Raw genomic sequence first — 60,948 nt, forward strand, 5'->3', positions numbered from 1 at the left:
ATGTGAGACCGATATCTCTTAAAGAGGCAGCGCCCATTTGGTTCAGGTGAAAACACTGTGTTTGGTTACGATGTTTTGCTACGAAAAATGATGACGAGGCATTGCTAAAAAAAAATGGTGACTATGCCAAGACCGATCCCATAAAACTTCTGTTAGCTCACTATCTTGCCCTGCAATGCCATGAACAAACGACTTGGAGAGGAGACAACCAACACCAACGACTTCAATGGAAAATCCGATTTATTAAAGGATTAGATCAAATGGTATATTCCCCAAAAAGCATGCTTATGAACAACCAATCGGAACACAGCGTATGCTGGTCTCAGCAGTTCGTATCCCAAATACAAAGTCAATAACCAGTTCGTATCAAAAACGACGTGTTGTCCAGTGTTGACTTGGTCTTATTTATATTAATGGTGGGTTAAGATGTCAAGTATTTCGGTCTCTTTGATTTAGGGTAACCTAATTATTTACAATTTAAAAATTGTTGAACTGGGCTGTTCTGTTGCCTTACTTGAATTAGTGATGGGACAAGATGTAAACGATTTGACGCAAACGCAATCAAAGGCCATATATTGTATCTCAACGTTGGAACAATTCTTCTAGACATAACCGAACTACTTCTCGCATGCAAGCTAATGCAGCTCAAACAAGCGAGGTGGGGGCGAATGGTTTAAAGGCTCAATACCACTCTTGTTGTAACTGAATAATATGTCCCAATCTTTATTCTGGTCAACAAATTGTACTATTTTACAATATTACAATTAATTGATGATACAAATTTCATCTTAACACACCTAATTTAAAAAAATTGGAAAAATTCAACTAAATGATTTGAAAAGCCTGACGTAAAGCTTTTCAAATGTGACTTGGATTTTAAAATATTTTCGAACCCTCCGGACAAGTAAAATAGGATGTAATGGATAATTTACACAACAGGTTGAACACTTAAACATCTAATACTTAGAATAAGGCTATTATTTATTTTCTGGAGCGGTCAAGCCAGCAAGAGTGTTACTGTCCCTTTAACGCGTGCTCTTTAGATCATAAGTTCCGACATTGAGTCAAGTGGCATAGTTTTGATTCCCCGCTTGTGCGTAGGGTCGCCTGTTCACCCTAGTGGAATTTCTCAGTGTACTTCGGTTTCCTCCCACAGCAGAAGACCTAAAAGCGTAAGTTAATCATCGAAATAAAAAAATTGAATCATGTGTTAGCCCCGAAATTACGTAGTTTGTATTAAACACCAGTTCTTTCTCCCTCTCTCTCAAACACGCGAGGCCACAGGCATTTCAAGGGATTATATTTTTTACACTATCTTGTCTAAATTTATTAATGCCACAACGAACGAATTCGAAGTACGACCTAATTAGCTTTTAGCAAATAAATTTCGCTAATACATTATGGATGGTTAGGCTTTAGCTATATTTGTAGAAAATCTGTTTGTTTGGTAGAGAAATAAAATTCTTAATACAGTTTAAAGTTATGCATTATATACATGTCATGGCTATTGAATATATAAAGATACATTATTGTCCTATCTTTATTTAAAGCTTTTTAAAACTCCGAAATAGACAAATTCGATAAAATGCCATTATATTATTAAACTCAGAAAAAGCCAATTGTCCTTTTCATTGATATTTTAAATCGAAGTAATGAGCCACAATAATGCATGGTATTGTTAGATCCTTTATGAATCATGAAGCTGTGCAGTTATTTGTACAGATAATAACGTGCGTAGACACATCACTTACTGGAACGGTTATATCCATCCATTATTGAAAGATAATGAAACAATGTGGTACAAATTCACAGCACAACTTCAGATATCAACTGGCAAGCAAATTGTGCAACTCTCCCTCCCCTCCCCCACCCAAATTTCGCCGATCTGTCGTATTTTGAAGAATCTGATGTTTCTCATAAAAGTTATATTTTCACTCGTTGTAGACATGGTTCAAAGGTCAACTCATGGTTTGCACGTTGCTTAGAAGACCGCCCTGGACTCTTGACTGGGAAATGTCACGTTTTCGAATCAGAGCACGGGACAAGACGAGCCTGTGTAGTTCCCAAGTCGTGTACCGCATGAAGTCTGCCAGAATATGTGTGTAGAGTGAGACGAAAACCCAGGATGTAATATATCGGAAATTATTATAATAAACAATTAATAGTCTAGAAAAGTATTGCACACTGTCTAGAAAAGTATAAGTATTGCACACGTGTTAGTCTCAAAATGACCGGGGAATATCTGGCGAGAATATATTCCATTCTTTTACTGCAATAAATGTCGGTATTTACTGCCGTACAGGTGAAATGTACCAGTCGGGCTAATGAAAGCTGGCATATATACACTGTAGCGTTCGATGGGAGAAATTAGATACTTTTCCCATCCGTATCACATATCTGTATCGTCACGTGATAACGTTGCGTAAATGGAGTTATAGAGTTTTGGCAGTAGCCTAGCTGGGCTTAGTTCTATTACAGCATGGTGGCGGTTGCCTACCGAGATCACCATCAGTACTATTCAAGTGCCTAGCCTACAAATTCCTGGAGGAAGTAAAGTCGTTCGACACCTGTCGTCTTTGCTTCCCCTTCACGTTGTGTATTTACTTCCTCTTGTCTATTTCAGTTAGTCTTACCATAAATAACAATGCAGCAGTTCGTTTTTACATTTTAGATATCACAGCCGGATACATAGATACAGGCATTGTATAGATTATAATACTAAAGTCATTCTTAAACACTAGCCAACCAGGCTCGTTGGGCGAGTCTGCTGATAGAAATTGTTACAACATTTTCCTTTCAGAATCTGTCTGCTGTCTGACGAACTCTCACAAGTATGACAGTTTTGTAGCTTTGGGTTTTGGACCTTCAATTATCTAATTGGTCAAATGTGATGTAAATAATTAGAGAGATTGGTTAATTGGGCCAAATGACGTCAAACCCCGTCCTAATATGGTTAGTGGAAATTTAGTGGAGAAACTTCCCATAAGATATCTGTTATCAACCTAGAATTGAATGTTTACCACATTATGACCCTTTTTTTTCTGTAACCATCTGTCACTCATTCGCTAACTTGATTTCAGTACAAATATGTGAATCTACTAACTTGCCAGATATATTAATACAGATTTGCACGTAGATCAACCAGCCTGCAGACAGACAGACAGGAAAAAGAAAATTCCGAGAAAAACTCATCAAAAATAATAATTAAATTCCAGTCTTTATTATGGTTAAATTCACATCAAATATACACACCTTAGTGTTCTAGGATACACAGATTGATAAAAACGTTATGGCACAACATTTCATTGGCTGAAAGTAGAAAAAAAAAGGCGACGATGTTATACGGACCTTTTCCGTATGAAAGCTGACGTATCCGTGTGCCGTAATACGTATGACAAATACACACACACATTGATGACGTCACACGCAAAATTGGTACGGACCAGGGGGCAGTTTCACAAAGCAACTTACGATGAAAAATTTGCGTAAGTTTATCGTAACGTAAACTTACGTAAAAATCGCGTTTCACTAAAATTCTTAACTTACGAAATTCGTAACTTTTATCGTAAAGTCTACGGCAACTCTTACCTTGTCGTAAGTTGGAATTTTTTTCGTATCTTTGACAAAATGGCCGCCTTGTTACTTTATGCGGATCGGCAACTTCGGCGAGAGAGAATATTCAAGGATAGATTAAACCCTCTCGACACTCATACAGATGAGGAGTTAGTTTCGCGGTACAGACTTGATCGGACCACTATATTACATGTTATTAACTGTATTAATGATGATATCGAAACCGCAACTTACCGATCGAAATCCTTGTCATCACCTGTACAAGTCCTGATTGCATTACGATACTATGCCACAGGTAGCTTCCAAAAACTCATTGCTGATGCACATGGGGTGAGTGTACCATCAGTGTCTAGAGTAATTTATCGTGTTTCACGAGCAATAACGACCTGTGTTGACGATAAATTATCAATAAATTTCCCCTATTCCATGGAAGATATCAATTCTACAAAGGAAGGTTTTCACTAAATAGCAGGCTTCCCAAATGTAGTGGGAACGATTGATGGTACACAAGTTGCCATCATAGCACCATCGGGAGAAAATGAGCCGCTGTTCGTCTGCAGGAAAGGGTTTCATTCCATTAATTTTCAAGCAACAGCTGATTCTAAACTCAGGTAAACGTACGAATTATCGTCTTGTTTTAACGCTGTTCACTCTGCAAGTAAAATTTACACAATTTGAGACTAGTGTTCAGACTTCACGATTGATATAAAAATTCCCTTTAATGGCCAGGGTCGGATTAGTACCGGTATGCCTATAGGCTATAGGCCTAGGCTTTGCAGGCTCAGGCTGAAGTGCAGCGTAGTAAGTATAGGGCCTCGTGGGCCTTCGGTTGTAAGCCAGCATATACTACAACATTTACATAGTATTTAATTTATTACAAACAGGAGCTCAGGAAAAATAATCTCAGTACGCTAGTTTTCATTAAACAAGACTATGGCTAATGGTATTACTATTAGTATTAATGCAGTAGGCTATTACTAGGCCCTGTACTACATGTATGTAAGCCTATCGCGGCAAAGACCGACACTAACTGTACAAATATTCTCCCATACTCCGTCTTTTGATGACCTAGTCAAACTGCTGCTTAATTTCCTTTCAGAATCCCATAATTCTGTTCAACCCTCTCAATTAAAACACCGAGAGCTGCCGGGTTCCAATTTTGTTTTCGCCTTTTTGGTTCCATTTCGGCTTTTGGCAGACTTACAGACGACGTATGCCGATGATACTCAATTATATATTTCATTTACACCTGATTGTCCATCTTCTTTCAATTTATCAAAATTGCAACTTGAGAACTGTATTAGTGAAATTAGAAAATGGATGTCAAAGAACTTTCTAAAATTGAATGATGATAAAACCGAATATTTGTTATTAGGCTCAAGGCATATATTAAGTAAATCTGCACATGATAACCCCCCTGTTGTAATTGGTAATTGTGATATATTTTCATCTTATTCTGCTCGTAATATTGGCGCAATCTTTGATAGTTTTATGCTTATGGGAGCTCAAGTAAATAATATTTGTAAATTGTGCTATTTTAATATCAGAAATATAGGTAAAATACGTAAATGTGTAACTGTAGAGGCCACTAAGTCACTTGTTAATTCTCTGGTTACTTCTCGATTAGATAACTTTAATTCACTTTTAGTTGATTTACCTTTAAAGCTTATAGATAAATTACAAAAAGTACAGAATACTGCGGCTAGACTTGTTACTTTAACTAAGAAATGTGACCACATAACTCCTGTTTTATATAATTTACACTGGTTACCTGTTAAATATCGAATTGATTTTAAGATTGTATTTCTTACTTTTAAATGTTTAAATAATTTAGCTCCTGTTTACCTCTCAGATCTTTTAGAACTTTATACACCTGGTCGAACATTACGTACATCAGATAAACTACTTTTAAAGACCAAAACTGTTCAACTAGTCTCTTATGGTCAGCGCTCTTTTAGTTATCAAGCACCTGTTTTATGGAATAATCTACCATTTAGTTTAAGATGTTGTACATCTCTATATTCTTTTAAAAAACAACTTAAAACACATTTATTTAATCAGGCTTTTAACTGACTCTGTATACAATCGTTAACATGTCCATAATCTTGTTGTTTATGCATGATTTACATTGTCACTTTGTAAAGTGCTCCTGAACATGATATATGAAAGGGTGCACTATAAATATGCTGTAATAATAATAATAATAATAATAAAGTATGGTACTATATGTCACGCGCTATGACGTAGCAAACAAAAACAAGTAAACAACAGGCATGAAAATAGCATTTTATTCATAAATACACCGCTAAATCTTAGCGTATATAAGGAATATATCATTTCGTCGTTTATGTTTCAAAACGTAAGGATCAAATCAAACATAACGGCTATAATGCCGACATTGTCAACATTCAGTCCGTGGGAATGTTTACAGAAGTGTGAATGAAGTGACGCAACATGACGTCACGACCATTCGTGACGTATTTACGAAAAAAAGATACGAGAAAAAGTTAAGAAAAAACTTACGCCGGCCTTTGTGAAACCGGCGTAAATAATTCGTATCTTTTCCGTAAGTTTTTCTTAACGTAGTTTTTTTTCTTAAAGTTAGGAACTTTTGTGAAACTGCCCCCAAGAATTTACGCTTGCCAAAAGTCTCTATTCTGTCAGTGATTTAACGCGTTCGCCATAGTGTATCCGGGAACTTGTGTTTCCCATCCGTACGACAAGACAGTGTGCGGATCACCAATAAGAAAATTTCTCAGCCAACGCTCGGTTAGTGAACCCGCGTCTTTCTGACTGGCTCGTTACTGGCGTACGTAATACGTTAAAGCATGCAGAAACATAATCACTGTCACTGCACCTGATCCACAACTAAAAAAAATCAAAATGAGTTGATAATAATCCATCGTATTATCTCGAACCTAAATTAGATTTTATCAAAGAAATTGAGTCCAATGTAAATACGTATCTGTTGATAATGTAAGCATTGTATGTATTGTTTAGATATCAATATATAATGAAATGGTTATTTTGCTGTGGTCTTAATGACGTTTTAACTCGAGTATTTTAACGAATTTGCAAATATCAATAACGATTCATTAAACTTCAGTTTTCTATCACAATAAAATTTGTACATTAAAGAGGCGCCACTTTACATAATAACAGCCTTTATAGCGAAGCAGAAATTGAGCTAAATGGGGAACGACAGGGACTAAAGGGGCGTTCATACTAAGCAAGACCACGAAACCGGCCAAAAGTGCGGCAATTGAATGATTATACATGTAACTACTATTTGAATGACGTCGTTAATAATGGCGGCGGACGCGAATTTTGTTCGCTCGGAAAACCGCGGGGATTGTCTCCATAGTGTTTTTCTTTTGTGGAATATATCGCGCGAGGTCATAGGGCATATCTTTGGTCTAACTATCAATGCGAGAGATTCATCTGCGAATTTCCGCGCGTATAGTCACGTTCAGTACGAACGAAGTTTCGCGCTGAACATTGTCATGGCCAGTATGCTCGCATTAGTGGACAGTTCGTGACCGCAACTTGACTAGACTTGTTGAAAGCCACAGGATTGCTGTAGACTAATTCGAAACCAACAACGAAAAGGAAAGGGGCATGGAATTGTGGGGCCCTAGGTCCTGCGAGCATTACGTATACGTAACCAAGAAATATCAACATTGGCTACAATGTTCTGTGCCATGCATTACATTTCATTGATCAGATATCACAATTCTGTGAGATATAAATTCTGAGATGTATCATAATTAACAGATTGGCGAGAAAAGTGTGCATTATAAGTTACCCATACGTAACGAAGAAGTAGTCAGTATATCAAAGTATGTCATAATACCCTGATATTGTGGGAATGTAGCATGGATTTCATTTCACCCTGTTTCTCAAAACATATTCGACCGTCAATTACAAGATAGGGATTGAAACCACGCCACTTGACTTAATGACAGATCTTATGATCTGAAGCGTATGTGTTTTACCACTTGCCCAACGAACCTTTAATATAAGAGTCATAAGACCATGTTAATCTCAAAACTGTGCCAACCATTCTGTTCACGGGATGTTTAATTCCAGGTTCCTTTTCATGGATTTATGTGCTCTACATCACATAACCAAGCTGGCACATACAAAGACTGGCTGAAAAACGATAAGCCTATATCTGAAAGACTTGTACAAAATCGAGGGTTTTCTACACAGTTCCCCTCGAGGTATACACCCTTTTGCCAATGGTGTTGCAGGACCTGGATGCCGGTTAGGAAAATGACGACCCGCTAGTTCTTTTTTTCAATTTTTAAAAATAGGTCTCATGCATGGTTATAAATCTGGCCCAAATATTACCAGGATCTGACCAAACCTGCGCAGATATTCACGGAATCTGACACGTTTCTGATCTGCAGTCAAGAGCTTTATTTGGCACCCATCTTGCAGAAACTTTTTAATTCCTAACTCGTTGGCCGATATGTGCTCAACCCTCTCATGAGAGATGCCAACAACCCTGACAATATGTCGAGTGGTCAATTGTCAATCAGCCATCACCATGTCATGCACCCGGGTAATGGTTGATGTTAATGGACTTTAATGACGCAGGTCATCGTCAAGACTCTCTTTCACGCTTAAATTCGGGTCATCGTCAAGAATATCTTCTGTACTGTAGAAAAGGAGGTGCAGGGGCATCATCCCCCAAAGTGGAGAACATGTCGGGATGTATCTTTGTTAGGGTTAGTCATTTCACTTGCAGGTGCTTGATGACTGTCCTATAGCCAGTTTTGTCCATTTTTGGCGATTTCACTGGGTAGGTTCAGAAGGTGATCTAGAACGAAGACGAGCTTGCACCTTAGATCATTAGGCCTGTCATTGAGTCAAGTGGCGCGATTCCATTCCCAACTTGTACGTGTCAAGGAGTAAGGTCGCCTCGCCAACCTCCTAGGTTTTCTCCGGATCACCCGGTTTCCTCCTACTGCTGAAGACCCCAGCACGTACGCAAATTATTAAAATAAAATTAAACCATGTTTGTACCGAAATAACCTAGTCCCTCTCGTTCTTCATTTTTTGTCGATTTGGGTTGCGTGTATTGAAGATTTTCTATTACAGACTCTGGCGTGTCTAATTTAAGATAATGATGGTGTAATATAAACGACACTCCGCTGATGTTTACAATTCACAAGCTCGTGCATTCACCTAGTTAATTGTAAATAATGGCCAGTTATCTCCTGTTTAATGTAACAAACAAACTGTTACTTCATGTTGCATGGGATATGTCAACTGTCGAGTTTAATTACGTAAAAAGTTTATTTAGTAAATTGGGAGCTTTCCATATCCGTGGGATAATCACACAACGTTTAAAAACTGGTTTCAAACTTGTCGTAGGAAAATGCACAGAATGTTGTCTTTGATTCCTATATCCTTAATCGCTGTGTATGCTTCCACATCATGTTGTAGACGTACATCTGTTGGTCCAAAATAGCTTTCCTGCTTTCAAATTTATAACATCGGTCCGATTTATAACATGTCTATCGATTTTGGTGAGGTTTGGATCTTTTTCACCAAAAAATGAAATGAGGTTTAACGTCCTACTGTTCTGCTCCGGACCGGGATAATGAAGACAGGCCTAGGCCAAACAGTGTGCTATGAGGGAAATTTTGCCCGGACAGCGGCACTACGAAAAACTCTTAACATTGAATTCCAACTGTCGAGGGATCTTTTACGTGCACGCCAATGTGTACACGGGACCTCGGTTTTTCGTCCCACCCGAATGACTACCCAGCTGTCCTTGTCAGGCCTGCGTCCTGCATCACTAACAAGGGTGAACTGTCTCGGCCAATGAGGAGATCGAACACCCGACCTCCAGGCTAGCGAGCCAGTGTCCTACCCACTTAGCGACGTGAAACCCCTTTTCACCAATAAAAGGCACATAAATTTGCTTCACACCACTGTACCATATTCGTGGATTCTTTTCAATTTTATTTCGATCAGAACTAATACAAGGTGGACCCCTAACGATTTTGACGCCGATCAGAAATGTTGTCACGAGATACGGTACTGAATTTAGCGAACTTTGTTACGAGATACGGCACCGAATTTAGCGAAATTATGAGATTTTCGACTCGTGTGACGGTGCTTTTGTGACCTCAAGATTGAACGTTCTGGAATTAAAATCTATGAATCCCAAAAATTGTGACAATCGAGTGAAAAGGGGTATTTTGGGCTACAACGCATGCTTCGACTGTATGAGAAAATATCTCAACCGGCAACCATGCAACCGAAACATATTCACTGTGTTTAATTACGTCACGATTCTACTCACACCACCTCCGTTGTCGGTGCTGACAAAACTATGATTTGTCTGAAATTCGCGTCACTGGATTGCAATTCTGTCAATTCGGGAAGTTCAGGAATGACAATCGAGCATCCCATTGTCTTATAAAGCCCGAGCATGCTTTGTCGCCCCCCCCCCCCCCACCGCTTTCACTCAATTGTTACTCTTCGTGGGATTGAGGGAATTTAATTCCAGAACGTTCAATCGACTATCCCCAAGGCAACTTAAAATCTAGGGGAAATTTATTTGAAGATTATTACGTATCCTACGTTTTCAAAGAGTCTTTGATTAAATAAAACGTATCATGATGCAAACTGCATATTGCAAAGTGCAACATGTAATTATTCGATAAGAGTCTCTCTCATATGAAAGATTAAAATACCCATGTTGCTGATTACAGCTGCTGCCCGAGACCTTTGATTAAATGGATAGCTTTTGTAACGTAAAATTTATATTTAATTGAGAATATTTTCATTTAAAAAAGTTGGTATGAAATACTTTATGATTACTTGCATGTGATGTAATGTATTGTGATGTAAAACTCATATTCACGCCATGTTCAAGATGAACTCGGATTATAGTGGATACGAAATCTGTTTAAATTGTCGGGGCGATTTACTGCGTATTTTTTTTCATTTTCTTTATTGACAAATATCTTCAAGAAATTCAACACACATGACTATCACACCATTTTCAAACATCATCTTTCATGAAATGAAATGAAATGAAATGGGGTTTAACGTCCTACTGTTCCGCTCCGAATTGGGCTAATGAAGACGGGCATACGCCATACAGTGTTCTATGAGGAAAATTTTGCCCGGACAGCGGCACTATACGACCTACTCTGGTATCGAATTCCTACTGTCAAGGGATCTTTTACGTGCACGCCACGTGCCGAACGACTACACAGCTGTTTTTGTCAGGCCCTCCGTCCTGCATCACTGCCAAGGGTGTACCACGGTTAAATGGACAATAAATTCCCTCTCAATACGAAACAGGAAGTATTTATCTCCTAATTCAACGTTTTTCCTGTATGACGTCACGACCAGTCGCATCTTAGGCATTACTGTGTTCTTTCACTGAATACATATTTAAGTACATGTAACATCAGTGAAGCACTCACTAACATTTGATTCCTATCAAGAAAAAACCAAAACTTCAAACCCTTGGAAAACGCATTATAATTAGTGAAAATTGGATCTAATACGGCAAGGTATTTTCAGGACTAAACTAGGGCATCTACATTATAAAATAATTAGTTCATTGAAAGATGGGGTCTAATAAGAACACTGTAAATCCTTCGATTAGTGTTTAATCTCCGCTTCCACCGAAAGTGATGTCGCAGACACGTTTTGTATCCTGTAGATTTATGTTACTTTCATACGTCAGACCGTATTGACACAAACTAGGTAAATTCTGAACTAACTCATGGTTCAATTTTATACTGGTAATACGCGCAAGTGTCTTTAACAGTGGGGGGGGGGCGGACGACGGGAAGAAAACCCACGAGAGAGGACAGGCGACCTACTCCTTGGCACGTATACAAGCTGGATAATAGAAACCACGCCACATGACTCAATGACAGATCTTATGGTCCAAAGTACACGCGTTAATTCATTCGCCCCCGCCCCACCCGACCATACTGTATTGATTTATAATAAATATCAATCGTATGTTCTCACATTATCGAATATAATATTATATAATTATTGACACTTGATAGAAGCCTGTGGTTTTGGTGAAAATCAGTGTTAAAGAGAGTTGATAAATCCTAATATATAGCAACCGTCGCATGGGGCCTTTAATATATATTCAGGAATTTTGCACAAGATTGAACCATAGTGATTTACGATATGGTTGCCGGAATTAAATCACACGATTAATTCGATATTTAGATCGATATACTAGTAGGTAGCAAAGGTTATTAAATATCTCCCGCTTCTTTAAGCTCAAGTTCAGTTTAATTTGGCATTTGATACCACCACGGGTTAGAGTGTATATAACAGTTGATTGAGGCAAGCATGAAAGACCTGGTGGAAGTTAATCACAGTCGAAGTAGATAGGGAGCAATCTACAGATAGCGCAAATAATAGCGTGCTGAAGAGTTCTCGGTTAAATGCAAAGAGAACGGCACAGCGTTGCCTTGATGACGATGTCTCTCGATTGAGATCGATAAGATTGTGGAACCCGCGAGACGAAACGATACAAAATCTTATGTTCAAACAAATGACCACTACAAGCTGTTGGTTAGTTGGGCGAGTTTTATCTGTCATCCGAAATAAAAGTTTGTCAAGCGAAAAAAAAACATAATCACTTGGATACTTGTGGTTAATTTGTAATAACTTCTTAGTTTCGTATCGACAGCAGGTGCCCGGAAACAACGATATACAATCCATGCTGTACTAATCAGGTAAGTTTTCCAACTATTAAAATTTAACAAACTTTTTTTAAAACTTGTGTAATATGTTATATGGCCTATAAATTTGTATTGTGTTCTTGTATGCGTGTTCCTTCTTGCGATCTCTATAGTTTTTCTTCACCAACTATGGATTTGCTCACATAACTTTTTTCCCCGGGTAGTAGCTCAACTAGGCCCTCAGGTGTTCTTGAGACAATAATTTCACTTCGCTTAATTTGAATTGTGTCGCATCAAATTTATATGCCCCGCGGAGGGGTAGAACTAGTCTTCCAGATGTTTCAATGGTTTGCCAAATTTGATTTTGGGCACTTCAAATTCATCTGTGACCCGGGAAGCAGTTTAACTTACTACGCCCTAGATGTTTCAAGGGTTAAAGATTATTCAACTCTACGGAACACAAATACATTCTTAGTTCCAATTGTTTTCATGACACAGCATTCTGCATAGTAATTATCTTAGTTTTTCTAACTTTTAACAGTTTGTGTGAACTGTTTTAAAACCTCAAATAAGGATTTTTAAAAGACCCCAAATGAAATGATATGGATTTTAACATCCTACTTTTCTACACCGAATTGGCTAATGAAGACGCGCTTACGCTATACATTTTTCTATCAGGGTAATTTTAACTGTCAAGGTTTCATTGACGTGTATGTATGTATGCACGGGGCCTCACGTTTTCTTCCCATCCGAAGGACGAGACACTGTCCTTGCCAGACCCTCCGCGCTTAATAAAGGCAATCGTTTCCCCGTCAAAACGTCGCATAGTAATATATTTAATAATGGTGTATCCATAAAATATATCTTAAGTTAAGATAAAACGAGATGATGAAAATGCCATGGCCGGCGATAACGGTATCTGACATTTAGTATTTATGCGCCAGTAGATATATATTATATATATAACACTTTTTAAAGATATAGATATATGGAGAAAAACAACATGTCATAGACATTTATCTTGATCAAAGTGTATTTAAATTAAATAGATGGGACATTAAACCGAAAAAAAACCAAACGGAATATACATTTTTATATTTTGGCACAAGAAAACCTTTAATTATATGTATTAGGGACCAGCTTAGTTTTGACTCTGATTTAAAACTTTGCCACTAAAATAAGGTTTGTTGAAGGTAACGGTTCTGTCTATAAATGTACGATTTTTCTAGAATGTCTCTATAGCAGGGTAATACACATTAATTGTCAATTTCATCGTTTCATATTTTAACAATTACAAAATAAACTGCACCATTAAATTCCTTGTAATGTTTATGAGATCTTCCGTTTGTAATACCCACAACAAGACCGGGACATTGTCGAAACGTCGTGTTATATGTAAAAATAAATGATTGTGTTTTTGTTGTGCTCAATCCCTAAATGCTACTGAAGGATTATAATTAACGTCAGTCCTTCATGTTTATAAAATTGTGCAGGAGCCATAAAAAGCTCTTGATACCTTAAGAATATATCCAGTTTAAAAGCAAACAAAAACTGAAAGTAGTTTATTAATCTCAATATTTAGGAGAGCGATTTAGCTAATTTGCAGGAGTCTTTAATGATTCCTTTGAAGGAAAGCCGACGTGTGTCGAGAGGAGCAGGAGCAAAAACTCCCCTTAAACGTGAAGGACTGTTAACGTATTGAATTGAATTCGTTTTGGATTTTTTCATATAAAATATAAATTTAAAGGGTTGAACAAAAAATAAATTTAAAGGGTTGAACAAAAAATAAATTAAGAGGTTTGAACAAAATTAATTCAAGGTAGAAGAGACCGAGTGTTTATAATCATAGTTCACAAGATCCTAATGGTGTATGAAATGAAATGAAATGGGGTTTTACTTCCTACTGTTTTGCTCCGAACTGAGCTAATGAAGACGGGCCTACTATTATATCGAATTCCAACTGTCAAGGGATCTTTTACGTTCACACCAATGTGTACACAGGACCTCGGTTTTTCGTCCTTGTCCTTGGAGTTCAGTTTCTCGTCACTACAAAACTTCGGCCATTTCCAAACAAAAATAATATTTTATTTCTGTTGGCACAAGTGCATTACAAGATAATGATGTTTATAAAACGGTGTTCCCGCTTACTTTTCGTCGATTTGGAACTCTTCAATTGTTCTTTTAATGTACGCCCACGTCAGTGCGTAAATGGGTATTCGTCCCACCAAACGACTAGAGGCTGTTTCTTGCTAGTACCATTGTCATGCTACATTGAAAACCCGAGAACGGTGTCGGTCTACACGGGCAACGAACCCCGGACTTCCTGGTTAGTGACCCAGCGCCTTACTCATTGAGCAACCGCGGCTCCCAGCATTTTACAGACGGAGGTCGTCGTAATGCATAAATAATGAATATGTACCCAAATTCTGGTGAACTAAGTGTACGTCAGATTAGAATTGAACGATTTATATATTTCGTAATTCCTAGCATTTCTTGACAGTAAAACGTTTCTCTCAACTTACAAAAGATACATAACATACATTTTATCTGGTAGTTCTTATGTCTTAACATCAATTCTAGTCGTTCGGGTAGGGTCAAAAAAACGATGCCCCGCGTACACATTGACGTGCACGTAAAAGACCCCTTTATACTGTACAATACGGGCATACTGTACAAACGTTCCCTCATTCACACACTGTATGGCGTATGCCCGTCTTCATTAGCGCTGTAAACCCCATTGCTGTCTTATCAATTTGATGAAACGAAAAGTACAGTTGTCAAACAGGATAAAAGATCTATTCTCTTTTATAATTAGAATTTGTTTTTTTTTTCTATTAGCGCCTGGACTATGATTTATACTTCGTGTAAATTATACAGTGACAAACATTTCCTGGAATTTATGAGGCTCGTTTGAATTAGTATTTTTCTAGACCTTGAATCACAAGAGAAACATTTTGTTTAGTTTTTGCTTGTCAATCGATTTATTGGTGATCAAAGCCTTTTGGAATTTACATCCGTATCGTTTTCATGCAGTCATAAATTTTCCAAACTTTGTTAGGATAAAAGAATATTAGAATGAGCATTACGACGATCATAAATATCCTTGTATTCTCCACAGATTAGCAATCATTTGTTCTATAATAAAATCCTCGAAAATGAATAGTCTTACACAGTAATTATGTTTAATGGGTCGTAAATTGTATTACACGTTAAAAGAAAAAGGGAAGTCAAATGGAAGAATTAAGTATAATAGTGTTGCAATTCGTTAAATGCTTTTACATTCATGTTGGGTCGTTAGTCTACAATAATCATATTCATCACCTATTTGTGTATCGCGATAATACTAAAACAAAAGATTCGGTTGTGCTTTTAACGTTTTCTCTATGGCACTATGGAAACACTTCTGGAGAATCTTTAGCTGAGATTTAAAAGCTTTTAACGATTCAACGCTAAGGCAATGAATTCTATATCAAGGGAACAGGGAATGAAAAAGACTTCTTTTGCGATTTCCCGTTGTACGGATAGTCAATACAGAAGAATATTTTTTGTGGATCTTTAGAGTTGATGTAAAACTGTACGGAGTGTTGATATCTTTAAACAAAAAATAATATTATATATGTGAACATACTAAGCAGATAAAAATGATATTAGGTGTTCTATAAAGTGTAACCATAAGCCATTTGATGACATTTTCGGGCTTTGTAGACTTGGGGCAATCATGTGGGAAGTTATTTATATGAAAATAATAGTAAATATTGGAGGACCACACTACACACAAAACAAAGCCGACACGACGAACTTACAGACAAGACAAACTACACAGATATTGCAAGAAATAAACAAAAAAATATCAAATCAAGAGAATGGATCCGGGGTCCAACCGTAAGCGTAGATTGCGCTGTTCAGTCACGGGCATGTAATGATACGCGCTTCACTCAACTTATTATATTTTTTTTTCATGAATAAACCATTAGACTATCTAGGAATATTTAGTTTTATCTTCATCAGGTGAAAATAGTCAGAATAAAGATAAAAAACGACAAAAACATAAGATAAAAATAACAGAGATTGAGTGCTAATGCCATTGGCATGATGGAATAACTTTAGTTGGAGATAAAATGAAATATAGTAAAGAGTTATCTTTGTAGGTATCTTCATTAGTTTAACATGTAGTTTGTCTGTGAGGTTTGATCAGTACCCCCATGCATGACTCACCTGTGTGAGTCTTGAACTGTGAGAGTTTTGAACGGGCATCAGTTGGTGTTGTATTCACACCCCCATGCATGACTCTCCTGTGTGAGTCTTGAACTGTGAGAGTTGTGAACCAATGTTTTGTATCTAACAAAACTAGAAATCGTCTTGGAGTAAGGAAGTTCTGAATTCTGTAATCTACCAAGGGCTCTTAAAACTCCATCTTTATCTTTGAACAAACCATATTGATTCTTCAATGATTCCATATTGTCTCTCGTCGTCAATAAAAGTTGAACTTCTTTTATCCATAAATTTTCGACTTTCTGAATATCTTCTACTGATAAACAGCTATCGAATGATTCAATATTAGTCTCGTTCGTTTGAATGATCTTCACAAATTTCATGACATAGGCGGTAATCCGTAAAAACCCGTAACCCGTAACTGAAGTTATTACAGCTGATCATTTCATTCAAGTTTTCATTTCTAGTGGGCAGTAAAATAGAACAGAAACTGTTGTCTGATTTGATTTGCTCAATTCTCCGATTTTTAATTCAACTTTACAATCTTCTGGAATGTATTCTTCATTATTCTCTGGGTTGACTTCTGGATCTTGAAGCCAGATTACTGAATCTTTCAAGAATTCATTTGGATGCATACCCCTTGAAGGAATATCTGCTGGATTACTTATACCTTTACAATGATTCCAACAATAATTCTGGATAAATTGTTTCAATTCTTTAGTTTGATTCTTGATCCAAAAGAGAGCTATTTTACTGTCAGTCCAACAGAAAGTATTGTTGATTTCTAATTCAGTTTGAGATGTGTCTTGAATAGTGACAACCAGTCTCGATAATACCAATACCGATAACAATTCTAGGCTGGGAATGGAGTGTTGAACTACGGGAGCAATTCGTGTCTTTGATGCTATAAATCTAACAATGGTACTTGTCGTGGTTCGTATCTAAAGGTAAATGACGTCGCCATAGGCATTCATTGGTGCGCCATAGAATCCATGTAAATCACAAGAACAGAAATGATTTGATCGTGTATATCATTGAAATAATATCTACTTAGACTGAAAACTTCTGCCTTCGCCATGACATCCACTAATGTATCGAATCTGAATCTGAGTTCTCCACCTAATGGTTCATCCCAATCAATTCCTTATTTGTAGAGGTCCTGAAACAGAATCTTGAATTGTACTATAAATGGTGATAAAAGTCCTAAATGATCATAAAATCTGGAGAAACGCTAACACATGTCGTTTGGTTGGGAGAATATCTCTCGCAAATTCTGATATTGACCGTATGTCGAATACTAGGCTATCTTCGACTGGATGCCTCGTGACTCCTAATATCCTGTGATGATTCGTTGAAATAGTGCTTTAGAAAAAGAATCACCATCTTCCATGACAGGTGACTCAATTTTACTGAACTTTATTTCGTCTGAATTCTCGTCGTTTCGTGTGACATCACCCGATTTGACTTCATTTGAACTTTCTTCTGACTGAACTTTCTCCAGAAGATACTTCGAATTTTCTTAAATTGGAACGACCTTCAGCCAGTATGGATTAAGATTTCTGATAGAATTCGTATGCTGAATTTTTATCATAGGCGCCCGAGGACAGGTCATCTACATACATTGATCTAAGGAAACCTTTAACAAAATCAAGATTTTAATCAATGTATTGTTCAATATGTTACTTAATTGTCGCATTTAGCAAAAATGGACTTGAAGACACACCGAACACTACACATGTAAATCAAAGGACTATCAATGAAGTCAACTGGATCTTGCCGAAGCATCGTAGACAATTCTAACTTTCGTCGTTGATTTATCTATTTTATTACAGGATGGTGAGTTAATTAATGTACATTTCCAACTTCAACCATAGCTGGTTCTTCACTTCTTCAATTATTCTCCTCTTATTTGGTCTTCAATCCATCTGGACAGTTTCTTCCAATATGGCCCTTTTTAAGGCAGACATAACATCTTTTATATCGACTGAGTATTTCCTTTCTAGCAGATATACTTGTTACAACTTGACAAGAGTTCGATGTATGATTTGATCTACAGTATGTGCAGCTAATTTGATTAAAGTTTTGCTGATTTGGGTTTCTGACAAGTAATGATGTCGTAGATCCAGGTCTTTTTTTTAGGAATATAATTATCTGGCTTACCGGCGTGCTTCTCCTGACAACTTTCATTTGATCTGGATTGCCGACTGGTAAATTCTCGTTCCCCGGCTTCCAGTTCTTTCAGTAAAGGGGGATCACGTGGCTAAGTGGGTAAGACGCTGGCTCGCTAGCCTGGAGGTCGGGTGTTCGATCCCTGCATTGGCCGAGAAAGTTCATCCAGATTTTCCGGCGTGGTTCCCCCTTGTCAGTGATGCAGGACGGAGGGCCTGACAAGGACAGCGGTCTAGTCCTTCGGATGAGACGAAAAACCGAGGTCCCGTGTATACATTGGAATGCACGTAAAAGATCCCTTGGCAGTTGGAATTCGATATAAGAGTAGGCGATAGTGCCGCTGCCCGGGCAAAATTTCCCTCATAGCACACTGTATGGCGTATGCCCGTCTTCATTAGCCCAGCATAGGAGCAGAACAGTAGGACGTTAAACCCCATTTCATTTCATTTCATTTCTTTCAGTAAAATATCTATAACCCAATCTAGCTTCCAATCATCTCCCTGGACTTCTCTACTGACTATAAGACGAAGATCTGGGGGTAATTTATTCATTAATATTGAAGATAGCACACTACTGTAGGATTCTGATGGCACGCCAAAGGATCTTCGGGCTCTGACGTTTGATTCAACTGTATCATATAAGGTACGGAGAGCCTCCGGGTTCTGATTGGTCGATTTAATATTTGGGAATGCCTTCATATGTTGTATTATAAATTGCTTGTTACCAAAACGTTTCTTTAAGATTTCAATTGTCTTTTCGTAATTACTTGATATAAGAGATAAACTTGCAATTGCATCTCCTGCCGCTTTTTCTACTAGTGCATTCTGATAGTTGAACTTATCTATCATATCATATCTAAGTTTGGATTTTTATGAATCGCCACTTCAGAGGAGTCCAAGAAAGTTGGCCATGCTGATAAATCTCCACTGATTTTTTTTCAAATCTAATTTATCAAGTTTCAGATATGACCTTGAATCAAAATGAACTGGACTTGCTTGTAGCAGGCTGGGTTCTAATTGCTGAGGTTGAGTAGGCTGAATCATTCATGGTCTCCAAGACTTTCAATTTATCGGTTAGTGCCGCCTTGGTTTGAGTAAGTTTCATTTCAAATTGATTAGTTTCTTTGTCTTCAATAACATTGGCATATTTTATTTTATCTACAGAACCGTTTCATGTATGTACGATGTCTGCAACGCGCTGTCTTTTTCTGGGAAGTTCTGACATTTTACCTTTCTATCAATTGACCCTACGTCTATTTAATTGTTTGCAATCGAATTTTGATGACAATCTTAGCTTGAATTCATTCCATATACTTGATTTCTATCCGTCTCGTCGGACCATGTAACAGAATTTCGGGTCCTTTTGAATGAATTAAGACTTCGTTCATTTCACATTTATCTTACATAAACATTACATTTTCGGCTCGTGATATTCCCAGAGTTCATAGCGGTATAGTCTGAAACCTGTCTCCGAACAGAACTGGTAATGCTTTAACTATGGGCAGTGATAAATTACGGTACAGAAACTGGCCGCAAGAGATATGCAATATCAGCCTTTTTATATTGTCGTAAACTTTCAGCTCAACATATTGAGCCTTTGGGAATTGGTTCTTCGAAATTAATCTCGTAAATTTCTTTCCGGCGTAAATATATTTACGAATTACCTAATTGAGATACTAATGGTACAAGATACGTACATGTCTAAATAAATTTTGAACACAAACATACTCCGATCAATATTTAGTACCCGGTGTAATTAGTTAATGGGCGGGATTGCGGAGGGCAGGACGCGAAATTGTCTTCCTAAGTATCACTGTGCTTTCGGGAGCCACAGTTACTCCCGCAAGATGGTAATTCCGTAACCAAGCTTCGATTACGGTGTTGGCCTGGAATGTTCCCGGGGAACATATGTAGTGGACATATGTATATTCAGTTACAAACATATATTCATTAGATTGTGGTTAATTTGACGGTGATACATATCCCATCTTTCATTGGATGGGTTGAATGGCTTAATGGTTATCGCCTGTGCGTTGCATCATAAGGTCTGTCATTGCGTCAACTGGCGTTATTCCCCGGTTGTACGTGACATTCCTCCCACTGCTAACGACCCCTACTCGCAAGCGAATTATTGAAATAAAATTAAAGCATACGCTAGTCCTGAAATGACGTAGTTTGTGTCGAGTGGATGTTAAACCCGATTCCTCTTATCTTTCTTTGATATTGTTATTTCCTGAGGTTAGGTGGGTGTAGTTGATGGAATGTCAGTAGAGATGTTGTTAATGGAGATGCAAAAACAAACAAGATTAATTGCAAGATCGGGTTAAGAAAATCGGTTTCTAATCTGTACAACTATTATAATCTTTAAAGTCCGCTGTGCGAAGTGAACAGATCGAAGGCGAGTTTCAATCTCAAAACAAAAATCAACTAAAATTATCAAATGTAGATGGCTTAATCGGCACGCGAAAATCTAGTCAAAAAGCTATGAAAACAAATCAAAATATGAACGGTAGATTGAGCTGGGATTCAATCGAATTTTAAAGATGCATATCAACAGATTTTTAGCGAAATTTACGGATGGTGCTAGGTTTTTCGACCGGATCTCGTTTATGCCGTCTGCAGTGGATACCGAATGTTGACAATTTTCAATTCATCATATCTTTGTAATGACTGAACCATTTTTAAAGCTGCAGTCACATCTTACGGTAACGCACGTGGTTGACCGTGGTGGTGGAATGGCGTAGTAGACCGTCGTTAAACGTAGGTAACCTTAGTTCAACATAGTTAAACGTAGCTGTAAACGTAGTTTGAACTGCAAGAAACCCATGATTTGACCGTGGTTAGCCCAAAAATTTTCAACGCATTCAAAATATCTTTACGGTGAACTTGGATGCCAAAACCCAACTGTGACTGTAGTTTGAAAGTAGTTGACCCAATAGCTGACCGTAATTAACTCAACTTGACCGTAGGGTTACCGTAGTTGACCGTAGTTACTTGGCCTTACCACCACTTCGAACCTACTTCAACCTATTTGACCGCACGACCGCCGCTTTAGACTGATCATCCCTTCAAAGATTCAACTTTAACTATATTGCCCAATGGCTTAGATGACATTCCGAGAGTGTGAAAAGCTCTGATGAGAGTACAAATTGCACAAAAATAAAACAATACTAAAATTATCAAATTAACCGTGGCCTAATCTGCATGCGAACAGCTACTCCAATAGACGTGAAACAAATAAAAATATTAACGGTGGATTGGCCAGGGATTCAATCGGATTTTAAAGAGGCGTGTCGAAAGAGTTTAGCGATATTTACCAAGTGTGCTGGATTTTGACCTCATCCTGTTTATTCTGTCTGCACAAGGAGGCCTAATGTTTGCATTTTTTCATTTCATCTTTGTAAATACTGAAGCATTTTTAGAATGATATTCCTTATAGAGATTCAACTTTCGCAATATTCCTCAATACCTCCAGTGCCGTCCAGCGAGGCTGAACGTGTGCGAAGTTCAATTCTAAGCATGTGTATGGCAAGGACTAGGGTTATTCGGCACTCGCCGCCTCTTCTAAGGAACTCCAAATATACCATATGCTACTCCCGACCTGACCTTATAGGTTTTAATGAGGGACCATGGCCGAATACATCATAATGCCATATATACAAATCATGGGTTTGCTCTCAAGCTTACACACGAGACGGCGTATGGTTGCCTGTCGAACCTCATGGATTTTCTCCGCATACTCCATTCGGTATTGTTTCTCTCTGTCGCTCTCTCAATTTATTACATCATAAATATATTCCTTAAAGTAAAGGATATTGAATTTTGATGAAAATGTATTATTATTACAAATTATTGAATATATCAATTTTCACATATTTACCCGAATTTTCATCTGGGGAATTTTAATATTTTACGGTGTTCGATTTAATTCAGTATATTGATGAACTATCGTTCCGCGCTTGCTTTTATTTCCAAATCCCTTACGTTAATTTAATTTACAGACTGGCATGCAGTGAAACATACGCCCACCAGCAGTCTATTTATATAAAAGGAAGGACGTGAACGCATCAAATTTAGATAAATCTTCGCCGTAACAAAGTGGTCTCTTGGGGTTTCCATTGACTTTATGGCCATTCCCAGTAAGTATGACAAACCAATTAAGGTTCATCAATATCAATATACCTTGGAAAACCTGAATACATCGTAGAATGTAATGCGGCGAAACATACTCCCACCCTCAGCTTTTTAATAGAAATGGTGTTGGCTGAGAAAGTTCGTGTGATGATTACATGAATAACTAAAAAACTTTTACCATGGTCACAAGTTTATTAATAAGAGTATTGACAGCCGTGATTATGTGATACACAGACGGTTCCATTTGTCTGCAACATTTGATACGTTGGACCATGTTACTGCCTATATGTCTGGTCATGTACACATGTTACGGTTGGTGGCATATGTTAAAGATAGTTTCAAAAGTATGTATCGTCTGCTCCCTTGACAGGTTGGAATAAGGGGTGTTTGGAAATGCAATGTTACTGTTGGTAGCTATGTTAAAGATCGTTTCCAAAGTATTATCATCAAAGATATGTTTCATCTGCTTCCTCGAACCTTGCGCGAGGAGTCCCAAAAGGATCCCTTCTAGGGCCAGCTTTGTTTACTCTTTATATCAAACACCCCTGCTATATGGTCTTCGGCTTGGGATGGAAACCACTCCACGTGACTTGGTGGCACGTCTTTAATAAATATAGAAGACAATAGATCGTTCTCTCCAGTACTTTAATCCCACTCCTGTCTTACACAAACAATTATTTTTATTTTTTTTTTCGGATGAAAAGGTAAAACGATTTGTTTGACTACAGCTTGTTTATCGCTTTATTCCAAGCCAATTATAATTATTATTTATATATGACACAATTGAATAAACAGCATCGTTTATCAAGTTCTTTGTATTAAGTATTTATATGGACCAAATTAATCCCAATTTATTTTTCAAGAAAGAGGATAAGGACCTGTGATATTTAGCAATGTTCTAGTAATCAATATTCTCTGAATGTCTTACTTCTAATTATTTTCAATCACCATTTCACATAGTTATTTTGCCAGAAATGAAATAAAACGGGGTTTGACGTCCAACTTTAACGCACCAACTGGGCTGATCAGGACGGCGGTACACAATATTCTTTAAGGGGAATTTTGCACAGACAGCGGCGCTACGACCTGGGCTAATCCAGACGGCGGTACACAATATACAGTGTTCTTTAAGGGGAATTTTGCCCACACAGCGGCGCTAATACCTGGGCTAATCAAGACGGCGGTACACAACATACATTGTTCTTTAAGGGGAATTTCGCCCAGACAGCGATGCTATGATCTATTCCTGTATAGAATTCCAACTATCAAGGGTTCTTTTACGTACACGCCGAACGATTGGACACTGTCCTTGCTAGGCGTATGTTCTCAGACGAACGTTAATCTCCATTTCATTCCATGCTGAACAATGTTCATTTACATCCCGATATGTACCTGTGCTTGCTCTCTCTCTCTCTCTCTCGTGAATATAACCTGTATATACGAATCATTAGCAGATAAAATCGATGCTTAATCGATATATAATCTGATGTTCTCAAGATGATGAACTAATTTATTATTCGGCAAATGTCGATTACATGGTTAAGTGAGAATAAAGCATTAACAACAGACATAGACCTTAGACAGACTAATTAGCCAGCAGCATTCTTAGAACTTCTGTCCTTCGACAAAGTGGACAAATATAGTCCCAGGTTTCAGTGAACTCGAGTACTCGTAAAATATATATTATTGCAATATCTCTTGGAAAGACTGAAATAGGGTTTAACGTGCAATCAACACAAACTGGGTCATTTTGGGACTAACATATGGTGCAATTGTATTTCAATAATTTATAGTCATAATTATTATCTGTTTCTGATGGATTACATATTTGATTTATTTATTTATAACACAATTTAAAAACATGACGTTGGTGTCAAAGGGTTTACCGTCCTACTTTTCGCACTATCTGTCTATTAAATACGGACATACGTCATACAGTGTGTGTGGGGGGCGAATGGTTAGCGTGCGCGTTGCATCATAAGGCCTGTCTTTGAATCAACTGGCGTGGTTTCGATTTCGCACATGTACGTGACAGCAAGGAGTAGGGTCGACTGTCCAACCTCGTGGGTTTACTCCGGGTCCACCGGTTTCATTTAACTACAAAAGACCCCTGCGCGCAAGCGAATAATTGAAATAAAATTAAACCATGTGTAGTCACGAAATGACGTAGTTTGTGTCAAGTGGACGTTAAACCCTATTTCTCGCTCTCACACAGTGTCCTCATTCTGAACATCTGAGACACGCTACCTGCGGAGAAGTATCTCAGACCCAGTCAGTAGCCATGATATCCATATCACGTGATCTACACATCACAGGTCATGACATTGGCGTCAATGGGTCATGAGGTCAACATTGTAATCAATAGGTTTATCTTCAGCATCGTGTCCGTTGCACCCATAAAGACTATATAATTCGTACAGTCCCAACATGTTCTCTCTTCTTCCAATGATTTTTCACAAAAATAACATCTACAACTCATAGAATTGACGTTGTCTTCAATGACAGCGTCTGCGAGGAATGTTCAAAGAGGCCGCCATATTGCACTATTTTGTGCATCGGTCGGGTCTATTTCAGATATACACAATCAATTCTGTTGATGTTTTTAGCGTTGGGATTGACTAATAGTTAATGTGTTTCAGTTCTAAAACAAATATTTTAAACTTTAACGCAAATTTAGAAAATAGCCAAATTCTGGCTGGGATTACTGAGCAAAATGGCCATTCACTGTATACGTGCGAAAAAAAAGCTAGCCGCCAATTAATTTTCGTACGTTAGTTACGTACGACGGTGTCCTATGCGGGAAATTTTGCCAACGGTTACAAGGCACCTCGGTTTTCCCTACCATGCAAATCACCAACCACTGTGCTTTGCTAGGCCAGAACCAACGTTGCAAAACTTCAAGGAACAACACCGGCATCGAACCCATGCCCTCTGGTTAGTATCTCAGCAGCTTGCCTCGTTGCAGTGGAAGGAAACCGGAGGAATCAGAGAATACCTTATAACCTGACTTTGTACGGATGTAAGATAAAAGAAACGCGTGACAACTTACTGATCATCCAGCCTCATTTATACAGTAATCGACATAGTTAGCTTTCTGGTTTTATTAGCGGTTTTATTTGATGTCTATACATTTTGTCTCGAACAATTACCTCAGAATGGTGTCCATGGAATAACTTACGGTAATCTGCCACAATTGGGAGTTGCATTTAATTTGTAACGGAAGGTCTATTAATTGTATACAAAACAATTTATTTGTGAAAACTCGACTATTATAAGAATGCAGCCTTATCATTCGCCAAGAATTTGAATTTTGGTACAGACTTGACCAATGAAGGTAGGGTGTTGTTGATGATGTTGTTTATGGGGCTGTTTGCGGGCAGTGACGGATCATGAGGTCCTCGGGCCCTGAGGTAGTGTAGCTGCCGAGCTCCAGTGACAAGATGACACCCTAGAAATTTCGACTTGAAATGGTGGTCTGTGGAGTATATCCAGGGCAGAAAGTCGTATACATAGTTCTAAGAACTCAGTGTTAATCTAGATTAGTGATCTGAATGAAGTTGTTGGGGATCATATTTCCCGATAGTGCAGGATTTGTTTCCTCAGGAAGACTCTGAGGATTGATTCAAGATTTTTTTTCTAACGGTTATGTCACTTTCCTGTTATCCAAATCCCATTAAATGAGTTTACAAAAAGAATTAATAAATAACATCAATAAGACAGTATGAGTCAGTAGCATTTCCGGCGGTCGACACGGAGAAACGGGGGCCGGCGGAAATATTGAACAATTAACGATACCACTACCTGTCAACCAGAAATAATATTTCGGGTTTCGGGTTATGGAAACGTTTCTGATTTCAACTTTTCGCTGCCAAACCACCCAACGTGGAATCATTGACATCAATTTTCTTTGACCGATGCCCCCTACCTTATAATTTCAAAATTCATCGAAAAAAGGCCACTGTTTCATGATTTTGGGAAAAAGGGCCTTCATTACTTGTTTCTACAAAATATAAAACAAAATTGTCACCAAATCACCTAAGGGGCCCGGGCCCTAAGCATTTTCCTCTGTTGCCCTCGTCATGATCCGTCACTGTTTTCGGGATCATATGACCACTTTTAACCTTAACCGCAGCACTGGATTGGCGTCTGAGAATTCACACTTTAGCGACAACGTGTTAATAGCGCGGACATGGCAGTTCAACATTCTTCCGATAAAAAGGAAGTCTGTCACTTTGTAATTATGTGAATTGTCTGTCGTTCTTTTAAACAATTACAATTACGAGGAAACGTTCGACAGGATATTTACACACACCGAAATGCATATTTTACTTTAAACACATTTTTATTCAGATAAGATTCGGGTTATATCCATACATTTTCAAAAACAAACCAAGGTCTTTTATTAATTCGTCTCCATTCTTGTTAATCAATCAGTGAGTTACTTTTCTGCCCCTACTAGGCTAATGAAGACGGGCGTACGCCATACAGTGTGCTATGGGGGAAATTTTGCCTGGACAGTGATGCTACGGCCTACTCTTATATTGAATCTAAACTGTGTACACGGGATGTCGAGTTTTCGTCTCACCCGAACAACTGGACATTGTCCGGTGGGTTAACTTTTCTTAATACACTTGATCGTATATTTGTTAGGTTTGTTTAACATTATATTATAGATTATTGTTACATGCCTGAGGATAGCTTTTCGGTGGTACGGAAACCCGACATTGGCGTGCATGTAAAGCAGTGATTCTCAACCAGGTGGGCCTCGAGATCTTCCTGAGGGTGCTGCGAAATTTTGAACGACACAGTAAGATTATGCGAAAAACCACGTGAACCCGATTGAGTATTCACTGGTGTCTACTGATAAGTTCATAGATGTGTTTTCTTTATTTAGTTTAAATTATGCTATGTGTCTATGACTATTCAATGTCTACGGATGTATTTCGTCTGACTTACCATGTTTTTATTTTGCAAAATTCAAATATTTTTCATATATATTTAGCTATGCAGGGGTGCGGATATTTTTTCATGTGTTCCAAAGTGTGCCGTTGGCTAAAAAGGTTGAGAACTACTGATGTAAGGGAACCCTAGATAATGTGAATTCGAAATAAGAGTATAGGGCGTAGCGCAGCTTTTCGGACGAACGTCCCTCACAGCACAATTCATGGCGTATGCCCTTCTTCATTATCCCGGTTGGGGCAGAAACCGTTATTTTGGGATATGCCCTTTATGATAGTTTTGTTCTGTGGTTCCAAATAACAGACTGAATAACAATACAGTAAAAAAATGAAGGCAATGGAGATGGACGTTTTGATTGAAATGAATTCCACAGAGAACAATAAGCCAATCTCTTGAGTAAAACTGAGAAAATCCAATTTGATGTAACAGAAAAATCCTGTCACCATATGCTGTAAGACGATAATGGAAGATAGCTGGGTCTATTGTCATTGATGTCTCTACATGGAATTACGTATCATGTTGTTAGACATACTCATTATAGGACTCATCCCACTCTAAAATTGCTTCAGGATTTATCTACCGCTATTCAATTTTAGAATCCCCAATAAAGATGATTATAGTCCGTTAAATGAGGTGTCGATTTGAACAAAAGTGTTTGATTTGGGTAATTTAGTAATACTATACTCTTCAAAAAAAACGAAGGGGATATTGAAATGCAAATACCTATGCAGGTTGCGATATGATAAATAGTCATAGACATTTGACATGCTTTGAGAGTATGTTCACAGATGAAGAACTTATCGCCCCAACAGAACCACTGGACTGCATAGGCGACACGCAATAGCGCCATACACGTGGGGGTGGGGGGTCATTGTCAAGGAAGGGTTGATGAAAGGGGATATTGAAATGCAAATACCTATGCCGGTTGCGATATGATAAATAGTCGTAGACATTTGACATGCTTTGAGAGTATGTTCACAGATGAAGAACTTATCGCCCCAACAGAACCACTGGACTGCATAGGCGACACGCAATAGCGCCATACACGTGGGGGGTGGGGGGTCATTGTCAAGGAAGGGTTGATGAAAACTTCCGCGTACTAGTTTATCTATCCATGGTTGCTTTCCTATCGGTTTTTGCATAAGATTTACTGTCTAGCTTATCTTTGCTTTGGTGTGTTACGTTTAAATTGTTCGTCGACGTCAACGGACAACACTGCAAGAAATGGCCGTGGCACTGCAAGAGGAGTAGGTCATTATTTGCTAGTCCTTCTCTCTGTTATAGTCAGGGGCGTATTTGCTATTCCATCTCTGTTATAGTCAGGGTTGTTAATTTATAACATTTTTAGATTCTAGTTTTAGCACCCGCTTTTGCTCATAAGTGTCTGTCATTCAATTGCTATGTTTCTCTCCGTTAAATGGGGTGTCGATTTGAACACAAGTTTTATCGTTATATCGTACACTTGTCCTTATAGATTTCCGGAAAAATAATGCTATGAGTGTAGTTCGTTCAATTTATAGTCTTTCACTTCTTTTTAATGTTTTCCCACTTTTCCGGCCATGATTTTGAGGCGGAAGGAAATCTTAGTTAAGAAATTGGTTACGTTGAAATGTTGGGTGGGTACAAGGGAATATATTTAGTGATGGTGCACAGCATTGCATATGCACGCCTTTATTTGAAAAAGATGATGTTAACCCCAGTTTCAGTTTAATTACGCACAGCAGCTATTGGTTTAAAGTGTACCCCGCAATAGTGATATTGGAGATAAGCAATCTGGTATGAAATTGTTTTTTGGAACGGAGGGGGGTTTTTTCTTCATTTTTTTTGTGTTTTTGTTTGTTTTTTTGTTTTGTTAGAAATTTCACAGTAGATTCATAGCGAATCGAGAAGACGATTTTTAAAAGCAATGATTGCAGTTTTGTGATAAATTCTGATATTTCACGGGACATTATGTAATAAATTTAGCTATTTGGACAACGAGTTCACAGAAGATAATACGTGTTAACATGTTCTTGCTATACTTCCAGACACGTATGTTAAGAAAGCTATTAACAGTTGTCTTTATTTCTGACAGATTAACAATACATAAAATAATATTAATTCTCCTTAGTACCACGTTAGAGGCGTTTTTATCATCTTTCACGTAGTTAAATAGTCTGAGTGGTTTAATTTTCTTGTTTGGCAGACATGATTGTTTTATGATGTAAATACCGACAGACTTGACACTGTCAGAAAAGGATTTTGGACAAATAGTACATAAATTGAGCATGTTTATGATTATCTTGCTAATCATACGAGAATCAATATTGAAGGATTCCTTTCTAAGTTATTCAGATATCACGGGCTCCTTTCCTAGCTATTCAGGTATGACGGGCTCCATTAGTATAGGGATCAAGGGGGTTATCTCCCCTAGGCACCGAGAAATTTCTGACTCGTGTGGAACATGCTAGAGTCGATTTGTAGTGTATCTGAGTAACTGAATATATGTGATACTAGTTGAGCAATATGATTATGATATAATGAGGAAAAGAATGCCAACTTGAGGGTTCTTCTCAATGTTTTACAAAGACAATAACTAAACAACGTAACGCCAGCGGTATAACAACGTATAATATCAACGCTATACAACTGTAAAAATACAACAATATAACGTCAACATGTATTCAATGGTCGTTGTTTTCTGTGTTTATTCTATAACTACATGCAAATCTCAAAATACAATGTACTATCAAGATTATGAAAAAACAAAAATCACCAATAACGTTAAAATTTATCTTTTTTCCGCCCTTTTTTCTTTTTTTTCCACAAAAATTGTGGTTGCCTAGTGGTGACATCATTACAGTTTGACGTAATTCGGAAATTGACGTCATTCTGGATAAACATAGTACGTGTCCAAGCCATTGAATACAACCATAGGTTATTCAATGGCTGTATTCAACGCCTGTATTCAATGATATTTGCTTGTATTTTCATCTAGTTATAGAATAAAAATACAGAGTAACTTCGTTGTTATACAAAGCTAACAATTAAAAAATACAATAACAAAAAAAAAGAAACGAGATAAATATATCTTTTATAGCTCAGCGTGACGTTAACGTAACTTGGATTTAATAATCATAATTCATAACTATTTGAAACCGGAAACAGATATGTTGTGTATGAACATTCAAATAAAATATCATTTACGACTTAATGGCCGTCTGCTAAATAGCTCAATCTTATTCAGTTTTATCATCCTCGCCTCCAGGTTACTTCCTCTCAAAGTTGTTGATTTGTATAATCATAATAAAATTCCGTTTCTCCAACTGTGATATATTTTCATTTGGGTTTTTTTTTTCAAAGATCACTTTTTATGCTTAGATCCAAACACAGCCCAGATTCTACTCTGCAAATATCTAATAAACAAAATATATTTGTCCAAACGACGGTAAATCTGTATTACATATTACTTAACAATAATTGACTGTTACAAAAAACTAGTTTTTCAATGATTTAAGAGGTTAACGTCCACTCGACACAAACTAGGTCATTTTGTGACTAACGCATGATTTAATTTTATTTCACTGGGATCCGGAGGAAACTCTAGAGGTTGGACAAGAGACCCTACACCTTTTCACGTACAGAGAGAGAGGGGGGGGGGTTAAGGTCATTTCGGGACTAACATACGGTTTAATTTTATTTCAATAATTCGCTTGCGCGTAGGGATCTTTAGCAGTGGGAGGAAACTGTATTGTCACGTACAAGCGGGGAATAACAAGAAGAAGAATATCAGAGTTGCTCGTGCCTGAAGGACTCGCTGTTGTAGGCGAACTCAATCGTAAACAAACCCAGTTGTGCTTAAGCTTGCTACACCAAATACTGTTAGGGGGGTTGGATGGCTTAGTGGTTAGCACGTGCGCACTGTATGATTAAGTCTGTCATTGAGTCAACTGGCGTGGTTTCGAATCCCCGGTTGTACGTGACAAGGAGTAGGGTCGCCTGTCCAACCTCGTGGGTTTCCTCCCACTGCTAAAGACCCCTACGCGCAAGCGAATTATTGAAATAAAATTGAACCATATGTTAGTCCCGAAATGACCTAGTTTGTGTCGAGTGGACGTTAAACCCCATTAACTGCTAAGGGTTCTTATACGTGCACGCCAATGTGTACATCAGCATTTACTCGTGTAGAGACCAACGGAAATAACACCTCTATTCAATTCCGTCCAATACTTTATTTTGACATAAACGATGTTCTGTTTTAGTTAAAAACTAATATATCAGAATTTGTTTTAGGCCAAGAACTATTTTATCTTTTAGCGAGACTGGAGGGTGTCCTGTCTGAAAAATCAGTTTAGTTGGATCGATTTATTAACTATAGCTTAATGAATTTGCTTGACATAAAGAATACGTCTTAGACGGAAGCTAGACCGCAACAACTGACTGACTCTTTTATTATATCAATTATTGTAATCTTAAATGCTACTTTCCCAAACATGGGATGACCAATGCCAGTTATAATCAGCATCCATGATAGATAAAGATATTTTAATTTATAGCAGAAACCGTATCTTAAAACAGTTCATCACGATTTGGCGGACATCTCTGTATAAAGGATATGAATTGATCTGGTTTCGACTTATTACATCGCATGCATAAATGAACGCACCTCCAGACCAAACTGAAATAGAGCAATCAACCGAAAACAAAAACGGAATAAAATATTGGTTTAATTTCAAACCGACTGATAATTACCACGGTGCTCTTTCACATATCTTTGTTAACCGTAATACTGTTATGATCAGATAAAAATGATTTATACCGATCGTGAACATCATTCCTTTAATAGACCACCGGGAAGAATACGGCTGGAATAATAAAAAGCAACAATAAACAACTTAATTGTTTTAAGTTGTTAATTAGTTGGTTCATTAATCCATTTTCCCATTATATCGAGACCAAACTATTTACTTAATTTCACATATTGATGTTATCTTGCCGTGAAAATAATATAGGATTTTAATATCCATTTTTTAAGGTTTAATGAACATTGTAAAATCACTGCACGAGCCATGTATTCTATTGTTTCGGGAGCCATTTGTAATGAATAAAGACAAATAATAATATATTCTACACAACAATGCAGAATTAATTAGTAATGGCCGATTAACAAACGACAAAATAATAAGAAAAAAAAACTAAGCCAATAAAATACAAATTGAATGGTGTTCCCCGTCTCCATTAACAGTTGGTTGTTAAACCCCATTTTATTTGGTGTTCAGAATACAAAATCTATTTTCAAAAAATACCGAGAGGCTAATCAATTATCAATGAGAGCCATTCACGTATCCAGGAGAAGCGCCAATTGCACGATCTATCATAACAATTGGCAACGGAAGCTTCGAATATTCTACTAGGGTTAATCTCGGATTGATTCGGGAGGTTTTAGCTGTTATTGATAAGCAGTCTACTAGAAGAACTATAATAGATGTTTTAATACTCTGACAGACTATAGGAACCCGTTATCATTCATCTGTCTGTATTCAATTTAAACATTTGTCAGAGATTCAGAATCTGCACACATCTGAACTCTTTTGTGATCCTGGTGTGTATAAATGCAGGTAATGTCAGTTGTTGTCCACAGATTATTGTTTGGCCAAAATTTGAAGCCATGCATTAATATTGATAACAGAAAGCCAATAAGTCGTTAGTGTACAAGTTCTCTCATATAACATACTGCACCCAGTATGCCTATGTCCGTCTGCATCAGCGCACGATTCAGAATCAGAACGGATCTTAACGCTTTGGTGACCATGATGTGTAAATACAGGCCATGTCCGTCTTCATTAGCGCACGATTCAGATTCAGAACGGATCTCGGCCCTTTGGTGACCCTGATGTGTAAATGCAGGCCTTGTCAGTTGCCGTGTAGCCAAAAAGTGAAGCCATACATTATAATGGATATTGGTAAGGTCATAATATCAGGAAAGCCACTAAATCACAAGAGCGTACGACCTGTGCTCATAAGTAGGACGTTAAAACCCATTTTATTAAATTTCATCTACTTTCGACAGTCACTGCTGTATTAACACTGTATCTTTTTCGTGTTTTATCACACGTTTATTTGTATTATATATTTAGTATCGGTCAGCGACAATGTAGTCGAGCACTGGGTTTGCTATCCAGGGTTCTACTCTAAGTATAGTCCGAGAAGAACCATAGGATGTTTCAAGTAATTTTCTCACTCGGCAATGAAGACATACAAGAACAACCAAATATTTTCACCAAGTCGAAAATTCTTTTGGATTGCCGTTCTCGTTAACCCAGTCGCGTCATTTGAATTCGTGTGGATTGAGTGGCGTTGTTGCTAAAGTAGCTCTTAATTTTTATTTACGCGGCTACAAAAATTGCCCGGAGAAAAGTGTATGATATTTAATTAAATTACATTATGAACTCGCCTGATTAATTATCAATCAACTGCGTAAGTTCATGATACTTTGTATTTTGGGTTGTTTTAATTAATTCAAGGAATTTTTATTGCAATATCTGCAGATTAATTTCCAATAAAATAAAAAAAATATCCCCGTTTTGTTTTTATTTATCATTTCGTCGTAAAATTACTTTATATTCCAATAGACCTAATATATGAGGTGAGGGAATAAATTTGAATTTTTATTTCACCGTAGAATTACTTCATATTCCAGTAATTAATTTGAAGTGGGGGAATACATTTGAATTAATAATAATGAGCAACATTGTCCCCCATATTCTATAATGTTTCCTAGATGGATATATATTATATCAAAAACAGAAACATAAAGTGCATGTATTAAAAAATATTTTTGCAAAGGCAATAGTTATAAATCTTCTGATTGTGTGATTGATGCCTTGTCAGAAATGATACGACATTTGTGAGTATTCAATGGGATCATTTATGTAGTCCGATAAACCTAGCATGTTTACATGGAGAATAAACAATATCCAATCTATGACCATACATCATATCAGCATAAACCATTATAGCTCAACCGGAATCAAGATAGTTAATGGAAATATGACTCTACTTGATATGAAGTACCAGCGTCAGTTGTCTATGTATTTATTACCTTTCAGGATTCACTTAGCGGATTGATACAACCCGACCACTCTTAAAATTGTACATGTCATTCGTGGGTCAAAAACGCGTAATTAATTATTAGTTTTGGGCATTCTTCTTTTGTAACTGTATCAATGACAGTTCCGACTAACGCATAGTATACTTTAAAAACATTATAATTTTTTATATAACACAGTCAATGTGAAGACGATATATCTCCTTAACTTGAAGTGGTGTATTAACTTTCCATTTCCATTGTTCCCCTGTAAACGTTTCATTTGGAAGCGAAAACTGAAACTAAAATTAATTTTTAAAAACCTTGACTTCAACTTATTTTAATAGATTTTATCCGAACAATAATCGGAATAAATAAAGCACCATATGAACCAAATTTAACATTATATTTTGAGCTAGATCAAAGCTGTATTTGGTTGAATTTTACGAAATATTCGTTGAGTAGACCTTTTTTTTATTCTTAATTTATTACAAATGAAATGATGTTTAATATTTTACTTTCCTGCACCAAGCGGGCTAATGGAGACAGACATACGCCATGTAATGTGCTATGACTATTGCCGTCGAATTGCAAATGTCAATGATTCTTTTATGTGTACACAGGACCTCGGCTTGTCGCCCCATTCGGAACGCCTAGACGCCCTAGACGTCCTACCCTGCGAAGCGCTCCCGCCTTGCAACACTGGCCAGCGAAAACCGGTTAGGTCTATTTCATAAGGCCAACTTTAAGCTTGGTCAAAGGTCACGAGATGTAAACGCTTACCCTTACCCTAATCTACAGTCTTGCCAACAATCACGTGCCGTAACCTTTTTTACATCTCAGGGACCTTGATGAAATCTTGAGTTGGCCTTGAGAAATAGTTCTAGCCAGGGAGATACCACACCACAATCCGCGAAGAACTTGTCCGGACAACACCGGCTTTACTCGCTGAACCACCATGCCTACATTAAGTACTTAGAATCCTATTTCGAATGATTAGTTGTTACAAAATAAGTGCGTTAACACCCCACTTATGAGATCAAGACATTAATCATCGATATAATCAAATGATGAAATGATTTTACACGTCTCCATACGTCTGGAAATACGAGACCCTTGTGTAATTAACAAATAGATAATTCTACAGCGCCATTGTAAATGATAAGCATTAGTGGCAATCATCGTAATGGGAAACATGTTTGTGACAGGTGCCCTATAGGTAAATAAATAACATGCTTTCTATTTGCGTGTAAATAATGTATTAGATCAATCAAATCACAGATTTCTTGTCAACGTCGTGGTCGTTGATGTGTTTGAACGGTTCACAGTCCGTAAGTAATTTAAAATCGCATTCATAGTTATCTAAATACTGACATATCCGATATAACTCATCAGTGATTAATTGCAATATTGAGAGAATACATTTTGGCACCAAGAACTTATCCCCAAGCGCTCACAACCCATCTTGTTGGTCTTCTTCTTGGTGGTGGGTTGTGCGTGGGGGGGGGGGGGGCGACTCTTTTCGAAAAAAAGCCTATAATGCTACGCCAATTCAAGTACGATCAACATGCAACTTGGCATGCTTGTTCATTGGACAACTGCGGATCGATTGACTTATTTAGATTTTTTAATTAATCATGTTCGGTGAAATATGTGAACAGTTGATACTGAACGAGGAGCTACGGTGCTTAAGTGAATAAGGCGCTGGCTCGCTAGTCTGGAGGTCGCGGGTTTGCACCCGGTGATGGCCGCGAAAGTTCATCGGAATTTTCCGACGTGGTTTTCCATTGTCAATGGTGCAGGACGAAGGTCCTGAAAAGGACATCTGTCTAGTCGTTCAGAGGGGACAAAAACCGATGTCCCTGGTACACGTTTGCGTGCACGTAAAAGAACCCTTTGCAGATGGAATTCGATATGCTTAAGCAGTGTCTTGAGATATATTCTTTTCCTTGTTCCTTACAAATAGTACCCAAAACCATGGCCATAAAGTACACAATGTTGTGTACTGTTTTACAGTTTAAATATTGCATATTAGAATCCTGTAATTCTAAAGCAAGATAACAACATTAATTTTGATTGAAATGGAACAATATTGAATTCTAATTCGTGTTTCCAATATTATCGATAATACTGAGTTGGAGGCCCCGTGTACACATTGGCGTGCACGTTAAAGATCCCTTGACAGTTGGAATTCGATATTAGAGGAGACCGTAGTGCCGCTGTCCGGGCAAAATTTCTCTCATAACACACTGCATGGCGTATGCCCGTCTTCATTAGGAGCAGAACAGTAGAACGTTAAACCCCATTTCATTTCATTTCGTTATTGGAGGTTTAGTTCCTTTAAATAAATATTTAGAATACATTTTAACATTTAATAACGAATACGATAGAAAATCAGGTATATATCAATTACCTTCCTGGAGTACAAAAATGCAATAAATTAAAGTTATATCTCTTGGGAAATTTCGCGGTGGACCTTCACACCGAGATATTTTATGACTCGTGAGATGACTTATTTGATGATAAAGCCAATTTTTTTCTCATTATTGTTTAAAGATTAATATTGTTAGGGGTTTCATGAGTGTATTTGCCGGATCTCAACCAATGAGAATGGAGTCTCTACATGAATGAGTTGTAAAAAGAAATACAGCATCATTTACAAAATTTGAAAACTATGATCTGTTAAACGAGAGGGAAATTTGATGTGGTATTAATTCTAAACCGTGACAGAATATTTAATATAATTTTTAGAGACCTCCAAAGTAGTCCCGCAGTGGCGTGCGTTTAGTGCTGACAACAACAATGATGGATTAAAAAATATACATGTCAATTGGATTCTGAATTTACCCAATCTCATCACGTACCCATCTCCCTCCCTGTCACCACCACCCCACTCAACCGACGGACACAATTAAGCTCTGGTAACGAGCCAATTACTAGTAGTAGCGATAGTTCTCTGAATAGAAAGTCCTCTGTAGGATGGGGGTGAAGTGAAATAAAATGTGGTTTAACGTCCTACTGTTCTGCTCCGGCTACGCTAATGAAGACGGGCATACGTCATACAGTGTGCTATGAGGGCAATTTTCCCGGGCAACGGCACTATGGCCTACTCTTATATATCGAATTCCAACTGCCAAGGGATTTTTTACTTCGGGTTTTCTTCCCATCCGAACGACTAGACAGCTGCCCTTCCTTGTCGGAAATCCCGATGAACATGGGGTGAAATGAAATGGTATTTGATGTCCTACTTTTCTGCACCGACTGGGCTAATCAAGACGGGCATACATCATGCTATGTTCTATGAAGGGATTTTTCCTTACGCCGTAGCTGCGACTTTTATTTCGAATTGTAAAAGTTTCTTTTACGGGTATGCCAATTTATACATAGTACCCCGGCGATTCGTTCCGTCTGAACTACGAGGCACCGTTCCTGGTTATGCCCTCTGTCCTGCACCACAATGACAACAAGAAACTACATCGGAAAATCCAGGGAGCGAACTCGAGCCCTCCTGGTTAGCGAACTTACTCACTGATCCACCGCGGACACCTATTTAAATAACAAGTCCGGTGTAGGGTGGAGTGTGGGGTTATGGTTGTTAAGTGGAGTATATTGCGCTCCGTCGTAAATACAACCTAAGACCCGCCTTAATGCGACCCGAATGGGCTAAAACAGAGATTCTTAAATACATAATTACACAAATCAGTAAAACAAACATGTCTCATATTTTTCAGTAATCTCAAGACAAAACCAAGATGGACGAGATGAGCAACCTGACTTTGGATATGGACCAGTTTAATTATACAGGTAAATATGTTTAATTGTTGACGAATTTGCTCACAGATTACTCCACAATGATCAGCAGTGAATATTCGCTAGGCCGCGACAATCACTGATAAGCATGACATCGATGCGACTTAATGAGGCACAAATATTAACTTCGAAAACATTTTTTTATTATTAGAAAAATAAATAAAGACGTTTGACGTATTTTTAGGTAAAAATTGTTTCCTATTTAGTGTAAATGGGTATTAAAATGAGTAAAAGACTCCATTCCGCTCGAACTAGTAACGTCTTATGTAAACACTGTACGCGCTATTGAGCTAATGATTGACGCCGCGTGATAAGAGGTCACGTGCTAAAGGTAGTCATCCTTTACAGAGATATTAGAAAACTTTCGTAATCCTCTGTGAAACAGATTGGGATTATTTAGAGTAATTGGAAACACCGCGACGTTGTCTGGGCAAAATTCTTTTACTTGGCTGATATTACGCAAATATACAATACTATATTATCTTATTTTCTCTAGAGAGAGAGGGGGTTTAACGTCCAATCGACACAAACTAGGTCATTTCGGGACTAACATATAGTCAGTGGGAGGAACCGGGGGAACCGGAAAAAAACAACGAGATTGGACATCCGACCCTACTCCTTGTCACGTACAAGCGAAATCATTTGACTCAGTGACAGATCTTCGGATCCAGTGCACACGCCCCCACCCCCGTACTAAATAATGGGGGCTATGTTGAAATTTGGACATTATACACTAAAATACCTGATAAGATTTGATATTTATAGCTAGAGCGGGTCATTTGTCATTTATGGTTACATAATGCTCCCCCTCCTACAGACTGCGCAAAATCCGGTCAAAATCTATTTCAGAACCAGCCATGTTTTAAATGGCTAGAGGTAATTTACTATTGCTGTAGGTTGCGTGATTCATCTTTTATATAAATCATTTGGTTTGTAATAATATGGTCTCACTCCTAGACAGCCATTAAAGGCTAGACAGGATATTACAGGATATTTTCACAAATGTGCGCAAGTTACAAAATTAAAGTAAAGACTGTGGTTATTATATAGTATACATACTCTATATTCCAGCATCGTTCTCTATATCGGTATCTCTATAACTCAGTATCGTTATTTTATCTTCATATTTCAGCATCGTTATAGCTCTATCCCAGCATCGTTATCCTCATATCCCAGCATCGTTATCCTCATATCCCAGCATCGTTATCCTCATATCCCAGCATCGTTATCTCTATATCCAGGTTTAGTTATCTCCATCTCTGTAACTCAGCATCGTTAGCTCTTGTCTATATCAGCATCGTTATTTCTTTATTTCAGCATTATATGTCTATATCGTTATCGCTATCTCTAAATTGCAGAATATCGTCAACACGTGCGCGTTGCTCAGAAGGATTGTGACTTAGTCGAGTGGCGTAGTTTCGATTACCCGCTAATACGTGACAAGGGGTAGGGTCGCCTGACCATCCTCATGGGTTTTCTTCGGGTACCCTGATTTCCTCCCACTGCTAAAGACCCCTACGCAATAGAGAATTATTGAAATAAAATTGAACCATATGTTAGTCCCCGGAATGACGTAGTTTGTGTCGAGTGAAAGTTAAACCTCTCTCGCTCTCTCTCTCTCTCTTTCTCATACAGTGTGCTATGCGGGAAATTTTGCCAACGTTTACAAGGCACCTCGGTTTTCCCTGCCATGCAAATCACCAACCACTGTTCCTTGCTAGGCTAGAAAATGAAATGAAATGAAATGGAGTTTAACGTCCTACTGTTCTGCTCCTAACCTGGGCTAATGAAGACGGGCATACGCCATACAGTGTGCTATGAGGGAAATTTTGCAAGGACTGCTAGGCTAGAAACACCGGAATGACCTTGTTTGTGTCGAGTGAACGTTAAACCTCTCTCTCTCTCTCTCTCTCTCTCTAACACTGTTTATCCCCGTTTCATTTTCGTGCAGTAGATATCATTGTGCGGCCATTTTTTTTCGGATGCAACAGAATAAGATAATTGTATATATTTTTGTTTAATCTGTTAGATCAATTATAATTATACAAAATGTCATGTGTAGCTTTTTGGATTTTTTGCAGAGCGATTTGAATGTTAGATATTTAAGTGGTAAATGCATTAAGGAATACAATACCGTAAAAACACGCGGACACAGCAGTAAATCTATTTATCCCAATTTTCCCTACCTTTTACGTAACTGTATTAACACTGCTTCTTCCGATAACCATATTAGTGCGCGGAAGTTTTTTTTTTTCTTTTCTAAATCTAAACCATAATAAAAGGAATAAAAACTTTTATGTATGCCTTGAGCTATTATTAAAACTCATCTTATTAAATGTAATTGAATAAAAGCAGTATATTCGCTTATTATTCATTTTTGGGCAATTCAAACCTTATGAAGCAAATAATTCCATAAAAAGACAACATGTCTCCTGTAGCTATAAATTTATAGACATGATTACAAACACTTATTATATATTCTTGGTGATACTGCGGCTATAATATTCATGGCCAATTCATCAATTTGTTAATTAAAATGGCTAAAATTAATATGACAAACACGGACTTGTCACCCCACCCCACCCCCTTATGTATTGTTTAATGGTCGAGAGCGAGGCCCGAGTGTTTTTACAATATATTACGCAATGTCTTAAGCTCGAGACCATTAAACGACTTAAAATACAGAAACCCCGCACGTGCTTTTACAGTGAAATACGTCACACGAGTCCAATATTTCACTAGTATAAATAATGTACGATTGGCAAGTACGATTATTTGAAATAATGGTTCGCCAACATTAAAGGTTGACGTCACATCTGTATTTTAAAAAGGTATATAATAATACATCCCCCTCGTGGTTTGTTTACATCGTGCTACGGAAGATCAGAAATGATTAGAAAGTTAATCAGTGGTACAGGAGTAGGACAGCGGGTCTGGTCAGGGACATGCTCGTAGAATATCCCTTGGCAGTTGGAATTCGATATAATAGTAGTCCGTAGCGCCGTTCTCCGGGCAAAATTTCCCTATTTAGCGTCCACCAATCTTCATGAGCCTTGTCGGAGCAGGATGTTAAATCCCATTCACGTCATTTTCATTTCATTTCTATAAAAATGAAAAAAAGCCGTTGATATTCTTTCATAAACACTTGATGGGAGTTGGGGCTGAATGGTTAACGCGTGTGCCTTGCATTATAATGTCTGTTATTAAGCCAAGTGGCGTGGTTTCGATTCAGGGCTTGTACATGACAAGGGGTATAAATAGGATCGCCTGTTTAACCTCGTGGGGGTTTTCTCCCACTGCTAAAGACCCCTACGCGCAAGCGAACCAATGAAATAAAATTGAACAATATATCAGTCCCAAAATGACCTAGTTTGCGTCGAATGGACGTTAAAATTATCTCTCTCTCTCTCTCCTCTCTCTCTATCTTTCCCTTTTATTAACCTTAATTTCCGCTATTAGAATTAAGTGGTATCATAAAGTGGTATCATTAAATCTCCCTCTCTCTCTTTCTCTCTCTCTCACTATTTCTCTCTCCCTCTCATAAACACTTCAGCTCTTATTGTTCTTTGTACAAATGACACCGGTCTTATACGAACAATTATGTACATGTTGTTTATTACGCACACGAAATTAAATCTCTTCTATAACAAAACAGAACTAAATAAACCGGATAACACAACCCACGTGAAGTCGCTTTCATGGTATTATTTACTGTTATAATAGTCTTTTTGTAAAACTAAATGCGCATCGATTTTAGTTTTTTTTTTAAATAATGGAAGAGTAATGACTTGTAATCATTATACAACAATTTATAAATAGCGTTTACATCAATTCTTCTTTGTGCGCACCTATTGCGTCATTAATTTTAATGGATAATTTCTATGTTACTAAAATTGACGTATTTGATCATCTTGAAGATTTAGATAACATCTAGACGAGTTAAATTGGAACAGATATAAAGATATTTAAAGATGGAATGAACTGGAATAGGGTTTAATGTCCTACTGTTGTGCTCCGATTGGGCTAATGAAAGCGGGTTTACGCCATACAGTATACAGTGTGTTATGAGTGAAATTTTGCACGGACAGCGGCGCTACGGCCTACACTCGTATCGCATTCCAACTGCCAAGGGTTCTATTACGTGCACACAAATGTGTACACGGGATCCCGGTTTGTCGTCTTACCCGAACAACTATACGCTGTCGGCGAAGGCGAAATAATACACAGAAAAATACTTTATAAAGCGTACAAATCCTGATTTTGACCAATCGGAAGCTCTTGCTCATCTGTAGACTCACGTACGGTAAATAGCGATATCCAAATATGCCGAATTATTCCCAGAGCTTAATTATCACATCCAATTTATTTAGTTTTTGTAATAAAAATTATAATCACTCCGCAGTTAGAATTCAGGTTTTTCATCAAGGATATGTTGCTTGAAAAAAATGTAAACGCATCTGAGTCTTTCTGAAAATGAGCCACTCTCAAGGATAACCTTTAAAGACTCAAAACACTGTTAACACTGTTAACCGAAAGGTTGGTGGTTCGTGCCAACCCAGGGACGATCCTCCCACTTTAAAGCGCCACGGAGCAGTCGGACTGACTGAATGTTCAGCGCTATAGAAAACGATTATTATTATTATTATTATTATTCATGGGGAAATACCCCAAAATATAAAAAAAAGAATCTGTTTTTAGACGCCATGTTTGTCCCGTAACTTGATTGGGGGGGGGGGGTGATTTTCAGAATGCATCTGTCGTTACTTACTGTCCATTTACCATACATATTGGAGACAAAGTAAATTCTTGAATTAATCTTCTGCCAACTGTTGTACGTTTAAACCCCGTAATGTTCCAGAAACCGCTTACTCATTCGATCAAGAAATAACAACCGCTCCCTAAATTAAGTTGGCAGACAATAAGCCGTCGGGCTGACAGTTGGTGATAACCATAGAGGTGTATATATTGATACACCTCCATGGTGATAACTGATATTTTTTTATTTGTTCCCAGTGCTTTCCCCGTGGGTGTTTTTCAGGGAATACAGTATCTTTCTAGTAAGAATAGGCGTCTCTACTTTCATTATATACCAAATTTGACATAGTTTTATTGAAAATAAGTACCTTTTACATACGTTTGTGGGAATGTATCTGTAAGTCTGGAAATTACAGTCTTACTCTTCTTACCCTTGATATAAAACGTCAGCGCCTGTAGAAGATTCCATTTTAATAAACACATCTGTGACTAAGACTGGGTAGCTGACTCCCTTTAAATATAAAATTCAGCACCTGCGTCAGTGTTGGCGTTTGCTTAGGGTTGTGTGATTTTGTTATACACAGATACCTGGCATTGCTTGAAGGGTGATTCCCTTGACATATAATTATCTGATATTGCGTGAAGGGTGGATGATTCCTTTTAAATACAAACATCTGAGATTTTGTTAAAACTAGTATAAGATGTAATCGGATAATTACGGAAACCGTCTATTGTCAACCATTAAATATGTTAACAACTATTTAAAACTTAAAAAGCTTTTAAACCCTGTAATTATATTAACCTTATCGACATCTGAAAGAATATCAACACAGTTGGTAACATACTTTCTTTGCAACCCAGCTACCTTTTAGATTATTTAGTTCCATGTCCTGTATCTTGAATGTCACTGGTCTAAAATGTGCTGGATGGTAGGAAATATGTTTTTACATTGTTAATAATATGCTTTCTTGATGGACGACGAGGAGGTGTTTTACATAAACTACTAAACTACTTCTATGCCAACCTATCTCTTCGATTCTTAGTTTCTGGGTGATGGGTAATAGGTTTTTACCCAGTTGATAGAATATATTCTTGTCCACTTAACTTTTAGATCATTTAGTTGCTGGATGATCGAGTCTCTCGGATGCCATTGGTCTATAAACTAGAAGACGGCAGGAAGAGATTTTTACTTCCGTGTCAACCCACCTGTTTAGACTACTTTCTTACTGGATGGTCGAGTTCCAAAATCCTATTTTTTGAAAGTGACTGTCTTACACTCTTTCACTCGTCTCTTCGGCTTTTATGGATAGTTCATTTGCCATCTTATTTCTCTTCTTTTCTTGTCTTATGTACAGTTCATTTGACGCCTTATTTCTCCGCCGTGTCCGAACAGAGCTGGTTGAAACTTGCCAGGGACGTTCTTTGCGACACTTAAAGGGACAATAACACTCTTGCTGGCTTGAAAGCTCCAGAAAATAAATAATATCTCTATCTAAGTACTAGATATTTAAGTGTCCTACCTGTTGTGTAAATTATCCATTTCATCCTATTTTACATGTCCAGAGGGTTCGAAAATATTTTTAAATCGAAGTTTCATTCGAAAAGGTTTACGTTAGACGTTTCAAACCATTATGTTGAATATTTCAGAATTTTTAAATAAGGTGTGTTAAGATGAAATTTGTATCATCAATTAATTGAAATATTCTAAAATAGTACAATTTGTTGACCAGAATAAAGATTGGGACATATTATTCAGTTACAACAAGAGTGGTATTGAGCCTTTAAAGCAATTACGTAGTGTTCCAAATTTTGATTTATGCCCTGGTTCGAGAAAAGGACCCGTTTGGGCCACTCAGCTTAAATGCGCTATTTCTCAGCCTTTCATGACCGGAATCATCCCTGCTTACAAACTTTACTTTAAAATATGTTCATTTGAAACTTTACTTTAAAATATGTTCATTTGAAACTTTACTTTAAAATATGTTCATTTGAAACTTTACTTTAAAATATGTTCATTTGAAACTTTACTTTAAAATATGTTCATTTGAAACTTTACTTTAAAATATGTTCATTTGAAACTTTACTTTAAAATATGTTCATTTGAAACTTTACTTTAAAATATGTTCATTTGAAACTTTACTTTAAAATATGTTCATTTGAAACTTTACTTTAAAATGTTTTCATCTTGACTAAATTTTACGTTCAAATGTTTTCATTTATTGTAAACTTTACTGAAATATATGTTTACCTCTCGATTGAATTTTACGTTAAAATATTTCCATCTCTTGTAAACATTGTTTTAAAATGTTTTCATTTCTTGTAAACTTGAGTTTAAAATGTTTTTCGACTCCTGTAAAGGGCGTCGGAGAGGAGCGGGGGGGGGGGGGGTAGATGGTCGAATGGTTAGCGCGTGTCCGTTGTATCCTCAGGTCTGTCATTAAGTTAAATGGCGTTTTTTCGATTCCCGGTTGTAGGTGACAAGGAGTAGGGTTGGCTTCACTCCCGGTTCTCCGGTTTCCTCCCACTGCTACAGAAACCTATGCGCATACGAATTATTGAAATTAAATTGAACCATATGTTAGTCCCGAAATGACCTAGTTTGTGTCGAATGGGCGTTAGACTCTCTCTCTCTCTCTCTCTCTCTCTCTCGCTCTCTCTCTCTCTCTCCTGTAAACATAAATGATGGAGTGGATTATGTATTGTGTATGCATAACCTCACGTTCTTTTAAGGTTTTTAAGATCTTTCTATGACATGTATAATTGAACTGGGAATATAAAGCCTAGCTCACAACCCGCTGTAAGTGCTACTACGGGTAGTCTACGGGGAAAAAATAAATAAACCCGTGCGTTAGACCTACGCGTCACTTGCGTGTGTTCTGCACCGTAGAAGATCGATCGCAGACTGGCCGTAAAGACATTTGGTCCTGAACATACGAAAATTTCACCCGGTTTCTTGCGGCTAGTTTGCGAGTTACCAAACACGTACAGAGGGTTATGGCCTAGTCTTAAGAGTTCTATGAAATAAAACTAGTTTTGTTTATTGACAAGGATTCTCTGGTCTTTTTTGCTTGATAACCTGTAAATTCTAGTCGAAACACCCCTCTGTAATAAATATTAATTGTATGTCATTTGTACGAGGTTTGTAGGTTTCATGATATCCGTAACAGGTCACGAAATATAATAACGTTCAAAATTTTTAAAACTGTACCAAGAAACAACGTGCTAGTCACGATATTCGTTCAAGATGGTTTTAGAAACACGAACAGTAACGAGACACGTTGTGGGCGCAGTCCATGAATTTTTGATTACGACCAACTATATGCTTGCCACGATTTACGCTCAGAACGATTGAAGATGCGGGCTCTGTAATGGGTCACGATAATTAGCTATTATACGGTCATCAGATCCAAAATCAACAGATCCAACAGAACTCTGGAATAAGCTTTAACATTAAAATTCTGAACAGAAAAGACACTGAAAAATTAACATCACAACATTGGAAATTCAATAGAAATTCCTCATGTATCAGGTTCATAATATTTCGGGGATCCGAAAATAAACGGGACGAAATATACCATCGAAATATTCTGAAAAGTTTTATATTTGATAGAGGTCTTTGTTACGCCACAATGAGTATTTTGGAAAAAAATGTTTTTTTAGAAATTCCAACGTCACAAGATTTCACAAGTTTCAACGTAAATAGAGAGATAATTCATTTTTTAAGACATATTTTATTCACTATATATGCAAAATGCCTATGTCTGAACCTTATCCCTATTTACAATACAAATTATATATTAATAATGAAAAGCAGTAGATACACTATATACAATATATACAACCCGTACTTATCTGAATACGCCTAAAGTATTATAGTATGTAATAATAATGGTAATATAACATTTTAAAATCTTTTAATTAAATTGAAATTGAACTGTTGTAAAAATAAGGTTATTAATTTCGTTGTTGGAGTCATGTAGGCCGTAGAGTAGAGTGTTGCTATTCTTATACTCATCAGATAATAGAGATAACTCCGAATTCATTTGTGCCGTTTTGACAAAACAAATGCACTGTGGGGTGGGGCGGGGGTTTGTCAGGACCGATTTTCTTATATTGTTATTTCATTTTCAAGAAATGACAAAATCTCGTTATTATATCCATTTCACCTTGAAATATGCAATCTTATTTGAATTCCAGTAATAATTTCGCCAGGTAGAAGATAAATGGCATTATATGATTGATCGATCTTTTTCCTGTTCTAATTTGATAATTTTCCTATTGATATTAATGTATCATGATGAAGTGTGATTGTATTTCCTCTTTAACATGCTTCATATAGCTCGTATGTAATTTATAGCAGGTTCATATAGCTCGTATGTAATTTATAGCAACTTCATATAGCTCGTATGTATAGCAGATTCATCTAGCCCGTATGTAATTTATAGCAACTTCATATAGCTCGTATGTGTAGCAGCTTCATATAGCTCGTATGTAAATTAGCAGCTTCATATAGCTCGTATGTAAATTAGCAGCTTCATATAGCTCGTATGTAATTTATAGCAACTTCATATAGCTCGTATGTGTAGCAGCTTCATATAGCTCGTATGTAAATTAGCAGCTTCATATAGCTCGTATGAAATTTATAGCAACTTCAAATAGCTCGTATGTAATTTATAGAAACTTCATATAGCTCGTATGTAATTTATAGCAACTTCATATAGCTCGTATGTGTAGCAGTTTCATATAGATCGTATGTAAATTAGCAGCTTCATATAGCTCGTATGAAATTTATAGCAGCTTCATATAGCTCGTATGTAAATTAGCAGCTTCATATAGCTCGTATGAAATTTACAGCAGCTTCATATAGCTCGTTTGTGTAGCAGCTTCATATAGCGCCTGTGTAATTTATAGCAGATTCATATAGCTCGTATGTAAATTAGCAGCTTCATATAATTCCTATGTAATTTATAGCAGCTTTATATAGCTCGTATGTAATTTATAACATATCTACGCTAGCTCGCTAGCTTGGAGGTTCGTTTCTGGTGTTGGCTAACAAAGTTCATAGGGACTTTCTGTCGTGGTTTCCCCATGTCAGCGGTGCAGGAAGGAGGGTCTGACAAGGACAGCTGTCTAAACATTCGGATGGGACGAAAACCCGAGGTCCCGTGTACACATTGGAGTGCACGTAAAAGATCCCATGACAGTTGGGATTCGATATAAAAGGAAGCCTTAGCGCCGTTCTCCGGGGAAAATTTCCCTCATTGCACACTGTATAGCGCACGCCTGTCTTCATTAGCCCAGTCGGGGCAAAACAGTAGGACGTTAAACCCATTTCATTTCATTTTATTTCATTTCATTTTTAATCTATATTTGATAAGCAACCTTAAAGGGACATTGCCCCACCCACCCACCTCCTCTCTTTAGTTTGTTGTGAATGTTAATATTTCTAATGGTTTTGTTTTTCAGATTTTATGGAGAGACCCGCCGTTTGGGGATTTTTCTTGAATCAAATCTTCACACCAATTTTCACCGTAATTGGTATTGTAGGGAACTGCCTGTCGTTTATAGTGATGAAGTCCAAGACGTTACGGAACAAATCTTACAGTCATTATCTCTGTGCTCTGGCGGTTTTTGATAGCCTCGTTTTGATTGGCCGAGAGGTGATGGTGACGAATGAACTATTAATGTATTATGGAAAACCAGGTGTATTTGTGAACTTTTCAGCAACTGCGTGTAAAATATTCAATTTTGCCGAATGTGTTTGTTATTTGATGTCTTCGTGGATTATTGTTTGTATGGCACAAGAACGATTATTGGTGGTGTACATGCCCTTTAAGAAACACGCTTTCACCACCCAGCGGGGCGCCATTTTGATTATTCTGTCTCTGTTTATCGTGATGTCCTACACCCAGGTGTTTCGTCTAGTAATGGTCACCAATAATAACTCACAATGTGAAAGTATTCCCGAGCTGTATACCATATACACGGCCCTTCACGTCTATTTTTATCAGTTTTGTTTAATATTCACACTACCGGTAATAATCGTCTTTGTGTGTAACATCATGGTTCTGTGTAAAATTCACCACGTTAGGAAGGCCATGCAGGACGAGAACTCCTTTTCAACTCGCCTTACCAGAAAATCCAACACTCGCCACAAAACCACCATCATGCTTCTGGCTATTTCCTTTACCTATATATTTACACTATTACCGTTAGTGTTTCTATCGTTTGTGCTGATCATCGCTTATAAAGTTTACGGCGCAGCCGCGGCCAGTCTGGTCATACGGGCTACACCTTGGAAAGATCTGCTTGTTGTCGTATCTCAGATTAATTATGGTATAAATTTCTTTATTTACGTTTTGTCTGGCAAGAAATTCCGGGTGGAATTACGACGGGTGTTTAATAAAGAAAGAGCCAGCACATTTAACAGTTCTAAAACACGAGATGAGTTTATGCTATTATAGACTTCTGATTACAGTGTAGCACGTCAAAGTTTACAAACCTCTGCAATATCAACGGACACAGATGCGTACATAAAAGAGAAGTGTGGGCCCATACATCTTAAATATCGTCTAAACATTCGCTACAACAAAGAACTAAAAACGAAAGTAGACGGGAACATGATTTTAAACCATAAGTTACGTACATAAAACTGAAGTGTGAATTCATACATCTTAAATATCGTCTAAACATTCGCTACAACACAGACCAAAAAAATCGAAAGTAGAAAGGAACAGGATTGTTAATTAGATATTGAAATATTTTAAACTGGACGTTGCTGGTGTTTTTCAGACGAAATAATATGCGTGTTATGTCATGACTATATCACGGTAACTGACAAAGATGGTAATGTTGCCGGGGTGGTTGAATGGCCTAATAGTTAGCACGTGCGCACTGTATCATAAGATCTGTCATTGAGTCAACTGGCATGGTTTCGATTCCCCGGTTGTACGTGACAAGGAGTAGGGTGGCCTGTCGTACTTTGTGGGTTTTCTCCGGGTCCTCCGGTTTACACTCACTTCTAAAGACCCTACCCGAAAGACCCTACCCGCAATTATTGAAATGAAAATTGAACCATGTGTTAGGCCCGAAATGACCTAGTCTGTGTCGAGTGGACGTTAAACTCCATTCCCCCCTCTCTCTCTCTCTCCCTCTCCCTCTCTCTCTGGTAATGTTGCCTGCGATGTCACTACTGTTGAAGCCGACGTTAAAAGACCAATTGTGTCCAGGTAACAATAGTGCTACGCATCATCAGTATACAGCCTTCACGTAAAGAAAGTTATTCAAATCAATAACAACGCCTATTATCCAAGAACAAAGACCTGGAGTGACGTCATCAGTTAGGATATGAATGGCACAAAAAGAAAGACTCTGTAATTAAGTACTCAGAAATACCCAGAATTAATTAGTGGCTGGCATCATGTCAGAGAACCCGCCTGTGACGACATGAAGGGTATCGCTGTATTCTGATAGGCTCACGCATGCTTTGCTTTGAGTGTATACATATTTCAAGACACAATATATTAAACAATTATTTCTCTTATTTAAATAAAAGACACGAATTAGAAGTTGAAAGCGGATGATAAAAAGTGAAGAAGCTTTAATATAATATGTGTTTGTATTTTTAAAAAACACAAAGCACAAGAAAAGAATAACATATTATTATGAAAGGTAATCGGGCAAGCGAGCCTACGCAAATTCTCTTAGCCAATTTAACACATACATGTTAAATGCAAGATTTATTGCAGATAAGTAAGAAAGAAAGTTGTCCTATATTCTCTCCCAATTAACTTTGTTCTGCATAGCGATTAGTTCTGTTGGATTTTGTTTTACATTTTGTGTTTGTTTGATGGTCATTAAATATTATTTTTAATAAAGATAACTGCTTCATCTGTGTGAGACTTCTATTTACAAGCACGAGAAACGACCCCTGTGGCCTATTTGTTAATCCCATTGCAGTATATGAAAGTAAATATGTTGTTTATTAAGGAACCCTCTACCTCCGCGGTGGGTAAGTAAGTATGACGCTTGATCACTCACAGGAGCGTGTGGGGGGGGGGGGTGATTACCGAATGGTTAGCATGTATGCGCTGTATCATAAGGTCTGTCATTGAGTCAACTGGCGTGTTTTCGTGTTGTACGTGACAAGGAGTAGGACAGCCTGTCTAACCTCGTGGGTTTTCACTGATCACTCACAGGAGGTCCCGAATTCGATCCAAGTGTTGATTGTGGTCGTTTCTCGGCACTTTGCTGCCACATTTCTTCTGTTAGCAGTGTATGGCAGGGTGGGTGGGCTTTAGCAAGGGGGAAGTTCCTGCTTATTCGATTAGGACGAGGACCACCCGTGCACTAGAGATGGCGTAGACGGTAAATAATCCTAGACTACGGGAATTCGATGAACAGGCAAGAGAACACGTTTGAAACGCCGCTGTCTGGGCACAAGTTTTCACACTGCACACTGCTTTGCGTATCCCTTTTCATTTGCCAGGGTTACACAGAAAGGTACGAAATTACATGAAATAAAATGGGGTTTAACGTCCTACCTACTGTTCTGTCCCAACTGGGCTTATGACAACCGGCATACGCTATACAGTCCGAAGAGTGGCACTATGACCAACTCTTATATCGAATTCCAACTGCTAAGGGTTATTTCACGTGCACGCCAATGTGTACACGGGGCCTCGGTTTTTCCTCCCATGCGAACGACAGACTCTCTGTACTAGGTGGAACCACGCCAGAGAGGAAAGACGTTAAAACTCGTTTTATTTGAGATTTTTATGATTGCAAAATCCCGCAGATTGAAGCTCTGTGATACATTTATGTGTGTAAATAACGACCAGTTTACCACTTCACCACACCATGTAGGCCTAGAACAAGCATCATCGGAGTTCGGTTTGTATGTATATAAGACATATGGTCCCTCGAGATTTAATCAATTAATTGGTAATTAATTGATGTTCCTACCTACCAGAGCAACTAAGGGAATAACAATAATAATTAAACATGGAACTGGTCTTTGCGCTAATCGTCACCCGAATACCTTTTCTAGATGGCACTAACAATACTATCGACTGTTGTCATGTTTCTTCTATAATCACAATTGTCGTCTACATTATCGGTAGGGACCGGCGTTATACTATCGTCTACAATATGGCCAGGTGCTGGTGTCATGTTATACTATCGTCTATAGTATGGACAGAGGCTGGTATCATGTTACGTCTACAGTATGGGTAGGCCGGTGTCATGTTACGTCTACAGTATGGCCAGGGGCTTGTGTCATTTTATACTATCGTCAACAGGGCATTTAAGAGGCGTTAGAACATAGATTACAGCACATTAGTCTCAAAATAAAGTCATATCATCGTGAAAAGGTTCTTTCGGATATAATGAGTATCACTTTGATTGAGCAGAAATAGTAATAGACGATCCGGATCGATTTATTAATGTTCAATATGAAAATCGACGCTATAGTTGAATATCATAAATCGAATCTAATAAGCCTGCTCTTGTACACATCCCATATGTCAAATATTGTGACATGCATGTCTGCTACTTTGACTGCATTAGCCCACTTTCAAGATGTACGTGTTTTTCTCTCAGTATTACAACCACATTAAATGCATTACCCGACTAGACACTAATTAGCTGTGTGTAAAATTATTGTAATCTTGCCTCTGTCAAACTAAAGACCCCAATGAATCACTTAAGTCCAATCATACATCTGAATATTCGACACTATCTCGGCTAAACTGGCAGCCTAAGATTGCTTATTGAATAACAGACCTAACTCTTAGTGATACAAAAACTAATTCTATCCTTTGTTGGATGGGAGCCACGATGGCTCAGTGAATCAGACGTTGGATCGCTTGTTACACAATTGGGGTATGCCATCTTTGACATGTGACAGGATAAATTAAATCCTTATCATGTCAGTTGTCACTTATGACAAGATAGTTGATTCATGTAATGTGTGTTGTCTTGTAAAGTAATTTGTACAGGAAGCCTATCTATAGCATTATCTATATCATATATATAGCTGTGTAATCATCTTAACATCTGACAATGGCCAGGTGTATAAAGAAGAGATCCGGAAGTTAGTTAGAAGTTAATTGGGACCAGACAGGTCTCTAGTTAAGACCGGAGAGCGGCCATGTAAGTTAGTTGGGAGTTGGCACCCGTGTGTGCCAAGCCACGCGAAGACCATGTCTCCCATAACACAGGCTAATTACAGAGTCTTTTACCAGAAGACGTTTTGTACTTGATATGTGTTTGAAGAACAATAAAAGTATCATATGAAGTTAAATCAATGTTGTCATCGTAAAGAACAAATAATGTAACACGCTAACGTGGAGGTCCCGTGTTTGATTCCTGCGTTACCCGCGAAAGTTCATAGGGATCTTCCGGCGGTGCAAGACAGAAGCCATGGCAAGGGATAGTGTATAGTCGTTTGGATGGGACGTTGGCGGTTGAAATTCGATATAAGAGTATGTCGCAGTGCCACTTTACGGGCAAAATTGCCCTCATAGCACACTGTCAGACGTATGGCCGTCTTTTTTTAGTCCCCTCAGAGTAGAATAGTAGAACGTTAAACACCATATAATTCCATTTCATTCCCTTTGTTGGGTGCAAAATATATATATATGGTGTAGCCGCCAACCTCGAACAGACAAACAAACGGACAAAAGACAGTCACAACTCAGCTAAACTTGGTCAGAGGCTACACTAGGTGTACCAAGGGGCTGTAATTTGGGGTATAGGGTCAGGTCGAGTCCGGTATCGACAAAGACCGGGTGGTGTTGCACTAGAACTTACTATTTTTGGTTTCAAGAAATTTCCATAAGCTAGTATCTAATAACTGCCTTTCCAGATTTAAAATATATGGGGTATAAGGACATCTCGACATAGGCGTTGCACTTCGGGTTTACGTCGGTGGATTTTGTCGCCTTTTACCAGCCTATTAATAATCAATTCAACTATAGCATTACGAGAGAGAAGTGGGGGGGGGGGTAATGTCCCTCGACAAAAACTAGGTCATATGGTTCAATTTTATTTGAATGACACTATAAATAGCCATCGCACGTGCAATTCTATACACATCTATCGACTATTACAGCCGTAAAAAATATATTGTTGACGATTCTGAATAGCAGTAATATTTAGCTTATTGGTTATTACAGTAGCTGTAGAAATTACGTTCGGTTTTTTTTTTAATTTGCTTTATCATTAACTGTACCGTTAGGAGCGGCATCTTTTGGTTTAGTACAAATAATATCTCTGAAATACTTGCGTTGGGCAAGAACATGAAACTAGCAGTAGTTTCATTTTACTTTTACAAGGTTCTTAAAACAATTGTTGAGTTGCCCAACGTTCCTGTTTCTAAATTCAATTTCTTGTTGCAGCTTTCTGCTATGTTTCGTAAAAAAAGTAGTCTTGGTTATCCCGGCCTGTCAATCAAACGTAGAATGGTCAGAAGACTGGTTAAGTGAGAATACTTTCAAAACAAGGGCACGTAACCTATTTTTACTCACATGTGCTCGGATGTTATGTCCGACCGACACTCGTAATCATCTTTCAGTGTATTATTTATGGATGATTAAATGCCCATAGCTTATTAAGTACAGCATGACCGTTATTTAGTGACTATAAATGTTTGAAACTGATTTAAGGCTTGGTGTATATATAAATATTGTGGTGTAATTGTCGAGATATTTATTTATGGTGGGGCACCCTACCTTGACACAGGACGCAGGACTTCAATTCATTGCACGACCAGGTAGATTCATCGCGTGACTCTCTGAACTACTTATTATTTAATTCATTGGGTTATATGTTTATTATTCCTGGTTATTACAAATATTAAACCGTCAGATAAAAATCAATTTTGTAAATCGAAAGAACTTATCTTTGATCTCAATGCATGTAAACATAAAGCCTCCCAGACATCAGCAACTCGCCTTGTGTCTATATTTCCGCTATTTATATTTTTCCCTGCCCATTGCAACCAACTATCATATATTTAGATAAAAATCTATTTTGTAGATCGACTAAATCTATGAAGTTCTATTTCTTTTTTTTAAAAAAAGAATTTTATTCAGGAAGTTGTTATTTAAAAATAATCTGAAAAATAAGAAATAGAACATTAAGAAATATTCTGTTTATTGACACAAAGCACTGTCGCATGTCTAACACATATTCACCAGAACGCTTATTATATTTGGGGATCATCAATATGCTACGATCACTTGAAGAACGAAGGTTGGATCGCCAGGGAGTATAGAAATCAAAGAGTTCTTTTAAATAACTGGGTGCGGTGTCAGAATAAATTGATTTAAACACATTCACAAGAGCTTTAAATTGAACCCTCGCTCGAACTGGAAGCCAATGGGGTTTCTGTAACTTAGCTGATATATGATCAAATTTTCGTGTTTTAGTTATGAGACGTGCAGCATTGTTTTGCGCTATTTGTAGTCTGTTTAAAGCTGTTTCTGGTGCTCCTAATAGAAGAGAATTTGCATAGTCCATGTGGGATGTTACTAATGCCTTCAGAAGAAGGTTTATTTTAAAACAACAATACTTTCTTTCTTACTAATTAAATGATTTTCAGTGCTAAATTGCGGAGAATTACCGACTTTACACCCAAAATCACGATGAAAGTTGATAATCAAACAAAAAAAAACATTTTCAAGATTATCATAAACTTAAGGTAGAAAATTAATAGAATCGTTTGTTTCACTGAGATATTTTCTGATTTTACAGGTTATATTGTGAAAGAATGATGAGAATGAGTCAGTCAGAACACTGGTTACGATTACAAATATTGTCCAATAAAGAATTCACTAATTTAGATATATCTTTCAGTTTGTTTGCTCTATTTTCAATATTTTTGAGATTATAATTTCGATTTAGCTTGCTCTATCCATCTAGTTTTGCTATGTTTCTGATTTATAAATCTCCTTATGGGGTTCGGTCTTCGGCCTGATTTCCTCCTCTCTTAGTTCTTCTAATAATAACAGGATCCATTAACTTATTCGTCGTTGCTGAATACCTATATGTAACTGTGTGGAGAAACAAAGCCACCAAAGACCCAAAGATCAACGATGTAACTGTTAAAATTAGATCCGTGAATTAAAGCATCTTTGCTCTATATGAAATAAAATAAAATGGATTCAGCTCGCTTCCTTCCTCCACCAAATGAGCTAACAAACGATTGGATGCCCGTTGCCAGGATCTCGCGTTCGTGTCCCACTGGCATGAGGAAGCGAACCCGATATATCCTGGTTAGCGAGCCCGGACCTTACTCAGTCGGTCTCCCTGTTACATTTGATAATTTAAATCTCACTGCCATTAAGTAAGGACTAGGGCTTCCATGCACGCTGTACTTTATATTATTTAACTCGAGATAACTGGACACGAAAAACCACACTACCGGCAGAGTTATTGAAGTGCGTAGAGGTTAATAGTTTCAACATAATTATCGTGATCGTTACGACGATTTTACCGCTGAAAAGACGATTTTTGGCCGAGTTATTTTGCTTTAAGTGCACAGGGTCGTAACGATCACAATATGGTGACATCTTATTAATATCGCTGTATCTATCGTCCTAGTGACCTCTATACGCTTCCATAGACATACACAATATGTGTGAACTATTTTCTTTATTAACGGTCAATTAGCTTGTAAAGAACAATGTCTGACTTTTCAAGTAGTTCGTACGTTAAGTTTTGGGTTTGGTGTCACCTCCTAATGATTGCATTATGTCAACTCCCACTGATTGCAGTGAACCATTTAATGATTCCGGTATTTAATGAAAGGAGCTGATGTCTTTTAATAGGAATATAGATCACTCTAAAATAGAATTACCCGTGTTTCGAGGAGTTTGTACGGCAATGTTCAGGCCTGCCTTTTACCTGACATGTTTCACCCCTCCGACAACATTGTTTTAATCTAACCACGACTGTGTAATAAGCATTTAAAGGAGATTCTTTTTTAGTTGATGGCTTTCCCCCTGCTGATTTCCTCAGCCTGATTAACGATCCTGGTGGCTAATAAACGGAGGCAAGAAAGCGCCATTTGTCTACAAATATAATGGGTTTTTTAATAGGAATACAGTCTGACGTGTGTTTGAAATTACTATATATTCGGGTAAACGTTTTTACATCGTACAGTATTGTGTAAATCGGAAATCTTCATGCGTGATAATTATTGAAAAACATCAGTAAGGCCTAATCAATTTACTTTTCAGTTCTTAACAAATAAATAGCCACGTGAATCACATGAAGGACTAGATAACAAACCTAATCTCTCAACCCTCCGTGTTTCGAGATAAGAGATGGTGCTATATAGTTACATCTGGCAAACCCCAACAGGGATCACATCGGGCCTCAGTAAGCAAAACTGACAATATTTTTCCTCAAAACGACGATTGATTATTGTTATTTATAATATTTCTGCCACATCCAACTACAATTAAGCATATAATCCTATCTTAACCAGGTATAAATTATCGTATTTAAAATCGAGGCCTTAGCCGTTACTAAGAACGCCATTTTTAAACGGGAGATGTAAGACGGTATATGTCGGATAAAAACAACGCTTAATTAATTAAAACGCGAATATTTGGAGTTAGGTGATAGTTTACTTAGTTATTATAGTATATTATCTTATTTTTAAGATGTTACATGCATTAATAAAGAAACTGGGTTTGCCACTTGGAACTAAAGGCAGTCAATCGTAGCTAAAAACAAGCACACCAGTATATCTCAACGTTTTTAGCTATATTCTCTTAGCTAATGAAGGACGTTTTATGTAAAATTCCAAAACTCAATCATTTGAAACTAACAGCTATATTGAAAAGTGCAACCAAGCAATTTTGGACGTTGAATTAGTCTTTCTCTGACGAAATAAGAAGCCAAATTTTAACGGGTATTCCTGAAGAAACTAAAGTCAAATTGGCGTGGCCTAAAGGGCAGTATTCGATTCCGATTATCAATCTTATTACAGTTTTTTCTCTTCTGATATAGACAATAGAAAATGTTTATTTATAGGTCTGACTAGATGTAACTTTATTTTAAATATACATCACAGTTTATTCCTTGTTTTTTATTTAATTTAAATAATTGAAAATGTTTATTTATGAATGTGACTAGATATAAACATATTTAAATATCCATTCTAGTTTATTCCTTGTTTTTATTAAAATCTCTTTAAATAGATATAAATCAATTTTACTTATTAAATAGGTGTATAGATTATTGCTCTATAACTCAAACAGCTATATTAATAATTAAATTTATCACCCAATAATACATTCTAAAGTAGATATCGCTTGTGTGATAAATTTCATAATCTACTGCGATATCTCCTTAGAAGATATCGCTTTACATGAATTTGATTGGTCAGTTAAAAAGGAACTACTTTTTTTGTATTTTCAAAGAACAGTTCATTTTTTATTAAAAGTAACTTCTTTTTTTATTAAAAATGAATTTTTTTTATTTAATTGACTTTGATGGAAACACTGGTAATATAATCAGATTCAGTAAAAGTGAAGTCTATAGCAAAGAATTATATTTATTTATGTGTGCACGTAAGAAAGGATTGGGTGTTTAATAAAATCAAAAAATATCATTACTCGTTGATATTTTTGTATATCAAAAAAGACTCATAGGAGATTCTCTATGTATTAACTGAACGCTTGTCTAGAACAGGTAATCAACGGCACAGAGATTGATATATTGAGATATATGACGTCGCACCTGGGTGAGTCTATTTTTAGCCAGTAGGTACACCAGCATTTCATACAGCTGACATGTCCGTAGAGATGACATTCCCAACCGGTCTGGCCATCTTGCCGTCTTGTCTTGGCAACTGCGGAAGTCAATTCCTTAAAAGGTTAATAACAAATTCTACTCTAACATATACGATCGTAAGCCACTTAAAGGGGACATGAATACCCGTGTGTTAATGATAAGTGAAAAAGAAACACGTATATATAAAGTGTGAATAGTAATAATATGTCCATGTATATTTCACATGTGGATGTGTCATGAACAGTACAAATATATTTATAATTATCAACTATATCAATAAATGATTTATCTTGTATTTCTGTTGGACTGTTCTATTATTTACCAAAGGTAACAGCATCTCATTATAGTGTGTACCTAACAATAAATATTGTTGTTTTAAGGTATCAAAGATATGAGTGTCTAATCTTTGGGAGATGGTTATTGAGTGGTCAGTGCCCGCATAACCTTTAATCAAGCAAGCCGGCTTGCTCCGGTGCTCTGAAGCAGAATGACATCGTTAAACTTAAAGTTGCAATTTCATATTTTTAAGTTATATTTTTAAAATTTATTAAAATAAAGCCTTAAAATAGATGGTATCTATAAATTGTCCTACCTTGTTAAAGAATAATCCTATTAATCCTATAATTCACTATTGCCAGTTGAGAAATTGGCAAATATATCATTTTCAACTTCAAATTCAAACGTTTGAAGATAGCTATTCCATGGGGGGGGGGGGGGAATAGAAAAATAAGGGAGGTAATTGTGTTATTATTTTCGGGGTCAAAGGATTTTTAAATGGGAGAATAAAACCTATGATCGTATAATAGTGAGTTGACAACCTATTGAGCAAAAGACATAGAAATAATTATGTTTTGACTTTCTTAGAAAATATGAAATTATCGCTTTAAGAAATCTGAACCCATGCAGATTGGTTGAATAAAAAAATGAATCCAATACGCATGGGAAGTAAAACATAAAAAACCCATTGAATACCCCATAGTTTATGGCCAATCAGTGAATATCGTGCTGAATGAATAATATTTACGATGGTAAAAATCAAGTATCCATCAACCTGCAACAAGATATTACATTAACCGGATATGAATGAGAATCATGCATGCTTAATTGATTGATATTATTCCAGAGTTCTTCCTTCAAATAAAAATCAAACTCCGGATCGATTTACCTCTAACAGAAAGTAAACAAATCTCTCCATGGGGAAAATTTGTCCAAATCAATTATAGAGTTCCTGGAACATTCTGTACCCGGTTCAGTTTTTTTTTTTATTTAATGATGTCTAAGTTTGACGATCAATATTTCTATTTACAGGGAGGTGGATTTTTTTTTATTCTAAAATATTTTATTTGTTACTTAACCACGGTGACCAGAAGAATAAATATTTAATGTAGAAACATTTACAATCTAAAAGGTGACGTAATAGTTAATTCTCTTGCCTATCCCCGTCTTCATAAGCTCAATAGGACGTTAAACCCCATTTCATTTCTCTTGTTTTTCTGGGATTATCTTGATGTGAAAGAGAAGGAGGTCAGTGACCGCAGGATTAAATAACTTGGTTCCTATGGTGTGTGGGTGTGTGATGGTGTGTGTGTGTGAGTTCATTCCGGAAAAAGTTCATTCTGAGATATGTAGGTGTGCTTAACTGTCGACAAGAGTACAATGAGGTGTAGTTTCATTAATAAATTAAACATTATATTTATTTATAACTCTTTGAAATAATTTATTGGATTAACCTACTTCCAGTTCGCTCTTGACCAAATTATGGAAGTGTTTCTCCTTT

General features: G+C 37.3%; 1 protein-coding gene across 1 annotated transcript; it reads left to right on the forward strand.

The window, feature by feature from the left end:
- Positions 1-12,035: 12,035 nt before the first annotated feature.
- On the forward strand, positions 12,036-51,252 carry LOC126818529 (FMRFamide peptide receptor frpr-18). Its single transcript, XM_050545992.2, has 3 exons — positions 12,036-12,314; positions 38,531-38,603; positions 48,831-51,252. Exons 2-3 carry the CDS (start codon positions 38,552-38,554, stop codon positions 49,826-49,828), a joined length of 1,050 nt encoding a protein of 349 aa, XP_050401949.1. The 5' UTR covers positions 12,036-12,314; positions 38,531-38,551; the 3' UTR covers positions 49,829-51,252.
- The last annotated feature ends 9,696 nt before the right edge of the window (positions 51,253-60,948 follow it).

This window comes from Patella vulgata, chromosome 4 (genome assembly GCF_932274485.2).
Source record: "Patella vulgata chromosome 4, xgPatVulg1.2, whole genome shotgun sequence".
Classification (NCBI taxonomy): Eukaryota; Metazoa; Mollusca; class Gastropoda; family Patellidae; genus Patella; species Patella vulgata.

Excerpts from the sequence above, each read along its gene's own strand:
- LOC126818529 (XM_050545992.2), top strand. The coding sequence starts at position 38,552 with ATGGACGAGATGAGCAACCTGACTTTGGATATGGACCAGTTTAATTAT. Across the intron at positions 38,604-48,830 it reads GGACCAGTTTAATTATACAG|ATTTTATGGAGAGACCCGCC; the intron begins GTAAATATGTTT and ends TTTGTTTTTCAG.